The sequence below is a fragment of the Octopus bimaculoides genome, chromosome 15, assembly GCF_046866305.1.
Source record: "Octopus bimaculoides isolate indiv1 chromosome 15, ASM4686630v1, whole genome shotgun sequence".
Classification (NCBI taxonomy): Eukaryota; Metazoa; Mollusca; class Cephalopoda; order Octopoda; family Octopodidae; genus Octopus; species Octopus bimaculoides.
The window spans coordinates 22883835-22955923 of record NC_142942.1 but is presented as its reverse complement, the minus strand read 5'-3'; the positions used below and the strand labels follow the sequence as shown (position 1 = coordinate 22955923).

At 39.8% G+C, this 72089-nt stretch overlaps 1 protein-coding gene across 2 annotated transcripts; it reads left to right on the top strand.

Annotated features, from left to right (window-relative positions):
• The first annotated feature begins 16803 nt into the window (after positions 1–16803).
• LOC106879855 (terminal nucleotidyltransferase 5C) lies at positions 16804–53943 on the top strand. 2 transcript variants are annotated; one of them, XM_089363569.1, is made up of 2 exons: positions 16804–16990; positions 51107–53943. In XM_089363569.1, exon 2 carries the CDS (start codon positions 51159–51161, stop codon positions 52725–52727), a length of 1569 nt encoding a protein of 522 aa, XP_089219695.1. In that variant the 5' UTR covers positions 16804–16990; positions 51107–51158; the 3' UTR covers positions 52728–53943. The 2 variants fall into 2 exon arrangements, with proteins under 2 accessions (XP_089219695.1, XP_014785055.1); XM_014929569.3 differs by lacking the exon at positions 16804–16990 and adding an exon at positions 47479–47553.
• Positions 53944–72089: the final 18146 nt, after the last annotated feature.

Genomic DNA, 72089 nt, shown 5'->3' with positions numbered 1-72089 from the left:
CACATACTTAAGAAATGGTCTTCAAAAGCAAACGTGTGTGTGTGTGTGTGTGTACATGTATGTATGTATATATGAGTGTGTGTATGTATGTATGAAAACTTGTAAACGAAATTAGACACAAGAAACTGTGAGGATAGCCTTAGGACTGACTTTGATTCGTGGGCGCCAGCATTGTCCCGCCATTGCCATTGTATTACGTTAAGAGTACAAAGGTATGCCGTATGATATCTATCTATCTATATGTGAATGTATGTACACACATATGTAAATACATGTGCATATATATATATATATAGACTTATAAAATTACATACATATATACAAATACTGTACACACGTTCAAAGGCACATAATATAAACGTGTGACAGTGTGTGTGTATATGTGTGTAACGGCTGAACAATCGGAAACATGATACTTAGAGTTACTATTCAACAAGCTGTTTTTTCTTGTAAAAAATATTCAAAAAACATTTCTCTTTAATGTGTGAATTGAATTTCATTTTCAACCCTGTTTTCAGAAAAGTTCATTAGTCCACACACACACACACACACACACACATGTATGTATAAACACACTCACAAACACATATTTGTTTTTATGTTCATCCATAATGGTTTCAAATGTTGGCACAAGGCCAGCAACTTCGGAGGAAAGGGTGTAAGTCGATCACATCGACTCCAGTACATGACTGGTACTTAATTTATCGACCCCCGAAGGATGACAGGCAAAGTCGACCTCGGCGGAATTTGAACTCAGAACATAAAGACGGACGAAATGCCGCGAAGCATTTCGTCCGGCGAGCTAACGATTCTGCCAGCGCGCCACCATATGTTCAGTTATAATTTTAAAAAACTAATTTGACATTAATCCGAAAGATTACTCTATACTTTTGTAAATCACAGATTTCTTTTTCTTCTTCTTAAACAAGAATATTATTGATAGAAACGTCCAAATTTAGGCCAGCTAAACCATCATCGGACTATACACACATACACACACATATATGTATGTATGTATGTATTTATGCATGTATACACACACACACACACACACACACACACACACACACACACATATATATATATATATATATATATATATATAACATCAACATCAACACCACCAAATAGTTAATTGAATGTTAAAACAGGCATAACACGGAATCCCAGAATCTGCCGGTCCCAACGTGAGAAACTATGCCTGTTGCGTGACTGTCCTTGAACTCATCTTCCAGGGATCCGACGCACTAACAGAAATGGGGCATCTGTACAGACAACGTCGATTTGATGGAGAGACTGATCTAATGTACATCACAAGCATTTGATCACTACAAACAATCATCTACGCTGGTTGATAAGCAAGAAATTGCCGAAACCCCATTTCCCGTTTATGACAGGAGCGTCCATCATATACCAACACATTATTCGAAAATCGTAATGTATATTCAACGCACAATTTTATTTTATCATCATTAGGAAAGCAATCCAACTCCATCTATAATTACATATGATTGAATTTACTCCATTAATATATTTATATAATTATCTCGATAATTGAATTGCATTTTCTATATCTAAATTATTTATACGTGTCTGTCTAACATATATGTGCAAGCATATTTCAAACACACACACACACACACATTAATTGCTGCCAGGGACACCGTATTTCGTTTTGCAACCATTAATATACAACCAAGTACATTAAAGGTTTATAAGTCAATACCGCGTCCTACTCTGTGTTAGCAGTGCGATTTAATCACTTTTAAGTTGTTACCTCTACAGATTTTCAATAGTGATATTTCATGTATCCAGACATTGTGGTCACGCTGTATAATTCAAAACAGTAATGAAATGTTTGGTCTTCTGAAAGCATTTCCAATTTCTAATTAAATTATAAACTTAAAATGCTTTAAATTTGCTGCGCTCTTGCAATTACGTATTTGATTTTCTTTGTGACAAATTAAAATCATTAGAGATGTCTAGTGTTTCTAACAGAATTGTGTCAATGTCTGTTATTGTCCAGGTATCGCTGATATGCAATGAAACTGTATCAATCCAACCTTCAAAAGTAGCATTTCAATTCTTCCATCGACTGTACAATTACATTAAAATAAAATTTACCTGATGTCCCACTTGCTAATTGCTGTCTTTCTTTGAAAGCATTTCTAATGTTTGCAATACCTTATCCAAGATAACAAGATCCTGTATTGTTAAAGAGTCGAGCTCTTCAGATGGTATATGTATGATTGTGAAGTTAAGGTAACTAACAAGCAATACTTTAGTTTTTCAACTCACTGATTTTTAGGCTCACGTTTGAGGTTGTACTATTGACACTTAGTTATCTTTTAAATACCAAAAGATTTTAAATTGCAGTATGGCTAGCGGAAACTAATGAAAAAATGTTTCAATGCGAAATCGACTACTTCCTACATTCTGATAGCCCATCTTCTAGAAGAAATATACGCATAGTATGATCCACAACAACATATTATGTGAAGTAGATAGCAAAGTATAATGCATTAAGTAGAGTGCAATAGTGTCTCCATGATGTACGACTACAGACGTCTCAAAACCATTAATATTACCAGACGTACTAATACAAGTATTAGTATTAGTGTAGAAGAATACAACGGCGTTAATGAATGAATTTGGCCGTTCAAAGAGACTTGGGAAATTACTGCTTTGTTTATGCAATCAAATGCTATAGAAAAGACCACAAAACTCACCACAAAATTGTGTTTTATAGAACTGCAGGCGTTGATACATAGACTTAATGGTAGAATTAATTCAATCTGATTCCTCTTTGGCCTAATGCCAAGACAAAAAGTTAGAATTAATTTATCCATTCTTAATCTCAGACTCGGTTAAAGAATTTTACACAACTCTCTCTCACTCTTTCTTCCTGTTTCTCTTGTAACTGTATTTCGAAGGGGCCAGCCTTGTCACACTCTGTGTCACGCTGAATCTCCCCGAGAACTACGCTAAGGGTACACGTGTCTGTGGAGTGCTCAGCCACTTGCACGCTAATTTCACGAGCAGGCTGTTCCACTGATCGGATCAACTGGAACCCTCGTCGTCGTAACCGACGGAGTGCCGTAGATGTATGTAAGCGTGTATATAATACATATTTCTATGTGTATATGAAAAATTGCAATAAACAGTCTATATTATTTGTTCATACGCACGATTCAGCACAACAGTTGTTTGGATCTCAACATCGGATGTTCCAAGAGCAACCGAATCCTTAACCACAACGGATCATCTGGGCAACACTTTTTTTCCCCAACGGTGAAACGTATGTAGGAACAAATAAATTTGTGTTTATTGTAAATTTCTTACATCTGCTCCTAATATCATAACTAGTAATATTACAAAGTATAGTATTTGTTTAACAGCTATACTGGGAACAGACTGGACGATGATAATCTACGCGGAACTCGACAGTAGCAGCCGAGCATCCATCTGTACACACAAGATACACTCTGTGTGTGTGTGTGTGTGCTTCTGCATGTTTCTCCATCTCACTGATATTGATATTTAATTGTGCAGTGCAGCAAAGCTTTGACTGACCACCAAGATTAGTTTCATTTTTTAAAAAAAACCCCGCAAAATCCCCCTCTCTCCCTTTCTTCCCTATCCGTTACTCTCTCCATCCCCACGCCTTCCCTCCCTACCTCCCTCTCTCCATCTATCCGACCAACTGACTGGCTGACGTCTTGTTACTCATGGAAGACAGACTGTCGTGATTTACACACAAGTTTGCGCAGAACTTAATCCCATAAACTTCAGAACGTCTTAGAATTGTTGTCATTCTCCACACCTACTACCAAAGATACTGTCATTTCAAGAATTATTCCTACTACAGACGCTGTTTTTCTTACTTACTTCTTTATCCTAGAGTTCACCAAGGAAAGAAGCCATTATACGTGAAGATATTAAAACCGTCTAGACTGTCTGCTACAAGATGTCTTAAGATACGATTGTCTAGTTTACCATTTTCTTGTGTATGTAATATTGTATTTATATTAAATTACGATTTGATACTCCCACAAGATGTTTTAAGACATGTTGTGGGTGTATCAAGCAGTATATATAATACGCTATTTATATAGAATTACTTCTTGATACGACCACATTTGTCAAGACACGCTTGTCTTTATTACCATATTCTAGCGCACGTAATTTAATATCTATATTGGTTCCAAATTTTGGTGCAAGGTCAGTAACTTTGGGTGAGACGGGTAAGTCGATTATATCGACCCCAGTATATGACTGGTACTTATTTGATCGACCCTCAAAAGATGAAAGGCAAAGTCAGTCTCGGCAGAATTTGAATTCAAAACGTAAAGCCGGAAGAAATACCGCTAAGCATTTTGTTCGGCATGCTATCTAGTCTGCCTGATCACCGTCTGAAATCATTCATTTAAAATTGGGCGCTTTTGAGGCCTTTTCACGGGTGATGGTGTCTTTATGTTGAAGGACAAAATGTTATCGTGTCCCCTATCACGATGAAGAAGGTTTTCCCGGTTCAATACAAATTTTATAGGGAGGGGGGAATGTATTCCATAGTGAATCCCTTTTGATCATCATAAATATGGAAGCAGGGGACGGGTTGACGTGAGGTGAACAAATTGCTTGTGAAAGATGGCTGTATGCGGTAGGATAGAATATAAGGTGATATCGTTTACACGGAGGTAACTGTTGTTGGAGGCGGTGGCAACTATGTCGTTGATATACCAGAAGGAGGAGGAGGAGGAGGAGGAGGAGGAGGAGGAGGAGGAGGAGGAGGAGGAGGAGGAGGAGGAGGAGGAGGAGGAGGAGGAGGAGGAGGAGGAGGAGGAAAAATGTGGTGGGACATGGTGGAACCTTAAGGAAGAAAACGCGTTGATGAAGTGTGAATCAGAGAAATCTCCTGCAGAGAAATCTGCGACAAGATGAGATATGATAGGAAGTTCTCGACACACAAGAGACAAGATACAGACGTAAGGTAAAGTAAAGAAAGACGATTCCCATGCCAGACGCAGGAAAATACTCTGCAAACATTAAATAAAAGGATATCGTTTTCACTAAAGTTCTCAATTGCAACCGAGGACTGACATAAATGAGCAGGTTACAAGAAAATCTGGATTTACGTAAGTCATATTGGTGGGGATTAAGAAGGGAAACGGATTAAGGACGTTTGATAAGGTGGTTGACAACCACTGCTTCAATTCACCTTTGAAATATTGGCAGATGAGGACGACAGATCGATTTATTGTGGAAGAACTAAAACAGTTGTCATTCTAAAAATGTTAAAAACACATTATGGGATGTTTCGGAAAAGAGCGTTGTAGATCTGAAGAGAAAGAAATGAGGGGAAGAGAGAGGAAGACACAGAGAGAGAGGTGGGGGAAACCGAGAGAGAGGGGAGATATAGAGATTAGAAACTTTTGCAATGAATGATAACAGTTCTTTGGCGCATTGTCCGAGAGCGATGGCAGCGACACTGTAACGGCTGGTAGCCTTGGCCGTTTGAATATACACTCAGTGATTAGTAACAATTTTCTTCGTCACCTTTGAAGTGTTCGAAGAGAAACCAACAGATCGATAGTTTTGGCTCTTCTGACATCAAAGATTTACTTAACGTTAAATTATGGATTAAAAGGTCACTTGTGAATTAATTCCGTTGGTTTATTTTATTTTTTTTCCCCTTCGGAAAGCTTCATCTAATGCAAATCTCAGTAATATCTGGAGATTGGTTTAAATATATTGATACTTCAAACTAATCAAGATTAAAGTATCGAGTCTTTTATTTACTGATTTAGTCGCAAGAGGTGATGAGGTGGTGAGGTTAGGGTTAGGGTTATACATGTATAAATAATATAATATAATATAATAATACTCCGGTATATATATTTATTTATGTGTTTCAGCCAAGTGGCTGCGGTCATATGCATATATGGGTACAGGACGTCACCAACGGTGCAAATACCATACACACGAGAGATAGATGCAAGACAGACAGTAATTACAGGATAAAAACGAGTGAAATAGGTAAACAACGAGAGAAAATGGAAAACAGGACAAGTTAACAGAGAAAAAGACACTTCATCAATTGATGTGTGTGTATGTGTGTGTGTGTGTGTAAGGCGGTGCTCCATCATGGCCGCAGACTGCTGACTGAAACACGTGTACATTATATAATCATTGATACCGACTACGTTTTCAGTGTTCCTTAGACACTCACACACACACACACACCACATACACATGCGCACAAATATATTAGTATGTATATTTGTATACATTCATATACACGTGTAGGTATATGTATTTATGTATGAGTATGTGAGTACGTGTGTGTGTGTGCGTGTGTGCGCGTGTGTGTATGTATGCATCTGTGTGTGTGTGTGTGTGCGCGCGCGCGCGCGTGTGTCTGTGTAATAAATAACCTGAATAGGTTATAAAAGGGGAGCGAATTCTGAGATTTAAGAAGGATCCTACTGCGAAGAACAACAGGCCATGTCCGCGTTTGAAACCCCTCATTTGGTCTTATATCGTATTGTGTATTAATGTGATCATCGTTCATTCAAAGATCCTACACAAAAGAATCAACACTGTTTGGTAAACCTATAGAGAAAGATCAGAACCTCGCCAGCGGATAACAAGTCAAAACCGACACCAGATAATTGGACTCGATTTGATCAATAACAGGTCAGATATGTGATATTATAGTTTGGTGAAACATATGGCAGACGATAAAGAGTTATGTGGAAGCTGCATATAGAGTGTACGTTGCTGTTTATTTATTGTGTTTGATTTTGTGACAGTATTTGCATAGATTCATTCAAGCATGACCAACCCGGAACATTTTGGCCTTGGTATAGAGGATTCGAATCAATGACGGACCAAGCTATATCGTCTGCTATATTTTTGCCCCAGGTAGTGTATATGTTCGGCCAGAGAAATTACTGCGTTTTTCATATTTAAAAGTACTCAAATAAGCTGAGTATCGTTTCTTAAAATTAACGGTAGCTCCAATATAAACTTTGGTAGATTGTTGCTGTCTATTTAGGACTGAGCCCCTAGATACTATGTTAAATCACCTGCATTTGTAGCGGGGAAATATGGACAATGGATAATGAGGCATATATCTGGTGTGTGTACGTTATATAAAGGTATCATAAAGTGAAACATGGTTAATGAATGTTGAAGACAAGACTCGGTGTGTGTAATATATATATCTGATGGTGTATGGCGATGAAATGAGGACAGAGATCGAAGAAAACTATGTTCTCTATGTAAGGTGTTCGACAGTACCTGGTATTGACATTAGAGGAACTTTAGGAGGTGCGAGATGTTACAGTTTGCGGTTGGGTTAAGTGAAATATTTAGATGTGATCTAACATAGCGGCAAGTTGTAGGGGAAAGTATTAGAACAGAAGCAAACGGGGGAAATATCCGTTGCGATGAAGTTAAGATCAGTCGTAGATTTGGAATGATGTGTTGATGTAAAGTCAAGACATATGCAAACACACTGCATTGCAGACATATCGAACCCACATTGATATGGGGGGATATTATATCAATCTATTGATGACGACGACGACGACGTTGATGACGATGAAGAAGGTAGTGGTGGCGGTGGTGTTGGTTAGAATATTGATGGTGATGATGATTGAGGTGGTGCTACTGGTGAAGGGGATAGCGGTGGTGATGATTTGAAGGGACGGCGTAGGTAGTGATGATGTGGGGGGAGGGCTATGGAGACGATGGAGCGGGGGGGGAGTGGTCTTGGGTTAGTGGTTGTGGTGCTACTGATATTGAAGGGGGCGATAGAAATAGTAGGAGTGATGGTCATGGTGGAGTGGGGATGATTGTGGGGATTGTGTTAAGTGATGTATTGTTTGTAGTGATAGTGGTGGTGGTGACGGTGGTCAGTGGGTAAGGACGGGGGTAGTGTTGTTATTGTAGTTGTGGTGTTGGTAAAAAGGATAGGTGGAAAGAAGGAAAGAAAGAATGAAAGAATGAATGAATGAACGAATGACAAAGAGAAAAAGGAAGGAAGAAAGGAAGAAGGAAAACGCAAGAGAAAAAAGAATGAATAAATCAATGAATCAATCAATCAAAGAGAAAACAAAGAAAGGAAGGAAGGAAGGAAATAAACGGAAAAAGAGAAAACAAAAGAAAGAAAGAAAGTAGGAAAGAAAGAAAGAAGGAAAGAAAGAAAGAAAGAAAGAAAGAAAGAAGGAAAGAATTAAAGAAGGAAAGAAAGAAAGACTGAATGAATGAATGACAGAGGTACATGAGAAAGAAAGAAAGAAAGAAAGAAAGAAAGAAAGAAGGAAAGAAAGAAAGAAAGAAGGAGAGAAAGAAAGAAAGAAAGAAGGAAGGAAAGAAAGAAAGAAGGAGGGAAAGAAAGAAAGAAGGAAAGAAAGAAAGACTGAATGAATGACAGAGGTACATGAGAAAGAAAGTAGGAAAGAAAAAAGAAAGAATGAAAGAAGGAAAGAAAGAAAGAAAAGGGGTTACGTAACGTCAGGCGGGAAGACGGAAAGGGACAAATTGTGTTAGGGAACCAGGTTTAACGTTGGGTGACGTTGCTGACGTCAGCAGTGTTGAATGACGTCAGCAACGTTGCTGACGGAACAAACACATGATGAATGAATCGGATTTTAATCCGGAACTGTGCGGATTACGGATTATTGATTATCGATCTGTGTCCTGGTGCCTAACTAGAACACCTTTTCTCTTCTTCACTCCCACTACCACCACCACGATCACCTGCAGCACTACCACTACTACCACCACCACCAACTACCACCTCGACAATCACCACTACTACTACAACTACAACTTCTACTACTACTATCGCTACCAACACCATTTACTCCATCACTGCTACTATCGCCACCCCCACCGCCATCAACACTATCGCCCCCCACTAACTCCACCTTCATCACCACCACCATCACCATCACCAACACCACCACCACCACCACCACCTATACCAACAACAGCGCGAAACGTCTAGAAACAAGAGTCAAGTCTCCTTCGAATAGCCCCCCCCCCCCACCTACCCTCTTAGAAATATTACATAATGAATTGCTGAATTACCTGTCCGTAGGTAAACGACAGGATGGTCAAGAATGGAAAGGCTGAACTGGGCCTAAAATGTCAATAACACTCTCACATTCACCACCACCACCACCGCCACCATTTATCATCTTCCAAAGGTAAACAATAGCCCCCCCCTCCACTCTTCTCCCCAACAATCTCCTACCGTCTTTTAACCTTCTTTTCTGTCTAACCTATCTGCTTTACTAATTGCTCCTCCTCCTCCTCCCTCCCCTTCTCTTCCCCTCCTCCTCTTACTCCTATTTCCTCCTCCTTCGTCATTTCCCGCTCGCGTTCCTCTGTTTTTCTTACTCCCCTTCCCTGTCACGGTTCTTCCTTCGTCTCTCTCTCTCTCTCTCCCTCCCTCCGTCGTTCTTTTATATCCTTTCTCCCTTTGTTTATCCTCCTCCGACTGCTCCGTCTCTTCCTCCCACCCTCTCTTCCTTCAACTCCAAAATCCCCTCTCCCTCTCGCTAGTGTCTACTTTTTCTCTTTTGCGTCACCCTTTCCCTCTCGTTTACAGCTACCCCCTCCCTTCACAATTATGTCTCTGTCTCCTTCTCCTTTTCCCTCCACCCTCAACCTCTGGTAGACTTTTACTCCACCGCCTTCCCTCGTGTCTGTCTTACCTCCTCCTGCCACACGTCGTTTGACGTCACAGTGACGTCAGCAAAAGTTTCGAAAAAAAAAAAAGTATTTATTATGATGGTAGCGGGAGTCTATAATGAGCGAGAGAGAGAGAGAGTGAGAGAGAGAGAGAGAGAGAGAGAGAGAGAGTGAGAGGGAGGGCGGGTACAAGAATCACGATGAATGAAATGGGTAGAAAGACACAATAATGACAAGAATAACAACTGTTACGACAACCTCACAACAACGAATAGTAACAACGACAGTAACAATCACAACAACAATAATAATAAGCAGAGTAAGAGCAACAACAACAACATCGTTCTGGGGACCAACATTGGTGGTTGAGCCAATGGTTTCCTATCAGATATGATACTGTCATCGTTTCATGTTGTAGCGTCTGGACATTGACTGGACACTAAGGTCCTTAAGCTTTCTGCTATTCCAGACACGTTTGAAGAATGGTACGACACGTCGCCACAACCCCCGCCTTCGTCGGACTGTTGAAATTATCATCATCACCACTAACACTACCACAACCATCAATACCATCGCCGTTATTCCTCATCATTACCACCACCACCACCACCACCACTACCACCACCACCACCACCACCACCACCATCACCATCACCATCACCACCACATTTACCACCACCATCACCAACACCATTACCATAACAACCACCACCAATACCATCGCCGCCACCACTACCCTCATCATCATAACCATAATCGCTATCACCACAAGTATCACCACCACCACCAATCCTACTTAGGCACCCGTATGTCTTCTAAAGATGTCAACCCCATTTTTTATTTGACAAGTAGTTCAGCCAGAAATTGATGGAACAAAATTCACAAAGATTTTCTCATATTTATTGATAAAGAAAACATACAAATAAACAAAAACACTACAGTAGACAGAGTCCAAAATCTAGGGTAGCCTTTAGATGTCCAGGTACCCAGGTGCCACACAGAGGAAGTGAGATGCCACCCATATGGAACTATGTTTCCTTAGTGAGGTCGACCTCACTAAGGAATCCATCAGCCTATGAGCCTCCTGGGAGAACCACCTTAACAACATTAGATGACACCAGGCAAAGCAATGTATTCTACCCCAGAAACGAGTTCCCGACTACCGGGGCGCGAACCAGTGCCGAGCCGAGAATGAAGGGCCGCACAGAAAGAATGAATTTTAAAATTCTGTTTCTCTTCTATTGACTTTCGCCGTCTGCTAGGTGTTCTTGCTTCGTGAATGTATTATATCTGTTAACGTTTATCGTTGACGTGTTTTAGTCGTTAGACAGCGGCCATGCTGGAGCACCCCTTTAGTCGAGTGAACCAACCACAGTACACACACACACACACACACACATATATAACGTGTTTCTTTCGGTTTCTGTCTACCACATCCATTCACAAGGCTTTGGTCGGCCCGAAGATATACTACAAGACACTTGCCCAGGGTGCCACGCAGTAGGACTGAACCAGGAACAATGCGGCTGAGAAGCTACCTTCTTACCACACAGTCACGCCCGCACCTATACGTAATAATACATATATTATGTAGTCTATTGTATTTGTTAGGCGCCTGATCCCCTAATCCGTGGAAAAATTGTCCTGCATGAAATCGGTCCGTGGTACTGGACAGGCTGAGGACCGCTGTCTTTTAGTACTTATTGATTTCTTGAAAGAAAAACCACAGCATATATATATATATATATATATATATATATATATATATATATATATATATATATATATATGTGTGTGTGTGTGTATATATATATATATTTGCGTTGGATTCGCAGAGCGCTGAAGTCACGTGGCAACAGCCCAGTGTGCTCAGTTTTAAGACAGCACTAAACCGTGTTTCCTTCCTATTCCTGCAGTACCTTTATCACCTAAGTTTAAGATGGTAGTCCTGACCTTCTTCTAACATAGGATTTGCTTCTCATACACAAAGCTAAGGAGCTTCTAGTGTAACACTCTTATAGATACAGGACCCAACGAGAACTCCATTGAACCCTATACATCAGTTTAAATTCGAACCCCTATTGTTGCAAAGGGTCCTAAAAGAACTCAATACTCGTCTCAAGTTTTGGCACAAGGCTAGCAGTTTCGGGAAAAGGTGCGTGGGCGGTGTGGAGATGGGGTAAATCGATTACATCGATCGCCAGTGTTAAACTGCTATTTATTTCATCGACACCGAAATGAGAAAAAGCTAAGTCGACCTCGGCAGAATTTGAACTCAGAACGCAAAGACGGACGAAATGCCGCTAAACCTTTTTGTCCGACGGCGTGCTAACGTTTCTGCCAACTCGTCGCCTTAAAAAGAATCCACCACTGAACAAAATGATTGATTTTTTTTTTTAGACAAAAGCCGTAAAAGCTGTTTCGTTAAGAATTTCTGCGAGACCAAAGATTAATGTCTTTTGTCGTCACAAATCTGTCAGCAGCGACAGGTTTGTACTTCTGTACTGGATTCACCCCGGCATTTAAATAGGTTGATGTACTTACATCAGTTAATCACTCGATCTGCTAGAAAAAGCAGCGAAATCTCCGTCAAATTTTAAGCCGATTTTTTTTTTACAAAAATATTTTCCGAATGAAATGGGACAACAGAGGATAGACTTAAATAAACAGTGGTGGGGGAATTTATGAAGGGATGGCCATAGGTGGAACGTCGTTGCTGATAGATTTGTCTGAACTGTGTGGAACTGAGGCTGCACAACTACAACAACATCAACAACAAACGCTCTCTTCTACCTTTTATCTGTTACCTGTTTCAATTATCGGACTACGGCCATGCTGGGGCAACACCTTGAGGAATTTTTAGTCGTATGAATCGAACCCAGCACTTACTTGTTTTGTTTTTATTAAAAAAAATTTTTTTAAAGTCTGGTACTTATTCTATCGGTCACTATTTACAGAACTAAGTTACGGGGTTGTAAACACACCAACCCCGGTTGTCAAGCGGGGGTTGGTGGGGAACAAGCGCAGATGCAAAGACACACATAGATATCCATATGCATACGATAGAGCGACGGATATAATTAGAGAACAGACTCGTATAGATTATCGATCAACGGTGGTGGTTATATATGGAGGTAGTGAAGTACAGAGCGAAACGATATCAGCATCACCATAGAGTACAACTAATTGGTATGGGGTATGTAGGGTACAGTTTAGTATAACATTCATTAGTATTACTAAAGTACTGCCTACAGTAGTGTGGTACAGGTATACCATCGGTTTGGTTCCGGAGGCTTTTCCGAACCTAGAATTGTCATTTTGGTCAACAAACTCTAAAATTAAACACATTGATTGAATTTAATCGAATATATAGGCGCAGGTGTGGGTGTATGTGATATGAAGTTTGCTTCCCAACCACATTGTTCTGGGTTCAGTCCCACTGCGTGGCACCTTGGGCAAGTGTTTTTTACTATAGCCTCGAGACGGCTAATACCTCAGAATACGCTTCAACACACGAACTTAGATAAAGAATCTTGCAAACCAAATCCCAAAACGAAATATAAAAATATATGCGACAAGCTTTTTCAGTTTCCGTTTCCGAAATCCACACACATATATATACATACATACCCACATACATACATACATACATACATACATACATACATACATGTGTTTGTGTTTGTGTGTGTGTGTGTGTGTGTGTTTGTCCACCACCACCACCACCACTTGACCACCGGTGCTGGTGTGATTACGTTTCCATAACTTAGCGGTTCGGTTAAAAAAAACCGATACAATAAGTACCAAGCTGAAAAGAAATAAAAAGGTACAAGGCTCAATTCATTCGACTCAAAAATTCTTCAAATCAGTGCTCCAGCATGGCCGCAGTCTAATGACTGAAACAAGTAAAAGAATAAAAGAAACAAAGAACATACAGGTGTAACATCATTTTCCCGGAACCTTTTCCGGATTAGTGATTTTGCTTTTCCGAACCAGGGATGGTCATCGAGACCAACACGCAATGAATTAAATTTACTTAATTAAATAAAACAGGTGAACACTAGTATAAATGATTAAATGATACGCGTTTAAAAGTAATGTACTAAGCAAGTACCCAGGTACTCGTCTGTGCAAGGTACATATGAACTAGTCTGGTGACCGCGGGAATTTGAAGTTCCGGATCATAAATTGGAACGGATTACGAGAAGCGTCGGACTATAAGTGTCCAGAAAGTTCGTGTTGTACCTGTGTTATTCTACTGGTTTATCAACACAACACGATACTGTTTGGTATATTCAACAACACAACATACGGTGTTTAAATTATCACATAGTGAGATGGGCACACACACACACACACATAGAGAAAGAGAGAGAGACATGCTCACATATACACACATATACGCTGGCCTAAACACACACACACACATATACACACAGTTCTAGGAAAGATACAGGTCGCTACTAAAAGCCATTTGTTGTTCCATACGCTGACAACCTAATTGACACTACTACTACTATTACCACCACCACCACTACTACTACTACTACTACTACTACTACTACTACTAAAACATATTGAGGTAGCCACTCTGTAGTCGGTCAATCTGCTAGAAAGAACAGCCAAATCTCCCTTATCGTGTCCTACGGTCTCGCATTGGCCAGGGCAGTCTTGGATTCTCTATGCGTAGGAGAACTAAACGGGATGGTCACAGGTGGGCTATCTTTGATCATAGGACTGTCTGCTCCATTAACGTTGCCCTAGGGCTAAACAAGAATATCGTCGCCGTTATCATCATCATCATCATCATCAACATCATCTTAATATTACTACCACGTTACATCACACAACTGCCACCACTAGCCACCACCACCACCACCATAACAACAACAACAACAACAACAACAACAACAACCACATCAACCACAGTAATAACTGTAAAAACGGTAACAGCAATAACAACTGAGTAATAACAACAACAAAAATGACAACACTACTATTAATAATAATAATAATAATAATAATAATAATAATAATAATAATAATAATAATAATAATAACAAATAGGGACAATACAACAAAAGGGACAGGTGGGGTTTGGCACAAAATCGTGTAGAAAATAGATAATAAAAATTAACAAGGGCCACGAGGGCCGCACACAAAAACAAATAGTAATAATAATAATAATAATAATAATAATAATAATAATGATGATGATGATGGTTTCAAATTTTGGCTCAAGGCCAGCAATTACGGAAAGGCTCTAAGTTGATTGCATGGCACCAGTATTTAACTGGTATTTAATTTTATTGACCACCTCGTAAAAGAGGAAAGGCGAAATCGAATCTAATAACAACAAAAACAAAACCGAACAACAATAAAAATATAAATAAAACCAACGAAATTTCCGAGAAAAAGATAACAAAGGGGGGGGGGGCATCGAGATTCGAGTTCGTCTCCAGCTCTTTTCTTCTCTCTTTCTTTCCTTGTTTTAAATCTCTTTTCTTCTTTCTCTCGATCTTTTCTTTCTCCCTATTTTTTTTTCTATCTGCATTCTTTCTTTCTTTTCTCTCTCTCTCTCTCTCTCTCTCTCTCTCTCTCTCTCTCTCTCTCTCTCTCACTGTCCGTAAATTTATTTCTCTGTCTCCCTCACCCTCTGCACGTGTATATATAGATATGTATGTGTGTGTGTGTGTGTGGATATAGATATGTGTGTGTGTGTGAACGCACGAAACTCACGGGCCTTGAGTCACCCTGTTGCTTCTGCTAAATATTAATAAACACATATATATACATGTATATATGAATGTATACATATATATATATATATATATATATATATATATATATATATATATATGTATATATATTTATACATATATATATATATATATATATATATATATATATATGTTATATATTTATTACATAATATATATATATATATATGTACCTACACATGAACACACACACACATACACACGTAATCTTCCCCTAATCTCCTGTGTCATGTTTATAGAAGGAATTAAAACAATGTATGTATATTTATAACATAAACACAGGGCCACACATATATATATATATATACAAACACATACACACACGCACACACATATATATACACACACTCGCACATGCACACCCATACATCATCTAGGTGGGTGTATATAGTTAGTAAAACAAGCTCTCATGGTATGTTTTATTTCTTGAGTTGAAGAGCAAAGAAAAGGCAGCCGAAAGAGAAGCAGACAAAACGTACAGGATACACACAGAGACACACGCACGCACCCACACACATTCATGCGTGTGTATTCTCAGCAAATAATTACCCTTTCATAATGCACACCTCTCACTACACCTAAATTCCCCCCGTTTTGTTCCCCCTCCTCCCCCACTGTTCTTTATCTGCTTCCTCTTCCTCGTCCCCGTCTATCTCTCTATTTATATATCTCCACCCTCTGTCACACTCACACTCTCTCTTTCTCCAACCATTCGAGAAGGGGACAAATATTTTATCCAACTAGGCCCAGCACTGACAAAAAAAAAAAAACAAACAAAAACCAGAGAAAAAAGCTTGCGTTCGTTTATTCGGTCGGATATCTTATATAATAATAATAATATCGGAATAAGAATAATAACGGAATCGATAATAACGGAATAAATAGAATAATAGTCCTTCTACCGTGTGATGTTGAAAGCTGACAATATGTCTGTTTACATTTGCCTCACCACGTGCCTGTATTGTCAACAGGATCGTTAAGACTCTATACCTAACCGTCTGTCTACATACCTCTCTCTCCATTTATCTATCTACTTATCTAACCTACCATTTAACAAGCCACTACACCAACATACAGCAGACACACGATATATACACATTCCTATACATCGTGTATATATATAGACAATTATACAAACTTTCATCAACCCTGTCTTTGTTCTTATTCCCCATAATACAAATATATATATATATATATATACACATACGTGTGTATATATTATATATACATCAATTAGCTAGAGATCTACCAGTTGACTATATATATATATATATATATATATATATATATATATATATATATATATATACACGCACACACTGTCGAATAACTAGTGACAACTAACAACCCATTGTATACACACAAATAAACATTTTAGATGTATATATATAGACACATTATATACATACGTTTATAAGGACAAATACCAACCGACCATATATATTACATATACAAGCGAACTTTTCAACTGTGTCAACACCAGAAGGAAATATATAAATTCACAGGTTTGTCATTCATTTATTTTTATTTATATTGAACCGTATTGCATCCAGGCGACCTATTGTTGTTGTTGCTGTTGTTGTTTCTGTTACTGCCCCAATTTTTTTTTATCGCTGTCTGTATGTGTGTGTGTGTCTAAATCTTTTTCGCATGGCAGGCAAATAGAAGTACATCTATAAGACATCGTTTATACATATTGTACACACCCACGTGTTTTTCGTTTGTTTACGTGCGCTCATATGCGTACATATATGTATACATACACAAACACACAAACATACACACACACACACACACACACACATACATATATATATATATATATATATATATATATATACATACATACATACGCGCACGCTCCTTCTCGTCCAATACACTGACAGTTGATGTTTCGAAGCAGCTGTTGTCTATTGAAATGAATATAGTAAATATTTCCTGCATGCCAACGGTGAGATAAAATGCGATGTCAACGTAAGCTGGCGGGATTTGAACTCGTTTATTAATCGACAAAATTAATTACTACTCAGCTGGTTACCATCTGTGCAACCCTTACAGGCCCGAAAATAATATCCTAATAAACAGTCTCAAGATTTTAGTAATAATAATAATAATGGTTTCATATTTTGGTACAAGGCCTGTAATTTTAGGAAGTAAGAGGTTAGTCGATTACCTCGGCTCCACTACTTGACAGGTACTTTATTTTATCGACCCTGGAGCGATGTAAGGCAAAGTTGACCCTGGCGGAATTTGAACTCAGAACGTAATATGAAACGACGCTTATTTTATTAACCAGTGGGGCAACAAATTGGGGATATTGAAAGGGCGAAATACTGAGAGTGTTAGCGTGGAATGGATTAATAGGGACAAGGAAAAGGGGACTTAAATAGCATTGGAGAAATAAACACAGAACAATAAATAAATAACAATAAAGAAAACATACAAAACAATAACGAAAAAAGTGCAAGAAAGGGTCACTAAAGAGTAATATGGAGTCCCAACACCTTACACCCACGTGCGTGCACAAAAGACAAGGATTGCCCTGACACAGCAAAACTCTAATGCTCCCGTATAAGTTCTGGGATCCTGTCTCTATTGGGGTATTCTGAGTGAAGGGCAATTTAGGCGCGCCAAACACGCCCCGCTGACTGACCATCTGAGCACGGATCAGCGAAAGGGCCTCAACGTAAGAGAAATAACTTACAAGAAATAACAGCTAAAGTTACTATAAATAGCAAGTTTAGGGAAAAGGAGCCTTCGGTGGAAACATTTGTGTATGTATGTATGTATGTATGTATGTATCTGTGTGTGTATTTGTATGTATATATATCTGTGTATGTATCTGTCTGTCTATTTAGATAGATAGGTTAATACATACATACACACACATATCAATATATACATAATTAAGTATAAGAATGTGCTTGTGTATTTACAAACACACACATGTATGTATGTATATATATATATATATATATATATATATATATATATATATATATATATATATATATATATAGATAGATAGATAGATAGATATAGATATAGATATAGATCTGCGTGCAGAAACGTGCATGCCTGCAGGCAGTCAGGCAGGCGCACGTCTCTCCAGACTGTTTGACACATAAACAAACACTTAAGATAAGTGGATGGTGTTTTGGAGCGAGGTGGGGGGGGGAATGTCAGTGTGACCGAATGGCAAAGAATGAGGAGTGGGGGACAAAGCTATACACACACACACACACACACACATATGTATATGAGCACGCACATATGTTTATATGTTTGTGTGTGTGTATATATATATTTATATATATATATATATATACAGAGAGAGAGAGCTTATGCATTTTTATGTGCTTACATATAGATACACATGCATACAAACATATACATACATACATACACACGCATAAACACATACATGCATACACACATACATAATACACACCTACATACATACATAAACACATACATACATACACACACACACATATACCCCCATACATCCGTTCATACACACCCACAGTCTAACAAAGACAATGCGAGTGTTCTATAAATACCTCCGCCCCTCCGCCACCGCCACCGCTTACATCCGCTGTTTTGTTCCCTTTGTTATTGTTTTAACTACAGGTCAGTCTCATGCGACAAAAACCTTTGAACGAAGTCAACGCAATTATGACCACCCCGTCTTTATCATCTGTATATCAGCGACAACATTATTTAGAGAATCCCCCGAGAAAAAAACGATAGGGAGTGAGTCGAGGTAGACCTAGCAGCTATTTCTGGCACGCTGCGAGACCGACGTGGGCGATCCATCGTTCGCTCTTGTGTCGTTGTTGTTGTTGTTGTTGTTGTTGTCTGAGATGATAACCGTCCATCCCTCTATCCTTTCACCTCTGCCCTCTGTCCCTAACCGTTGCACCCATCCCCAACTGAGAAAGAGAGAGCTTTGTCCTGACCAGGGGTACTCAGCCATTTTTTTGCCTATGGATCCCTTTGGTACCAGTTTTGCTCTAATGGGCCCCCAAGGGCCGTATAGACCTTGTTGAGAACCACTGCCCTGCTCCCTACACGAGACCCGTCTTAACAGTATTATAGTTGCCCCCGACCGAAGTAAAGCACTGGGGTCCCTACACAGAGAACAACCACTGTACATACATTGGTTCCATAGCTCTGGATTCATAGCATTGGGTCGTAGACCCGTTGAAGCCTCCGGACAACTGGCCAATATGTTCAGCCTTTGAGATAGGCATGGCTGGCTCTTGACCACACAGTTAACTGTCGTGTGTTTAGTTGTGTAGCCTACGGTGTGTGTGTGTGTGTGTGTGTGTGTGTGTGTGTGTGTGTGTGTGTGTGTGTGTGAGCAAGGCCATGCAGTGGGGGCGGTTGTGGGAACATGTTATGTGATGGTGTAATGCGGTCGTCAGGCTATGTAACCCTGCTCCACAGCACCACCGTAGTGCAGTGGTGTTGTGAGGTCGCGGAGGGTGTAGTGCGGTAATAAGGTCTTGATCCTTTCATCATAATTATTCTCATTGAAGGCCGCTATGGCGCTAACCATCAACAATCATCCATTAAAACAGTTGTCTTTGAGTAGAGCTGTCAAAAAGATGTATTTTATAGGTCACGGGTAAGGGGATTGTGAGCGACAAGATGTTAGCGCGCGGACCTTAAGAGTGTTGTAAGATTTCTCTCACTTAGTTCATGTTGATGTTGGTGTTGTTTAACCAAGGTCATGTGAAGGTCACCCCATCCGTGCCATTCCGTCTCGCCACCATGGCCACACAGTATCGCGAACCTCATCAGTCCATGCGTGCTTCTTTTCTGAACCTCTAACGCAGAATATCAGCTAGATTTGATTGTCTCTTTAGTCTGGGAAGAAAGGGCCGTGTGCATGACCCCGTTATCGTTTCCAGGGCCTCCCAGTCTGTTGGAAGACAGTATGAGGTTCTCCTCAAACTGAAAACGTGGCTCTAATGCTTGCAACAAACTTGGATCCACTAAAGGCATTCGAGGCCCAAGTAGTGGGGTTTCTGATATCTTCTCAGAACCCCTATCGTGAGATTTCTGTGTAATCCCCAGATCAATTCTGATCGGGAAGACCAATGAAGCACACGTGATCGACCAAGCGCAATTCATGTACCTGTTGTCCTAGATACACCATGCCACAATCTGGTTCATTACCTTAGATTACACCCCGACAAAAGTTGGTTAACAAATAATATGTTGTACAGCGTGGCAGACTGGGTACTCGTTTCTACTCTGTTGTACTCTCTTCACTGTCTGATCTAAGTCCAACCATACTGGACATTCAGGCGTTTGTTCTGCGGCTAGTATGGTGTTTTGTGTTGTTTCTGGTACATTGCGGTCTGTTGTTGGGAGATGAGAAACTTGCCTAACCCGTATCACCGAATGGAAAACAAACGAAAAACAAAAACCTACGTAAAGTGATGATGATGATGATGATGATGATGCATGTGTGTGTATGTATGTCATATATATGTATGTATGTAATGTATGTAGGTAGATGTGTAGGTAGGTATGTATGTATAAATGTTTGTATGTGCATACATTTATATTCCTATATGTACAAATATATATATACATACATACATGCAAGCACGCATACATACATACATACATACATACGTGTGTACATCCATACATATATGTACTATGTATATATAAAGAGATGTAACATGTATAGAAATAATACATACATTACGCATATAATAGCATACTTAAATATATACACTTTATTGGCGTATATACGTGCGCGCGCGTCTCTACGTATGTAGTTCACGCTGGAACATATTCACATCTTCATATATATACACATACACACATATACACGCAGTTATAGGAAAGCTAGGTCATGCACGTGCATATATATTTGTATACACGTGCGCACGTTTACATAATGTATACAGAGTGTGTAGGTGTGAATGTGTATCTGTATGTGTGCGTGTGCGTGCACATATTTGCGTGTAAGTGCGCATTTGTGGGCATGAGTGTGTATGTATGCATGTATGCATGTTTACATATGTATGTTTGCATGTATGTATGTATGTATGTATGTATGTATGTATGTATGTGCGTACGCATACATGTATGAAAGTAGTTGTATGTAGTTGTATGTTTGTGTATGTGTGTGTATGTACATGTTATTGTGTTTGTGAATGTCTGTGTATTGTGTGCATGTGTATGTGTAGGTGTACCTGTACATGTGTGTTTGTGTATGTCCTTGTGTATGTATGTGTATATGTATGTGACATAACCGTCACATCTCCGATAACATCCGAGGCATCCTCTGAATGGTTGCTGGTCCTGCCAGAAATAGCAGCTAAGTCTCCTTTAAATCTGAATAAAAAGAAGGTCATATTTGATGATAGCGTTGTTCTAGATCCAATTACAGATTGATTGTGTTTGATATAACACGTCCGGGTGGCTAGGTGGGGGAGGACAAACAGCGTGGTGGTCACGGCTGTATGTAGGTCGGCTCCAGCAGAACTAACCGGGGGCTAAAATAGAGCAACAACGATATTACCACCACCACCACCAACAACAACAACAACAACAACAATAACAACAGCAGCAACAACTGCAAACACCACCACCACCACCACAGCAACAACAACGTCGACGACGCAGTTAATAACAACATCTTCATCGGCAGCAATACCAACATCGACAGCAATAAGACGAAGACAGCAGCAGCAACAAGAACGACATCTGCCGATGATGGCGGCGACGCCGTAAACAAAACAAGGACATCTTTCAGTTTGTCCTTGTGTTATAAACACCGTATGGTGTCATTCGAGAGAGATCCGAGTGTCATTTCTAGCAGCTCGTGTTTAAATTATTTCTCACATGACTGTCGGTAGGTTTATAACACTAACGACTTTCCTGCTCTGGCTAAGTCCACCTTGGTTGCTTTCTCTGTGATCAACACCACGACCTTGGTGTGTGTGTGTGTGTGTGTAGGGGGGGTTTCCATGTTACCGATCAACCAGCTGCTAGAAAAAGCAACGGAAACCTTTCCTCAACTCGCATGCTATCGTTTTAATACACGAAGGACACGTTCGATAATGTAGTTGGAGAGATGTTTGAATGAAAGGCGAGATGGTCATGGCTGGAAAAGATGACATTTCATTAGAGGTCTGCTTGTGTCGAGGTTGATCTAAAGTCAGATGACAACAACAGGTACCCAGAGAGAGAGAGAGAGAGAGAGAGAGAGAGAGAGAGAGAGAGAGAGAGAGAGAGAGAATGGGCGGTGGCTGAGACAGACCGTCACCAACGTCACTTGTCCATAATGTCACTTGTCCATAATGTCACCCACATTACACGTCCATACTGCCACCACTCGTATGAATCCATCTCGTCATTCTGCACTATACATGTGACGAAAACTGTCCATATTGTCATTCTACACTATGTAAGACACACCATATGTCTACACTGTCACCCGTACAACGTGTCTATACTGTCATCCTACACTGTGTATAAGACACGCCGTATGCCGAACAGACAGACAGGCAGAAAGAAAGAAGGAAAGAAAGAAAGAAAGAAAGTGAATCTTGAGGTCATTGCTACATGAACTCAAGAGTACATGAAGCTGGGTTTAGCGAGTCTGGTAGTCGATCACCTTTAAGAGTTTATTCAGCATTAACAAATTTTGCCATGTCAAGCTATACGATGGGTCCTTGGACATTTTAAACTTGGAACAGCTGCTATTCTCTCCAGATCTGACCCACCACTCCAGAAGAGAAAAAAATCAGAGAGACAGAAATATAACGATTGAGAGAAAGAGGATCGAGCTTTGTACAGAAGGGGTACTTTATTTATCGATCCTAAAAAGATAAAAAGCAAATTTGACGACGGTAGAATTTGAACTCGGAGCACGGAAAGCTGGAACGATTACGGGGAAAGAATCTAACCTACGCTCTAACCTCTCAGCCATTGGTCACTCTAACAAATTATATTAAGCCGCATTTATGGATGAGCAGTCCCAGGCTGATCGATGCCTTCGGAGTGAATTTGGTTGGCGGAAACTGCGTGAAAGTTCGTTGTATGCATATATATATTTTTTATATTCTTTTATTCATTTACTTGTTTCAGTCATTCAACTTCGGCCATGCTGGTGCACCGCCATGAAGAGATTTTAGTCGAACGAATCGAACCTAGTGCTATTTCCTATTTTTTAAAGCCTGGTACTTATTCTATCAGTATCTTTTGCCGAAGCGCTAGCTTATATATATGCATGTGTATGTATATATGTGTGTTTGTGTGTGTGTGTATGTATTTGTCCCCTTCTGCCATTTGACAACCACTATTGGTTGGTTGGTTACCTCGCCGTAACATAGCGGTTCGGAAATAGCGACCAATAAAATAAGTATTTGACATAAAAAGAAAAATAAATACATAGATTGATTTGTTCGACTAAAACACTTCCAAGTCACTGCCCCAGCATGGCCGCAGTCCAATGGCTGAAGCAATTACAAGATAACAAAAGATAAACCACTGAACTGGAACTCCATATGTCGACATAAGGTGAATCTGGAGCTTTGCGTCTGGAGACGGTATCTAGCAAGTTCGAGCGACAATGTGTCTAATATAGGTGGTTCGTAATTGCTGTGGGTGTTGATTAACCCGCTACTTGCAAGAGTATGGCAGGCGGCCCTGAGAAGGGTATGTGAGAAACTGGAAAGGAGCCTGACAAACGGAAGAAAATCGATTTGATTTAAAACTTTCTTCTGAAAAGTGTTCAACGTCATGGCAGAGGGAATTATTTTTAATGTGAACTTGTCGTTAATAAAAGAGGGTGGGGCGTAGAAAATATTGCTAGATATTGGGAGGGGGTGGAGGGATGGGTCAGTTTGGTAACCATGGTTTAGCCCCGGATCACTGTTTTTAACTATTAAATGGTGGTGACCGTTTATAGTGGCGGGGCAAGTAGATGGTAGTTGTACTGGTGGTGGTGCAGATAATAATGCTGGTACTTTTAGTAGCTATTGAGGTCGCCATCACAGTGGAGATGGTGGTAGTTGGGGTGGTGATGATGGTGGTGGTAGCGCTGATGATGCTGATGACGGTGGCGTTGGCGTGATGGAGGTGGTGATAGTCGTGGTAGTGATGGTGGCGGTAATGATGGTGTGGGTAGTGTTGGTCGTGATAGAATTGGTGATGGTGATGATGATGATAATGATAATGATGATTAGGAGGAGAATGATGATGACGATGGTGATGATGATGATAATGATGATGATGATGATAGTGGGTGGCTTATCATTTCCAAATCAATAATGCGTGTTAGATACATCTGTGAAATACATGCCTCTCTTTCTCTCTCTCTCTCTCTCTCCCTCTCTGTTACCTTTTCTTTTCTCACTCTCTCTCTCTCCTTTCCCTCCCTCTCTCACTCTCTCTCTCTCTCTCTCTCAAACACACGAACAGACGACTGCTTCTCAAATTTTCGCCTCATACGTGTGTATATATATGTATATCCGTGTATGTCTGTATATGTGTGTATGTCTGTATATGTGTGTATGATGTATGTGTGTGTGTTTATGTATGTATGAGTGTATATTCTGTTAAATTAGAAGAAAGTTACAAAAGTGATTCAACGGCTGAAAGTTTCGTTCAGTGCATTCACCAAAGCGACACATACACACATACACACACACATACATATGTGTGTTTGAGTGCGCGTGTGTATACATATATGAATCTATCTATGCACTTTTGTGTATGTGTACACATGTACATGTGTACGCGCGCGCGTGAACATGTGTATATATGTATGTATGTGTACGTTTACATATCTCTGTGTATACACACGCGTGTGTGTGTGTTGGGTGGCAGAGGGGGGGGGGGCTACGGCTGTGTTGACACATCTAACTGTCTACGTGCAAAGTTACCTAAATTTACGCTGCTACGTGGCTATTTATCTACACATATAAACGCATACTTACATATAGGTGTGTGTGCGTGTGCTTTCAAGAAACCGTTCGTGTGTATTGATATTGAAAGGAGATGAACTGTGCTGGGTTTAAAAACGGCCAAGACAGGCCATATGTCGCGATACTGCCTTGACGACTACGTCAGGAGACGAGAAGCCCGATGCGAGGCGAGCTATATACGCAGCGAGCGCGCGTTTCTATCTGAAACATATGTTAGTATATTTATATGCCTATATGCACGACCATATGCAGGCAAATAAGCAGGTATGCACGTGTGTGTGTATGCGTGTGAATGTGAGTGTATATGTGTGTGTGTGTGTGTGTGTGTGTGTGTGTGTGTGTGTGTGTGTATCTGGTTGTTCACTGTTTAACCTCGCTTACAACTGGGTCCGTTTAAACGACGGAGTGTCCATAATCCTTACCTTCATACACACTCACACACACGCGCGACCACACTCTTTCTCAATACCCCGCTGTCTCTCTCTCTCTCTCTCTCTCTCTCTCTCTCTATATATATATATATATATATATATATATATATATATATTATATATAAACGTATATGCACGCGCATTCACACACATACTCACCTTCCTTGGCTGTATGGTAAGTAGCTCGCTAACGAACCACATGGTTCCGGGTTCAGTCCCACTGCTTGACACCTTGGACAAGTGTCTTCTACTATAGCCTCGGGCCGACCGAAGTCTTGTGAGTGGATTTGGTAGATGGAAACTGAAAGAAGCCCGTCGTATATATATGTTTGTGTGTCTGTGTATGTCACTCCACCATCACTTGACAACCGAATGTTGGTGTGTTTACGTCCCGTAAACCAGCGGTTCGGCAAAAGAGACCGACAGAATAAGTACTAGGTTACAAAGAATAAGTCCGGGGGTCGATTTGTTCGACTAAAGGTGGTGCTCCAGCTTGGCCGCAGTCAAATGACTGAAACAAATAAAAGGATGAAAGTATATATATATATATATATATATATATATATGATTGACCGTTGACTGAACACTATTCAATTTTTTTTCTCCGTGTTTTTCTCCTTGTCTCCGTATTCTTTCTGTTGAAGAGCGTAGCTCGAAACGTCAAAGACTTTCCGTATTCCCGAGCGTCATACTAATATATACTTTTGTTATTTACACCACCTGTCCTCGTCTGTTGTTATTATTTGTATATTCTCCCACATATATATATATATATATATATATATATATATATATATATATATATATATATATATATATATAGAGAGAGAGAGAGAGAGAGAGAGAGAGAGAGAGAGAGATGGTTTTATTTTTATACAGAACTATGATTAAACAACCCAACCGTAACCACACAGACTGATTTATGTAAACATGCTTTTTTTAACTGTGATCCGAATGAACTTGGCTGCTATTTCTAGCAGATCAGTCGATCGCATAGAGGCTCCCATACAATGTCATACTATGAATTTTAATGGTTTGAAACCTGGTCAGTTCTGGCCCAGCTGACTGGACATTCGGCCTATTTTGATGACGGAGCACACATACACACACACACACACACGCACTCCATCGGTTACGACATCGAGTGTTCCAGTTGATCCGATCAACGGAACAGCCTGCTCTTGAAATTAACATTCAAGTGTCTCAGCACTTCACAGACACGCATACCCTTCACATAGTTCTCAGAGAAATTCAGCGTGGTACACAAAGTTACAGGGCTGGTCCCTTTAAATTACAGGTACAGGCAACTATACCTTAACCCCCCCCCCCCCCACACACACACACACACACAAACTTTTATCGGAGATGTTCAAAACTGTTCACAATTGATGGAATTCATTCGTGGAGGGCTCTGCCGATACCAGCATCGCTTGTTGTAGATTTTGTCGTTGGGTTTGAGTTCCCCCGAGGACTGAAAAATCACTCAAGATTGTGTCCAGTACAATGCAAGCCTTTCTGAAGTAACTACGAAATAAGATTCCGTTTCTTTCCAGAAGGCCTCGGTATTGCAACACCAAAGATGTTGAATTCCTTGGTGCTAGCAGAGCACATTTGCACTATTAAAACGGTCAAGTCCCTTCGCCTGAACTCTGATGATATTGCTTGTGGACATTTCATGCTGTGTTCCAGTTTATTGTAACCTTCAGTAAGGATAGTGTTGTAACATGAATGAAGAGCTGAGACTGATTCTCGAGAAAGAGATCCGATATGACTGTGCAATTGTGAAGTTACCATTTTGTCTTCATTGTGGAACCGTAGGCTGTGGAATATGGCACTTCTGACATTGGTATCCACTACAGATGCACCATGCATTAAATTTACGGCTGCAGTTGTTTGGGTTTTTTTATTTTTTAGATACTTTCGAAGAAATGTTCTCTTTTAGAGTCTCTCAACTGTGCAGTCCTATTTGAGGAGCAACGAGGGGGCGATTAGGGCGGTTCGTCCCGGGTGGCGCTTTATGGAGGTGACAGTTTTGGATCTGTTGTGTAAGCCTGCCGAAGAGGTAGGGCGGGGGACTGCAAACTCAAGAGCTGTCACGGGTAACACTCTTTTCTCTCTCGGTTTAATCAAGAATTAAAACTCTCTTTTGTGTTTCTATTTGCAACATATTTTTACAGGAAGAAAAAAAAATAAAAGTATAATAAATCAAATTATCGAGGAAAAAACCCCATAACTACCTCACCAAGGAAACAAAGAAAAAAAGGGGCTGGATTAAGCAGCAGAAGATAGCGGGGATGGAGAGATTAACGGGTTGTACACCCCAGAACAAAAGGCGGGTTTAGCCCCGTTGCAGCAGAGAATGGCCAGCGACACTCCCTGCAGCAGTCACCCCACCTCGTGCAGCTCATTTTTCAGATTGTCCACAATTATTTCGATTTGGGAGAAGAAATCGGCAGTGTGGGGTTCGGGAACACCTGAAGTCCCGACGGCGACAAGTACAAACTCATAGCGGCCAGTCAGGCTCCTGTCAAAGAGACGAGGAAGTGATCCTTTACTTATTTCTTTGATATCCACGGATTAAAATATTTCTTTCTAGGACATGCCTTGACCTTTAATGCCGAGAGAAGTTCTAAGGAAACTGACTTCGTTATTGCAGTCTGTGCATGTCACTGAAAACTTGCAAACACCAGCTTGTTCTTGGATCTGACGCCATAACGTCTGCTTGTTTCGTAGCTCTTATCACGGTATGTTGTTTAGGGATGCTTTTGCTGTCATTGTTTTTTCTTCACAAACAACGTCTTTAACTGTTACCCTTACTTCGGTGTCTGATTTGTTTGTCATGCTTCCACCTGTTGATTGAGAAAATCTCCTACATGGACGCAGTGATGTTCTCACGCAACTCGAGCAGTTGGACGACTTTGTCGCACCCTTTTAACATCAAAGTCTAAGATGGACATATCAGCGGCTAGAAGCTAGGCGTTGAATGGCAGGCATTTTGAATTTTCCATGAATGGTCAGACCTGAAAACAATAATTTTTTATTAAAAACAATTTGATTTGTACTCAACAATTGCAGCAGTGAATGTGAAAATAGGAAATAACTTCACTAAGGAGTGCCAATAATCATTGTATTAATAATATCACATGTTGTATGTAGAGAGTGGTGGTGCAGAGAAGGAGGAAGTGAGCACGTGTTGTCGGGTGTGTAATAAGGACATAAAATGTAGTTGTAGAGGCATGTGTAATTGGGAAGACAGGTTGTGTGGTAGCGAGGACATGTTGCGCGATAGCAAGGGCATGTTGTGTTCTAGGGCGGGGATGTTGTGAGGTAGCAAGGGCATGTTGTTTGATAGGGAGGGCATGTGCGGTAGCAAGGGCATGTTGTGTGCTAGGGAGGGCATTTGTGTGGTGTGTAGTATGGTAGAGGTGATGAAGGGGGTAGTAGTAGTAGTAGTAGTATTGGTGGTGGTGGTGGTGGTGGTGAAGTCGGTGGTGGTGGCGGTTTTTCGGTATTAAAATGTTTATCTGTTGTTAGCAGCTTTGTGTGTCAGGGAGAGAAATTTGTATGTGTGTGAAGAGGGGTAGGGCGACTCATACTTCCGTCCCTCTCCTTCTTTCTCTTTAGTTATCTGTCTACTGTTTTCCCATTCTGGGTCTCCCTAACTTCAGTCTGTGTGTGTGTGTATGAAGATTGGACTGGGGAGGGGAAGAAGTGGAGTGTATAGTAAGGTGGGGGTGGGGGAAATTGAAATTCGTTTAATACTAATAACGCATTGTTAATAGCACGTGTGTATTTATTAATATACATATATGCATACGTACACACACACATACATGCATTCATATGTGTGCATAGAGAGAGAGAGAGAGAAAGAGAGAGCGATCGATACATACACATACATGCACACATGCATATATACATACATATTCATGCATACATACACTCGTGCAAATAAGCATGCATGCGTACATGCACGCACACACACACACACACAAATAATAAATATAGAATTCAGTGAGGATACGGCAACTTCCATCTTCTTGAAAGAGTAGTAGATATTCCTCAAATCGCATTTTCCTCTTTCACAAAAGAACACGCTTAAAAACGTAATTCTGAAAAATATCATCGACGTGGTCCTGGCTGCTCCATCAGAGTCTGTTCCATGAGGATTAACCAAGTACCAAACAACAACAATAATAACAACAGCAACAACGGAGATATATTTGCGTGCGAAGTCTATCAGAAAGCTCTCCATATAATTTCTGTAATGAGCGCCTGATATTTCATCGTGCCCAGTTTCGTTCATTTTATTCGCTTTATTTTATGATATTACAGCTCTAGATTTAGTGTAATTTGATATTACATTGATTTTATCGAACATTCTGTCTGGCTGTGTATTAAAGTATTGTTTACTAGAATTAGAAAGTATTTATCTATATTATTATTTTTGATAAAACTGTATCGTGTTTTGGTTTAAATGTTAAATTCGGATGGTCGTGCAATCCTTCAATGTAAGGTTCTATAACCAAAGATACACATTTTGAATTTGACCGTAAGCATTATATAAACTCGCTGCTGAATTCATTACACGAGTATGTAATTGTATTTTCATGTTGCTGGTAAGCTGTATCGTTTTATGTCCAGGTCAAAAATATATGGATTTATCTTTATGTATGTAACTGACCAATTTTAAATTGTCATTTCGATGTGTTTGTGTGTATGTGTGCGTGTGTTCGTATGTGTATATATGTGTGTGTGTGTATGTATATAACATAAATTTAGTTCCCACTACGTTCTAACTACGGTTAAATAAAGATGGAATGTACTGGCGTTATTGCCAATGAAATGGCTGCAATATGAATCCTAAAACATTGTTTACGGTAATGTGACGGTTGAAATAATTGCTTCTATAAAAATAGCAGAAACGGTGTCGATCAATCCTTCCCTTTTTTATGATCGATGATAGCGTTATATAAACTCGCTGGATTTGCACATCTGTTTTATGTATCTAATAAATATATGTATTTAATGAACCCAGTGACTGCAAAAGACTTTAGGTAGATTCCATAGTAGAGATTAGAAGGGAAAGCAATTGGTCCTAATAAACACACATACACTTAAATTTGGAAACAGCGGATGCAGCTCTACCCCTTAAAATTGTTGATGGGGAAATGAAAGCGCTTTGAACGTCCTCAGTTGGACATGGGTTGGCACCCTCAAACAAATTTCGTCCCTGTATTTATGCACACGCATTTACACATACATACATACATACATACACACATACATATAGGCATGCGTTAGGTTTATGGAATCTTTACACAGCTCCCTTAACAATGATCACACATCTTCTTTTTCTTCTTCTTCGCCTTCTTCTCTCCCTCCCCTCTTCTTTTCTTTTTTCTCCTCTTTGTTCTCTTTCTTTTTCTTCTCCTCCTCCATATCATACATACATACACACACACATACATACATACATACATACATGTATATATATATATATATATATATATATATATATATATATATATATATATATATATATATATATATATATATATATACATATATATATATATATATATATATATACATATATATATATATATATATATATATATATATATATATATATATATATATATATATATATGGCTGCTTTCTTGTCAAGTATAACCATCGCTTGAAGCATTTCAGAATGGGTCTTATGCATGACTTGGAAGGGTGTGACTGTTCCGGCCGGCAATTGGCCCATACTCTTTGGCACTGATGTTACATACGTGATTTCCACCGACAACAACAACAACAGAACCCGCTTGTTTGTCCCCATGCACTTTCCAGTGTCGTTTCAATCCCCCCCCCCCCCAGCTGATAGGCAAACCTTACCATATTCATGGCATGTTGTTATGCAATGTTATGGCGCAATCCAAGTCAACTCTCTGTACATGGCTGCTTTTGTGAATTTGCGGTCCGGCTCTGCCGAAGCAGACTCTCCTACACTCATCGTATATCAGTTCGCTCTGGTCACACACTTTTCCTGGAAATATCGCGTCCACACCCTTTCTAGCATCCGTCTTCAACTTTTTGTTTGTGATTTCTTCGAGTTATTTCGAAGTTCTCACATCCGTCAGTCATATACTGCCTTCCTCCATCTTGCCTGACCAGTTGTAATTACTTCCCAATCTTTTCCCCGAGATGTTTTTATGCAATCTTTGAACCTCAGCTTAGCTTTATGAAGTCGACGCTTTCCATTCCTCACCATACAGTAGTCGCTTCGGAGTCTTGCAGTCCTACATTCTCACTAAACGGCTCACCCACCGGAGTCGATCTTGCAAAATGATTGACTCAATACTTCGACTGTATTTTCCAATGCAGGCTCAAGATACGATGTAGACATTGCTGGTGGAAGCGCTCCAGTTGTTTCAGATGCTCTCGGTGGGTTAGCCACGTCCCACAAGCGTACAGCAGGAGAGATAACAGACATGTTATATAAGCTTCACTTTAATATCAGTAGACATACCACGTTGAGACCAGAGGTACTTTTCTAACTTTCTGAAAGCATCACTGGCTTTGCCGATTCTTAGCGAGATATCATTGTCAAGGCTGCATGGTACACTAAGGGTGTTACCAAGATACACAAACTTGTCTACAACTTGAAGCTTCTGACTATGCACTCGGATATCTGGTTCCTTGCATGGCACTCCTGACGCAGGCTGATAGCAGACAAAAGTATTTTACGATGATGTTTGCAATGGCTTTTAGTGAGTGTCCATATGGTATATGTGTCAGATTTCGTACAGCTAAGAAACATATCCACATAAGACGCTCAGCGCAGACTCAAAAGTCATTTCGTCGTTGTTAAGAAAATTTTTCCACGCAGATGTCTGTGAGCTTTTTACTCGTATACAGGAAGACATGCAACATATTATGGGCTCCACCAGTGCTTGCACTAAGCTAGGCCTGACGATAAGAATATATATATATATACCATCATCATCATCAAAACTACGTTGTGTACAATTGACATAACATAGAAATAAACAACAAAACGCCATCAACAAGTACAAAAGAGTAAAAAATACATTTTCTTAATCACGTATGTCGTCTGCTCATTCCCTTTCCTCACGTGATCCATTTTATCTCCCTCACTCAATATCAGTGTTTCATCTCATCTGTCAATCGCGTTGCCAGCGTCTGTCATTTCTTTATCTTTCATCCGTTTTCCATGTCTGTCTGTCTGTTTGTCTGTCACTCTCTCTCTCTATATATATATATTAGTTCTGTTACCCTTTCTCTCTCTTTATCCCCGTCTCTTTTTCTATTTCTATCTTTGTACATAGACACATTCTCTTTTACTCTTTTACTCTTTACTTGTTTCAGTCATCTGACTGCGGCCATGCTGGAGCACCGCCTTTACCAACATACATACTGCATGCATGCATACTCTCTCTCTCTCTCTCTCTCTCTCTCACACACACACACACACACACACAGATACATGCGCACACATATAGATATAGGTATACATATTGTATGTGTATATATATATATATATATATATATATATATATATATATATATATATATATATATATACACACACACATTTATGTATGCATGTATGTATGTGTGTGTGTGTGTATTTATGTATGTCTGTTCGCCTCCCTTCTCTTTCTTCGCCCCTCCCACACAACCCGACCAGAAGAGTTCTTATTTTACAGCAGATTACACAGTTGCTGTGTTTCATATAAACACCGCCACTACCACCGCCACCACCACCACCGCCACCACCACAGACTATAAAGAGTTAACAATGTTCCTACGAATGCAACAAACATTACGACTTATTTGGATTTATTTGGCTGCGCTGTGGTGAGGGAGAGAAGCGGACAGTTTCGTTTCTTGACCATGGAGTCTGCAGATGGACAAGGCGGCGAGGAGCTGGCACAATCGCTAGCAGGCCGGGCGGATCTTTCTGATTTGGCGGGCGCCACTTTTTATTTATGCTTTATTTAGTGTTTTCTACCGAAACACTTTCAAACTTCGTATACTTGTATATTTTGTCTTATAGAACAGAGAAAAAATTTTATATTCGAAGTTATTTCATGTTAAAAATTGTCGTATTTCTGTAATTTCAACTAATCACTGACGTCTATTGAGGTGAAAACAATTACTGCTGTGGAATGTAAACAAAACGTTCTAGCGGTGTAATGGGATCTTTTCCCTTGAATAAAATTACTGCCGTTGTTTGTCAACAACAACTATCGGCGGTACTGTTATTTATGACATCGTTCGTGCGTTTGTACTGGTTTTAGCTTTAGGGTTTTAGGGTTAGGGTTCGGGTTTTAGGGTTAGGCTTAGGTTTAGGTTTAGGGTTAGGGTTATGAGTATTTTTGCCAGTTCGGCAAACCGAAACCGATAGAAAAAAAAAAGAAACGAAAAACCTACTGAGGGTGAATTTGTTTCACAAACCTTTTCAGGTCGGTGCTGCAGCATGGCCGCAGTCCAAGTAACAACAAAAACAGATAAAAGGAGGGTGATTATCCCATGTAATGGTTTGAGTCTGGAGCCCCTAAACTTGCCATTTTGCTAAAACCGTGCCCTTCCCTTACTTGTCCGGCTGACTTCTCATTTTACACGGAGTATTTCTTTATGTGTAGGTGGCCCAAGGGTGTGGCCGTTCCTTAGTCTGTGGGTGGTGGTGAGAAATATGTGCTTTGGTGTCTTTTGTTAGTTGGTGGCGGGCTGGGGGTGAGGGAAGGACGACATGATGTATAAAGTGGACTTTATAAGGTCTTGGTGCTGGTGTTGGCGGTGGTGGTGTTGTTGTTGTTGTAGGTGGTGGCGGTGCTGGTGTTGTTGGTGATGTTTGTATGTAGTTGTTGGAATGTGAGTGTGTGTGTGCGTGTGTGCGTACGTGTGTGTGTTGTGGCAGTCACAGATGATAGCATGGTTGTTGTTGTTGTTGTTGTTGTGGCTGTTACTGATGTTATAAATAAGAATGTGTTCAATTTGACAAGTGTTTCTCGTTAGGAACTTCTCCACCCTCCGCCGCCTTCTCTCTCTCTCTCTCTCTCTCTCTCTCTCTCCCTCTCTTCCTCCTATTCTACAACTCCACCACCGCCGCCGCCACCTCCACCATCACCTGACATTCGAAAATAATGAAGTCCCCACCACCGCCAATACTGCCGACTCCGCCACCACCATATTGATATCTCTACATCTCTAAATATCTGGGGATTTAGAAGTTATTAAAAACATTGAACAGAATAAATAGGGCGATGGTGGCAGCAGCGGTGGTGAGGTTTGCGTTATTTGTGGTGACTCTACACACACACACACACACACACACTGACACCACCACCACCACCACTGTCGCCACAGCCACCATCACCAGTATTTGTGGTTGGCACTCCGTCGCTTACGACGTCGAGGGTTCCAGTTGATCCGATCAACGGAACAGCCTGCTCGTGAAATTAACGTGCAAGTGGTTGAGCACTCCACAGACACGTGTACCCTTAACGTAGATCTCGGGGAGATTCAGCGTGACACACAGTGCGACAAGGCTGACCCCTTTGGATTACAGGCACAACAGAAACAGGAAGAAAGAGTGAGAGAAAGTTGTGGTGGAAGAGTCCAGCAGGGTTCGCCACCATCCCCTGCCGGAGCCTCGTGGAGCTTTAAGTGTTTTTGCTCAATAAACACTCACAACGTCCGGTCTGGGAATCGAAACCGCGATCCTATGACCGCTAGTCCGCTGCCCTAACCACTGGGCCATTGCGCCTCCACTTCACCAGTATAAACAACATCATAGACACGCATCACGCACACATACTCTTTTCTACTCTAGGCATGCCTCGAAGAATTTCTGATCGAACGAATCGACCCCCACTAATAATTTTCAAATATATTTTTTAAACCCTGGCACTTATTTTATCCGTCGCTTTTGCCGAACCGCTCATTACTGGAATGCAAACACACCAACACCGGTTGTCAAGCGGTGCTAGGAGACAAACACAGGTGCCACACAGTGGGACTGAACCCAGAACTATGTGGTTGGGAGCAAACTTTTTATGACACAGCCACGCCTTCGCCTGTCCTAGGTCCTATGTACGTTTAAAACATAAAGGAAGGTCATGGTAGGGAGTCGAGAACCATAAAAAAAATGATAGGATGTAATTTTGGGGCCATTTTGCTGCTGTATTTAGTAAGGCGCACGATTCCGTACAGCCTCTCTCAACCGCCTCGGTCCCATGGTAACCGAGGGACGCTTGTAACCGAGTGAAATCTGTTGAAGCTAATCCCAAAGAATAAGGGGACATCACTGCCATCATCATCATCCTCCTCATCATCCTCATCATCATCCTCATCCTCATCATCATCATCATCGTCGCCGTCGTCACAAGCCAAAAGAAAAGCGTGTATGTGGATCATTTGATTTGCTAGAAACATCAGCAAAGCAGAAGAAGAAAAAAAAAGACTTCCTCAAATGAAATTCTTCTGCTTTTTGAATGGAAGGATACATTAGTGAGTGTAGTCCTTGGTATACTTATGCGTGAATGAAAATAAATGAAACCCAAGCCTGGGTGGAACAGCTTTGATCGAAGTCTGCTGTAATGAGAGAAGGTTGTTCCACTTGTTTACATACACCACCGCCTATCCACGTGACCACCACACCTCACTCTAATTAAGGTGACACTTAGTCTTCTCCAGAGGACATCTCTAAGGAATTGTGCAGAGGGAAAGAGAGAGAGAGTGAAAGAGAGAGAGAGAGAGAGAGAAAGAGAGAGGGAGAGAGAGAGAGAGATACAACCGCAGTTGTTACAGTTACTATGGAGATATTTCTCTCTCCTCTCTTTCTATCTGTCTCTCTCTATCCAACTAATCTGTTTGTCTACCTATCCTTATCTTTCCATCCTTCTCTCTCTCTCTAATTATGTCCCTGGTCAACTCTCCTTTCCTTCTTTCTTCCCCCCCCCCCCTCTCTGTCACTCTCCCTCCATACACACACTCGCAAATCTGGAGGTGAAGAGAAGGTTATCATTCTTAGCCATCTAATCTCACTTCCACATCGATATCAATGTTTTTTCTAATAAACTCAAACACCTACATATGTACACACACACACACACACACATGCAACCGAATGCACATGCACCCATGCCCACACATACGCATACACACAAACACACATTAAACCAACCGTTAGTAAATGTGTGTGTGTATATATATATGTGTGTGTGTGTGTACTAATTTTCGTTGCAAAGCGAAATGAAAGGGATTCGTATATATGTGTGGGGGTGGGGGTGCCCGCGCGTGTGTATGTCTATAAATCTATACATGCATACACATACGCGCATGCATATACATCCACACACACACACATGCATATATATACATACATATATGCCTACATATATACATACACACCCATACATACACATATACTGACATATACACGCACTTAAACTTGTTCCTTAGAAATCATGGAACTCCATTTGACATGCATAAACATCCACAACTGTAAATGGATCAGAGAATAGTTTCTTTGTTCACCCTGGATAGTACGCTAATCTGATGAAAATTAACTTCACCGCATAAGCCGTACACATCCAATCTCACTCTCTCTCCCATCTTCTCATCTCTCTCTCTCTCTCTCTCAATCCAGACTATTGGGTAGACTGGGGCTAGGTGGAATAAAGTGACTGGCCCTGGGGCCCAGTGGTATGTCTCTAGTGGAACTTAAAGCCACATCACATTCATCAACAGTCTTGTAGCTTCTGGGCTCACTCGTAGACACAACAAACACATATGGACGAACACAAATACACAGACAGACACACACACATACATACACACGCGCGCACACACACACGAAATGAAATTAGATAGATAGATAGATAGATTGAGAACGAGAAAGATAACATGCACAAATATGTATGTATGTATGTATGTGTATATATATATATATATATATATATATATATATATATATATATGATCGGTCAGACAGACAGGCAGAGAAACTGACTGATAGACAGACAGATACAGTGACAGAGAGAGAGAGAGAGAGAGAGAGAGAGAGAGAGAGAGAGAGAGAATGTGTGTGTGTGTGTGTGTTATGTAGGTAGTGAGTGTGTGAGAGGCTGTGTTACATAAATAAGTCACACTAGTGAGACGCAGGTTGTCCCCATCTCTGCAAACTTCTCCATATGGTTGACGTGGCGAACGCATTACGACTTGAAAGAACGGTTACCTTCGCTCATCTATGGCACCGATTAAGCATCTTCTGCTCCCCTTCTCGCCATTCCCTCACCTTTCAGTGACCAATCCTTCGATTCCACGCTCTGCTTTCTATCATATTGTCCTTACTAAAGGGTTCCAGGAACTGGACAATTAGCGTCGCATGTTCGTTCCTCGTCTCATTCAGGAGTGTTTCAAAATATTAGACATGTCTGCGCGTGTATACATGTATGTATGTATGTATGTATGTATATATATATGTATATATATATATATATATATATATATATATATATATATATATATATATATATATATATATATATATATATATATATATATATATATATATATATATATATATATATATATATATATATATATATATATATATATATATATATAGGTGCAGCCGTGGACGTGTGGTAAAAAGTTTGCTTCTTTCTACATGGTTCTAGGTTCAGTTCCGCTGCGTGGTTCCTTGTGTCTTCTATTATAGCTCCGGGCCGAGAAGCCCGTCGTACACATGCGTGTGTATATGTATTTGTCCCCCTCCACGGCTTGACAAAACCGGTATTGATATGTTTACGTCCCCATTACTTAGCGGTCGGGTAAAAGAAACCGATAGAATAAGTACCAGGCTTGAAAAGTATTTAGTATTGGGCTCAATTCGTTCAGCTAAAAGGCGGTGCCCCAGCATGGCCGTAGACTAATGGCTGAAACAAGTAATATATGGGGCCTACAGATATAGAACATATACAACACGAGAGCTTTGGAGCAATGTAAACATAGGCACACACACACACACACACACATACACACACACACACACACACACACACACACATAAACACATACAAATACATATATATGTATGTACATTTGTCTGTACGCATTTCAATAGGAATGTATATATGCGTGTGTGTGTCTGTGTGTGCGTTAAGTCACGTGTGAAATTTTGTCTGTTGGTTGATTCCTCTACCCGTTCCGTCACGCAGGGAAAAAGAATTTGGTTGATGTGCTGGGAGAGGCCACAGAATGAGAAAGAATGCATGGGGGAGATATATATATATATATATATATATATATATATATATATATATATAGAGAGAGAGAGAGAGAGAGAGATGGGTACATAGGTGGCTAGATAGACATATATAGACTCACAGACAGGTAGACAGATAGAGAGATCGATAGATAGATGAGAAGACAGAGAGAGTGACAGAGCAAGATAGGGAAATAAAGATAATTAGATAGAGAGAGGGAGAGAGAGAGAGAGGGAGAGAGAGAGAAAGAGAGAGAGAGAGAGAGAGAGAGAGAGAGAGAGAGAGCGTAATTCGTGTATATTATCGAAATGTGTGTGCGTGTGTGTGTTTGCGTGAGTGTGTTTGTAAGATCTTGGGAAATGAAAGAAAGTGAGCAATGGAGGAGAAAGCATGAAACACGAAGCATAAATGAGTGAGAATAACGAAGGGGAATGACTGGAGATAGAATAATGAATAAAGAATAACAGGAAGACAATATATATATAATTACATGTGTGTGTGTTTTTTTACATTAGACACACATACATACACATACATATCTGCATGTATACATATATATTATATATATATCAGAGGTGACTGCAGGTCTCAGCATTCGCATAAGACACATGCCTGTTCGAAGAATTTCACGTTTTTCCACTTTATTTCTACCCAAATGGCTTACTTTTTATATCTAGCACACTGTGTCTTTCTCCATTTCTAAGTTAATGGTAAAAATAAAGCGACCCTGCAAAACACAACTGGTCTTTGCACACAGATGCCCAGAATAACAGCAACCAAATAACGGCAGCGATCTGGCTGTCTGCAATCTGGCTGTCTGCAATCTGGCTCGTTCGTATTCGCTCGAGTTGCAGGATAATTTTTCGTTCCTTTGAGAATATTGTAGAACGGAAACTTTTCATAGATTGAAATTTAAATCCTAATCTCTATACAAATTTATTGTTTCAAGAAAATACTGCATTGGAATTACTTTTAACTTTTACGATTATAGATAACAACTCAGGCTGTGGAACTTCTGAGCGCAAGTCAGGCGTGCGTGAACGATGTCGGGAGAACGTCTGTTACGAATGATATTTTTTGACACAGGGCACCTCTAAGACGACCGCCAGGCGCGGAAGGAAAATAAATGAAGTGCGACCAGGCCCAATAAAAGGATCCCGAGTTATTGGCTGAAACTACATACTCAAAGTCAGTGTTGGCAGAAATTAAATCAGCTTGAAAAGACACGTTCACCTTACTAAATTTATACTCGGGTAGTCCGAGTGCCGGAGGTATATATGTATGTATATAGCTTACTGTTGCGTTCAGGTTAGATTTTTAAAAAAAACCCATCTAGTGAGAGATAAATCTCAGTTAATGTACACTGTATTAATATAAGAATTACTAACAGTTTCTTGCCATTAGGACACGTGGTTGGGCAGGTTTTTTCTAACGTGCCTTGTGTCTTCAATTGTTGGGCTTTGAGCACATGGAAAACAACCGTTCGAAGCACATGAACTAGAACAACCAGTAACAGCAATAGCCATAAGCATTTACTATCATGATGATGATGATGATCATTATTATTGCATTGTTGAATGTTTCAGCATAAGAGATTCATAACAAAGGCTGGTGGGAAAGAGTGTGGATGTTTACACAAAAAAAAAATCGAACTTATGAGAAAGACATTATGGTATGTGAAGTATACGAAAATGTGATTGCACCTCTTGAGTGGAGGACTGCTACAATCCCTCCCCCCGGAGCCTATCAAGAAATCCCACAAACCCAAGATTATTTTCACTACTAACATTAAATGTCCTCTCCCGATCCACAAATGCATTATGGGATTAAACCCAAACATTCGGGCGACACTTGACACAAGACAACGAGGGAAACCACGTGGTTGGTCGTTACGATGCCAAATAGCAGCCAAAATCGCCCGCAAATCATGCCAAACTGTCTTAGAAATAAAGGGAATAGTTTAGATAATGTGGTCTTTGGTTGCTTGCAAAAGACGAGGTGGTCAGAGTTGGAATGGCTTTGACTATAAGGGTTAAACAACAACAGCAACATCTTGCTATGTCTACCATTCCTGATACATTGCGTTTTGCTGCACGAACTGAAGGTACGTGAGGAAGATCAGCCGTAGGTAGATTTGAACCCGCGGCCGCTAAACACGACCGACCAGCGTAGGGTTAAATAACAACAGGCCTTCGACATATTTGTTAGGGGAAACACCTCCCGCTCCCCATCCATTCTTCTCCACCCTCTCCCCTTCCTTGCACCTCCCTCTTCCTCTTCACCATCTCCGCTACTGTCTTCCTCTTTCTCTGTTCCTCTCTCCACCTTTCACCTTCCCCCCTCCTAGTGGCAAGTAAGACGGTCGGTAAGGACTTGGCCGAAGAGAAAAGTGCCTGGTCTCTATTTTGAATTTGGCCGCCACCAGAATTGTCTTAAGATCCTGGCAACTCGGAGACTCATCATGGGCCACTCTTGAAAAAAAAAAAAAAAAACAAAGGGAAAAAAATTAGGGTTTCTATTTTGGGCGAATGGTCAACTCTAATGAGGGGAGGCGAGGAGTTTAGTTGGTTACAATTCTTTGTTTTATCGATCTTCGAGGATGAAAAGCAAAGTCGACCTCGGCGGAATTTGAACTCAGAACATGAAGACCTGGAAAGAAACGCCTCCAAACATTTTGCCTGGCATGCTAACACTTCTGCCAGCTTACTGCCTTAATACGTAATAGAATTTGATTTCAAATTTTGGCATAAGGCCAGCAAGTTCGGGGGAGGAGATAAGTCGATAACATCGACCCCCAATACATGACTGATACCTCTTTTATCGATCCCGAAAGGCAAAATCGACTTCGGCGGTGTTTGAACTTACAACGGAAAGACGGAAGAAATGCCACTGACCATTTTACTCGACGTCCTAACGATTCGGCCAGCTCACCCCTTAATACATAATAAAATTTAATCAGCATAAAATGGGAAAATCCTTAGAGATGCTCATCCACAAGTGGTCCACGTCCCAAATTTTTCGACGGGTACTAGGCTAGTATATCTATCTATTTATCTCTCTATATATGTACATATCTATGTATGTGCGTGTTTGAGCGTAAATGTGTGTGCGCGCACGCATCTATATATACAAGCACACATAATAAAAAGGTAGTACTCAACACATATGGTAGAGTACACTTTCTCTCATCCGCCAAGCATCCACTCCACTTAAAAAGTTGAGTGGGTGTTTATAACAAAAATGTATTGAGACCATTGTCAGTGATGTAGACACAGATACTCGCGCATACGCTCTCTCTCTCCTCTTCCTCCCACCCTCTGCCTCTTCCCAGCCCCCTCTCTCTCTCTCGCTCTTTCTTTCTCTCTTTCTCCCTCGCTCTCTCTCCTATTTATATCAATGAAAATATTTTAAACGTTAGTGCTGCATTTAAACTACTCTGTTGTTCCAGCAGTGTATTGTCTCGTGTACTTTACTCCTGAAATATGAGCAATATGTGTGTGGGTGTGTGTGTGTGTGTGTGTGTACTCGTATATACAAATGTTTTCTAGTGAAATATTTTAAAGAATTACATCGGTAAAGGCGCCGAAATTGACCTTGCTAAAAGGGGACACCTGCAATTTTTTGGCCAGTCTTACAGTGGCTACCACCGAAGAGTTTCCATAGTCATACCCACCTGCTAGAAGAGAGTCGCCTGCTGCTGCCAACCAAGTGGAACCGGCGGAGCAAACAACCATAACAGATTTTACCCTACAGGTAGATAGATAGATAGATAGATAGATAGATAGGTATAAAGGTGCGCGCGCGCGTACAGGTGGAATCACCATGGCACAGTTTTGGTTCTTCAACTCAATTTCACATCACAAGTTTGGTTTGACTTGAGGCTCTCCCGGTAGAAGACACGTGCCCGACAATGATATCGAACCTTGAACCTCACGCTTGTCATGTATACTTCTTTACCGCACACACACACACCACACACACCACACACACACACACACACCACACACGTGTAGGTATCAGGCATCGGTGAGTTCATTCACCTGAGTTTTAAGTTCTTTAGGTCGGCTGCTGCTGCTGATTCTGGTTATTCGTGCCATTATTCCATAGACAAGGAAGAGAAACAATTTTCCCCTGTGGCACCTGATGAATCCAGAAAACTGTATCTCTTATACACGCAGGATCGTGTGTGTGTGTGTGTGTGTGGGTGCATTATATATATACACACACACACACACATTTATATATGCACATACATACATCGCCGTGTGTATGTGCATATATATTATGTATACATGCGTGCGTGAATGTTTATATACGTATGCACTCACAGTTATATAATAGCAATTAAAACAGATTTTACAGTCTTAATTGCTGGCTAATAAAGAAACAATAATTGTTGTTGTAGTTATTATTATTATTATTATTATTTATTTATTTATTTTTTTTCGAGCGTGTAGAACCTTTAGTACGCAGGATGAAATGCTGAGCGGAATTTCGCCTGTTTTTTACGTTCTGAGTTCAAATTCCGCCGAGGTCAGTTTTGCCTTTCACCCTTTTGGGGTCGATAGATTGAGTACCAGTGAAACCCTGGGGTTGATGTAAACGACTAGTCCCCTCCCCTTAAAATTTCAGGCCTTGTGCCTATAGTAGAAAGCATTATCATTATTATTACCACTATAGACAGAGTACATTTCCTTTGTGTGTGTGTGTGTGCGTGTGTGTGTGTGTGTAGGATATATATATATACATATATATATAGAAAGAGAGAGAAAGGGAGAATGAGAGAGAGACATACAAAGAGACAGACATTTCAATACAAGCATATACACACATCCATATAATTTGTGTGTGTGTGTGCGTACAAGTGTCCTTTGTAGAAAAGGAGGAAAGAGAGACAGAGAAAACGGTGTGGGGTGGCATTTTGTTTCTAAACATTTTTTTTTAATGATTTTAATGTCTAAAATTTTAAGATAAAAGTTTGCTTTCTTCCAATCTTGGTGTTGTTATTGTCGTCGTTAATGTTGTTACACTTTCGCGAAGGTTCTTTCGAGCCCCCACCCCCTAACCACCGCCGCCGCCACCACTATATGCATCACCGCTCTCTCTCTCTCTCTCTCACACACTCTCTCTCTCTCTCTTTCTGAGGTGTGGTGGTAGAACTTTCACTAAAATAACAAAAAAACAAAAGGAAACATTCCCCCCACCCGTCATCCCACCGTCTACCTTTCACCCCTCCATCCCCTCCACCCAACCCCTGTCTCTCAGAGGACTGGCGGGGGGAGAAGGGTGGAATGAAAAATTTAAAAACAGAAATAAGAAAACCCATAAAAACTAACAATATTTCCGCTGACAAGACACGAAAAACTGGTGAGAACTAGCTATACATACATATATATATATATATACACCCACACACACATACTCATATATATATATACACAAGTATACATACATATGTGTGTGTACATATACATATATGTATATAAATATATACATACATACATGTATATACATTCATATACACAAATATTTGCGTATACATGCATATAAGTATATATATATGTTTCTCTCCATATATATATGCACATATATATATATAGATATATATATATATATATAGATAGATAGATAATGTACACATATATATATATATATATTTATATACTCGTATATATGTTCATATATATATATATGTATATATATGTATATATGTATATATATATGTATGTATATATATATATATATATATATATATATATATATATATATACATATATATACATATATATACATATATATATATATATATATATATATATATATATATATATATATATATATATATATATATATATATATATGCGTGCGTGTCCTTATTCACTTCGTGTGTAAAAAATATTGCACAGCAGACAGTTTGGGGAGTATATAGTTTAATAATTTGAAATATTAACCATTTGTGAAACCACACACGCACACACACGAACGGGACAGACGATACGTGCACATGTGTGGCTGCACACACACACACGCACATGTATGTATGTATGCATGTATATTGTAGAACTAAAAGACTTTCAAACTATTTTAATAACACAACTAAGATTTTTAAAGCTCAGATGTGAGTTTATGAGTGAGTGTGTGCATGTGTGTGTGTGTGTGTGTGTTTCTGTACGGATACTTGCCTGCGTGTGTTTGCGTGTGTGTGTTTAGGATTGAAAGTTTCAATTAGTTTTTATGAGTGTCACAACGAAAGATTGGAGGGAGGAAAAGTGATAGGGAGGGACAAAGAGAAAAGAGAGAGAACCAAATGAAGGGGGGAGCGAAAACGTACGTGTATGTGTATGCGTGTGTGTGAGAGAGAGAGAAAGAGAGAGACTAGTTTAATAAAGCCAAGAGAGAGAGAGAAAGAGAGAGAAAGATACGGGCTGGACGAGTGGGGAAGAGCGATCTATGGAGATACATTTACACACACACACCCCACGTACATATACAAGCGCATACTGACACATACACACGCTTTCAGGGACACACACATACACTATGATTGGAACATACACATAGATAATTACACAGCACATACACAAACACACACACACGATGCGCGCGCGCATAACTTTCATTAGCTGCGATTGCTACAAGAGTGACTCAAGGGCCTCGAATTTGGTGCCGAGCCACTTGACAAGTGTTTCGGTACAAAACACTAAGCCCTTGTGACAATTTGTGTTGATCTCAGCTAATAAAACTTTGCCTGCCTCTGTGTGCGTGTGCGTGTGTGTGTTTGTGTGTGCGTGTGTGTTTATCTTTTACTTGTTTCAGTCGTTTGGTGTGTGGCCATGTTGGAGCAGTGCTTTGAAGAGTTTCGCCGACTTTTAAACACCTAACTATTGACTGAGCCCTCGAGGGTTCTTATCGTATCGCCTAGTTTTTGCCGAACCGCCAGGCTACGGGGACGTGAACAAACCAACACCGGTTGTCAAGCGGTGGTGGGGGACGTACACACATGCGTACATATAAACATGAGTGTGTATGTATATGTGTATGTATGCATGTATATATATATATTTATATTTATGTGTGTGTATTCACACATGTATATACATCTATATACATACTTATACGCACACATCGTGCGTGTATATGTGCGTGTGTGTGTGTGAAAAGAAATCAGTGAATGAAGAATTTTGTTTATTTTTGGTATGGTGCTCCAGCTTGGCCACAGCCTATGGGCTGAAACAAAAGAATAATAGAAGATATATATATATATATATATATATATATATATATATATATATAAAACAATATTGTTTTGATGTGGTCGGCTGAAGGTTTGCTACAGGTTCCAACGGGTAGTCAAGTGTCTCACACACACACACACACACACGTACTCACACATACACGTACTTACACACGTACTCACACATGTGTGCGTGAGTTTAGGGCAAGGTTGGTGTTATTGTTGTTGTCGTGGTCGGTAGACGGGTGGGTAACTCGTTTGTCCTACACTCCGCGGAGGGAAAGTGTTTGAACCGCTCAGAACAGCAATCACGGCTGCTGCTGTTAATAGTGCTACGGCTACCCATAATAATACTACTAATGGTAATAACAACCACTGCCACTACTACTACTGCTATTATCAGTAATATTACAGGTGGTGGGGGTGGTGGTGAATGAGCCTGCTACCATCGTCTTCTTCACTGACACCCCTTTCTCTCTGTCTTTGTGGAAACCAGTCGTAATCAAGTTTAAGATTTGGTGGTTAAACTGTTTGTTCTGAGAGAGAGGGTCACGATGGTAGAGAGAGGTGGAGATACAGAAAGTGAGAGAGAAGAAACGTGTGAAAGATAGAGAGAGAGAAGAAAACAAAGTCAGAGAAAGAAGAAGAGAGGAAGATAGAGTAAAGGAGAAAGAATCGGAGAGAGAGAGATAGCATGTGTGTGTATGTGTGTGTGTGAAATGGTGACAGAGGGTGAGATAGAGAGAGAGAGAGAATAAGAAGGGAGGGGGGGAAAAGATAAAGTAAGAGTGAGAAAAAGAGAGACAGAATGGAAGAGATAGATAGAAGTGTGAGAGAACATGCGAGAAAGGAAGAAAGATTAAGGGGAGGAGAGAGAGAGAAAAGGTAAGTGAGAGGAGGAAGAGAAAGAGAGAAAGGAAGAGTGAGCCGAACAGAGAGAAGAGGAGAGTCAGAAAGCGAGAGAGAAATAAAGAAAGAGTAAGAGTTAAGGAATCTAAGACAAGTGCGCAGTAAAGAGTTTTTCGGCGGGTCACGTGGTTAGAGCATGGCTTCTTGTTGTTCCCGCCCCCCTGGCTTAGTGTGACCAGCAGTGGAGAAGCAAGAAGCTGGCTGATTAGGACTGCTTCAGCTGACGCCGGGATATACCACCTGGTAAATGATTCTCTTTCAACATATGTTTTAATAACTTCACTCGTTCTCCTTACTTTTTCCTCCTCTCTTCTTCTTCTGCCCATGTAGGGGTTCTGTTTCATCTTCTGTTCCTCTTTTTCTCTGCTGCCCTTTCTCTTTTCAAGTCAGCCTAAAACTGTCATTGTTACTTATGTATTCGAATGGGTTCCTCTGCCGACTTTATCGACCAAAACTGCACTCATTTAATACACAAAACGTGTTAACACTTAAACAGTCTTTTTTAACTGCTATCACAGACTACCAAATTCTTCTCTCTATCACCATATATATATATATATATATATATATATATATATATATATATATATATATTACACACGCCCGTATATATATATATATATATATATATATATATACACATACGTTTTCTCTGTCTTCGCAACAATATCTTCATTCTGACTTTAACACTCCAAGACCTTCGGTCATTTTTCAAAGTGCTGCCAAAAATTACTTCTTCCCCCCTACTCCTATATATAACCTATTTGCTGTCACATCCGAAAGAACCACGGCTTTCGCTTGTCATGTCAACTCTGCTAAAATTCTACACCAAAGTTCTTGCGTTGTCCGTTCTTCATTTCGAATTTTGCTTCAGTTTTTTTTTTTATTCTTTAAATTTACTTAATAGTTGTAATATTAATGCCATCCTATATATGTTTTGTTTCACTTATTATTTTAGCCAATTCCTGTCGTATTTTACTTTTTCTATATTCTCTAAAACAATTCCATAGACCGCAAAAAATATATATATATATATATATATATATAAGAAAACGAAAAATTAAATTATAAAAAAATTTCCACCCGAAGTTTTCGTTTATTAAATAACTTACAAGAAAAAAAAATGAAGATTTAGAAAGTAAACGAAGCAAATACAGGAATTTGGCCGTTTCGTAAATGTATAACAATTGCCAAAAACTTTTAAACTCTCCAAGAGTAATTTTTTAAAACAAGTGTTCTTGCATCTCGAAATTCAGCGAAAATATATTTCCGTTAAAAGAAAAAGAAATTAATGAACACTTGAAATTTGTTTCTTCATAAACTGCTGACAAAGTATGTTTGTTGCTTGAAGTCAGCAGTTATTGTGTCTACATAAATGGAAAGTTTCGAAAGAGAGGAAGAAATGATAAAAAAAGAAATTAAAAAGTATTTTCCTCCACATATGTTATCGGAATAATGTTTTTAAGATTGGCACGAGGCCATATTTGGAATCAATCACAGTTATCGATGAGTGTTTTATTTTGCCGACCACGGAAGAAGGGAAGGAAGAAAAAATAAGGTTAATTCTGCCATATAGAATGACATTAAAAATTCCCCCCTCTCTCTCTTATTCTTTCCTTCTCTTTTTACCCCGTGTGTCAGAGAGAGGGAGAAACAGGGTGGGAGAGAGAGAGGGAGAAGTGATGCCTCGGTGGTTTGAAGAACTTCCCGTTCCCAAGTCTCCCACCTGTAGAAATCTTACTAAATTTCCTCTTTCCAGTATGTTCACTTCTTCTGACACGAAAACACTCACTTTTGACCGTGTTGAACATGTGCAAAAGTTCACCATATTGTGTAACTTCGACTGATGGTGGTGTAACATCTCTCCTTCAACATGGCGTGGAAAACTTTCTTCTCTTAGAATAATATCAGTAACAAGCTTCGTTTTTTTTTTATTTATTGTCGTTATTATTGTCCTACTTAGGATTTATTTCACTTTTACATCATTACTAAAAATATTAACCTCACACACACACACACACACACCTATATATCTTTCTAATCGAACAGTTCGCATTTCTAAACACCCGCCAACACGTAACCCGTGCGTTAAGTATTTCTGTTCAAATACAGTAGTTAGCGCTGGTTCTATCGGCTGTAACGGTGGCGGGTACGACAAGCAGGGTAACTATTACAAGCTGACTTCCAACACGAACCCGCGCATCTGTTTTAAACATATCTTATAACCCTGAAATGTGCAGCAGACTGCAATATTTCGTGTTGCTTACTAAGGCCGTTCTCACCATATTGTCGACATAGAGGGTGTAGCTGGGGGTGAGGCGAGAACCTGTTGACGTAGGATACAGTTCTAAGGCGTTGCTAGGATACAAACGACCAATAGATTGCTTCTTGTCACACTGCCTGTTGTCGTCATCAACACACACATTTCTCTCTCTCTCTTCATCGCTTACTCAATCGCTCCTCCTCCTACTCCCTTCTCGCTACCGTCCTATATTATCATTTTCTCCATCTTTCACCCTAATTTTCTCTCTCTCCATCCCCTTCACCACTCTGACCCGTGTACCTCTATCTTTCCCTCTTGCACTCTACCCCCGCCACCCCTCGTCTCTCTCGTCTCCATCTCACTCTTTTGGCGAGTTGGCACCGTCAGTTGGCCACCTCCGAGCACACACACACACATTCTCTCGACTGCCTCTTACTGTCTCGCACACATCACATCAATCTCCCCTTCCTCCCCTTCTCTCACCGGCCACATACTCAGTGTTTACTCTCCCCCTTTCCAACACTGTCAACCTTTCCCTCACTTTCCTTCACACAGCTCTCTCTTTCTCTCTCCCTCACTTCCCCTCTTTACGAGACACTGAGTCTCACAAACTCTTCTTCTCCCTCTCTCTCTTAACTCATCTCTCTCTCTCTCTCTCTTAACGTCTGTCTTTACGATTCTATGTCACCAAATCTTTCTTTCCCTCTTAACCTGTCTCTATCTCTCTCTTTCTCCCAACGTCTCTCTTAGTGTAACGTCTCTCTTAACTCTGCTTCTCTCTCTCTCTCTCTCTCACCTATTCTGTATTGAAACTATCACCAAATATGGTCAATCAAACACAATTATCTTTTTAAGAACAGCTGTTTACAACATCGTTGTTATTACCTGAGTGGACGGTATTGTTGAATAGCCTATGGTCACTCCTGTCTCAACACTGACCCATGGCTCTATCAGCTGGACCCTACTATTGTTACATATCCCAGCTCGATCTGATACCCCACCCACTAGTGTTTGGGAGTGGTGGCCATATTGTCAAAGGCATGTGGTCGACCGTTGTGTTCAGTTTTGGTCTGAATATGACGGTCAAATGGTCAATGTTATGTTCAGTCTGTTGCTTCAGAGATGTTTGTCCAGATGTTGACCAGAGTAATGTTTGTCCAGACAGCCGATCTTGTGGCTATTTGAATGTGTAGGAAGGAAGGGGGTGGTATGATGGTGGTGGTGGTGGTGTTTGGCCCCAGGTCAGCCCTGATCCAGCAGGCCCATGATTAAAGACGTTCCCGTCAGGACCATCCTGCCTCTTTAGGGATGCCATTTCCTTATTTAAAATATGGTAGGATTTGAGGTTTTGGCTGTTATTTTTGAAGATTGCGTGACTATACAAAGCACCACCACCTCATTGGTTTGACAAATGGGAACTGTTGGTTATAGAAGTGGTGGTTGTTGGTTATTTCTGTATGTTTTGTTGTTACTTTTGTATTATTACCAAACAATATTGTAACAATCTTTTTTTTTTTTCCTTTCTCTTTTCAGAATCCGCTCCTCAGAAACCGCCATAAAGTTGTAAAGACGACAACTCTTGGCAATGGCTACGGATAGTGTTTGTGCTGTTGCCATATCTAGTGGTTCAGCCACTTCTGCTTCAGTTGCACCTGCAGACGCTGCTGTCTGTTGCACCACCAACACCAACACCACTGCTGCGGTTGATAAGGACACCGATGACACCCAGACAACACCTGAGACACCTTCGCTGACTGCAGACCTTGATGCTGTTACTGTGGTTACTGTAGAGCCAGTCGCCGATGTTGACATCGAGGCAGAAGAGGCAGGAGATGAACTGCCGACTGAAGCTTACGATGAAGAGGACTGCAACAAGGATGGCTCAAGTCTAAGTGATCAGATGTTTGTTTTCGGCTCAACAGAATTACTTGACGACACACAGTCTTCTTGTCGTTTCAAGGTCTTGGAATATGACCAATTGATGCGACTTGTGGAAGTGATGGAGGCATCCATACCAATCCATGGTCGTGGCAATTTCCCTACCCTTGATGTTAAACTGAAGGATCTCATCCAACTGGTTCGCCAAAAGCTGAAATCTGAAGGGGTCCATGTTCGAGATATGCGTCTAAATGGCGGTGCTGCCAGCTATGTCTTAGAGACAGATACTTCTCAGACTTATAATGACTTGGACTTGATATTTGGGATTGATCTCTCCAACCAGAATGAACTTCAAAAAGTGAAGAATTGTGTTCTTGGCTGCCTCTTAGACTTTCTGCCAGCTGGCGTCAGTAAAGACAGGATGTCCAGTTGCAGCTTGAAAGAAGCTTATGTTCAGAAAATGGTAAAAGTGTGCAATGAACATGGCGACCGTTGGAGTTTGATATCACTCTCGAATAATAAAGGTAAAAATGTGGAGCTTAAGTTTGTGGACAAAATGAAACGTCAGTTTGAATTTAGTGTTGATTCCTTTCAGATAATCTTGGACAGTTTGTTAACGTTCTACGAAGTTTCCAACACTCCGACCAGCGAACATTTTTACCCAACTGTGAAAGCCGAGAGTGTGTATGGGGACTTTTCACAAGCCTGGTTCCACTTAACTGAAAAGCTAATTGCCACACGAAACCCAGAAGAGATCCGGGGTGGAGGCTTGCTGAAATATTGTAACCTGTTAGTGAGGCGTTACACACCAGCTGGCAACGTGGACATCCGTGCCATGGAGCGCTACATGTGTTCTAGGTTTTTCATAGATTTCAGCGACTTGTCGCAACAAAAACAGAAGCTGGATGCTTATCTGGCAAACCATTTTAGTGGTGAGGAGGATCTGAAATATGAATACTTGATGACGCTCTACCGAGTGGTTGACGACAGCACAATCTGTTTGATGGGCCATGAACGAAGACAGACACTAAATCTTATACATCAATTGGCTTGTGAGATCCTGCTAGAACAGGAACAGAAAGCACAGAGTAAATACCTTCAACTACCACAGTTTGACAACTTAAATAATTTGATTTTGGACCAAGTATTCTATGGACCTTACAATAACTCCAGTGGCGGCAGTCAGTACTACAGTTATTTACCATTTTATCAAGTAGGCAATAGTTCCATCTCCTCGTGTCCACTTTGTCCACAACCCTATTTACAATGTTCCTAGCCTCATCCAAACACACACACACACACACACACACGTATATACATCCTTAACCACATTCTCTCCCTTACACACACACACACACACATGCCCATCCCTACACTTCACCACTTCCATCTCTGAACCCACCCCTACCCCTATAATGGCAGAGCTCCATATCTTTTTCTTTTTTTTTTTATGAATTTGTTCTTATTTGCTCATTTCTACTTTTACTTCTCCTGCCCCACCACCACATTAAAAAAAGAAGAAAATGGACCCTCAGCAGGGTCTACCTCACACTTTTCACCTGGTCCCTCTGCCCCTTTTTTGTTTCACTCACTCCCTCCCACACACGCACACACACACACACACACACACATACTCTCTCTCTCTCTCTCCCTGCTACTGCTATTGCTCCTCCTCCTCACCCCTCTCTCCCCTTCCCCCCTCCCTGCAACCATATACATACACAATTAAATGACAGGATGTCTGGAAGGAGTTTAGTCACACACATACAATGCAAAAAAAAAAAAACAAACCAAAAAACCAAAAAAACTAACAAATATATTTTCTCTGTCTCCCTCTTGCCCCCTTATAAACTACCCACTCCACATCACTTCAGTTTCCAGAAGATTCTGGAGAAATATATATATATTTTCAATAGAAACGTTCCTCTTTCTTGGAATAATTCTGTTCAAAGACTTAGTATTTTTTTCCTCTTTCAATTTTCTTTCCAATGTGTATGTTAGGGAGTGTATGTGTGTGTGTATGTTAGGATGTATATATATATATATTGTATGTTCTTTGCATGTCTGATTCTTTGCGTGCGTGCGTGCATGTTATGTGTATAATTTAGATATGAAAAAAAAAATCAAAAAGATTCACATTGCAATTAGCAATTCTGAGATTTTGTTCATTTATAGCTTATAATTGTTATTATTATTATTATTATTATTATTACTGTTGTTGGATGGTGGACTGGCAGAATCGTTGGAACATGGGGAGAGAAAAAAAAAAAGAGCTTCGTTGTATTTTTCCAGTTCTTTGCGCTCTAAGTTCAGTTCCCGGTGGAGGTCAACTTTGCCTTTCCTCTCTCTGGGAGTCGATGAAATAAAGTACCAGTGAAATACTGGGGTCGATAGTATCGACCAACTTTCTCCTCTCAAAAAAAGAGGAACAAGGAAAAAATAAAAAACCCAAGACTGCTGGCCTTGTGCCTAAATCAGAAACCATTTATTATTATCATTATTATTATTACTGTTGATGTTTTTATAGTTTTTCTCTTTCTGAGAGGTGATACACTCAAGGAAAACAAAGTTATCAAATTATTGACCATGCTTCAGTTGCTGGTTGGGGCTGGGATCCCCTTCACATATGCACACACACACGTACACATACATACAAGGACTCACAAATCCCAACTTTTTTTCTTTTTGTCACTATCTTTTTACTTTTTCTTTTCTTTTTGTTTAACCCCCTTCTTCTGCAGCTACATTAAGGATCAGTTATGTTTGTTCCTGTCTCAAGAGTTAGTCAAACTATTTCTGCCTCCAGTCCCCTTCCATACACACACACACACACACACACACACACACACACACACACACACACACACACACCCTTCACATTCACTGTCTTGTTAAAGTGCTGTGCAACATTTAATCTTTCTACAGACAGACGTGCATGTGTGGGCGTGCATGTAACCTAAGTACTGGCTCGGAGTTTTTTTGTGATGAGTTTGTTCTTACATATTATATATACATAAGATATATATATAAGAATATATATAATTTATTTATAAATAAATTATAAGTGTGTGCATGTGTATATATATATATATATATATATATGTATATATATATATATATATACACACACATATATGTATACATACATATAGTGTTCCCACACACATTCTGCATCTTTTTGCCCCTCGTCTCTGTATAGCCCACCTCTCATTCAACATAAACCTTTTTGGATTCTACAAAAAAAAAAAATCTTGTATGTTGTTGGGTTTGTCACTTTTAATTTTACTTTAGCTTACTTGATTATTAATTATATCTCAAAGGTTGTTGTTGCCTCATATCTAAATCCAAACTGATCAATACCAATAAGAACTAACAACAACAATGATAAATGTACATATTAGGGTTTGTTTTAATGTTAGAGCAAGTTCGAGGTCTCTGCTTGATTTTTTTTTTTTTTTTTTTTTCCTTTTGTTTTTGGTGGGGGTTATTCTAATATAGCTTCTTAAAATCTATATACTTCTATGACACACACACACACGCACACTGCCCCCTTCTCTCTCCCTCTATACCTCTTCATCTTTATTCGGACCCTTGTTGATGGATTAATCCTTTTTATACTGAAGATGATTAAGTCCTTCTTCTTGCTTCCAGGTCCTTCATCTACACTGAAGGTCTTATTCTCCCAGATCCTTAATTCCCCCAGAACCCTTCCTCTTCTGGATCCTCAATTTACCCATAAAAGCATCATAAATATTCCAGGCCCTCCTTGGGCCCTTTAAATGTCATCTTACTTGATCCTTTTTTCTGCTCTTGAAAATCTTATCTCTCGGATGTTTTCTGTAAACATTATTTCTTAGACATATGGAGGTGAAAATTTGTCAATATGGTGTTTACGCATGCATGCACACAAGCATACACACACACATTTGCACACATACAGTATGCATACATAGACACAAGTATACATATATACACAATTGCACACACACATACACACCGAGTTCTAAGCCACAATATGTTATAGCTGTTAATCACTTACATTGTAGTGCACCGTCAGATCAACAAGAAGGCACCAGCTTTGCTGCTGCTGCACATCTTAAAAGTGCACTTTTTTAAAATTGATCTCAACATTTTCGACCTTCCCCTCCCCCTCCCAATCGACTTGCTGGTTTTTTTCTTTATTGTCCTTTGTTGTCTCTGGTTTACATTTTAATTCTGTGGCAGATCTTTCCATTCACTGTCCACTCTTACTCCCACCCCCCACTGCCACATAAACAGTTTGTCTGCTCCCCACCCAACCCCATGTCATGTTCTTTGTGTGTATATGTGCAGTATAATTTTGCAGACATATACACATTTTTGTCTTATAAAGTGTGTGTGTGTGTGTGTGTGTGTGTGTGCATTACAATTATACTCAGAATCTGTCAGTAGGTGGCGCTATTTTCATAAACTTCCCATATTCAGTCAAAATACTTTCACTTTCTTGCACAAGTCACCACTTTCAACACCCACACCCACACACACTCTCCTGGTCTTCTTCTCTCACATCAGTCATCTCTCTCCACCCCCTATACGCGCGCACACACACACACACACACACACACACACACACACACACACACACACACACACACACATAAACAAATCTAAAGATAAACGCATAGGATTTTATTGAAAGCTGAAAGTTTCAGAAATTGTTTGAGTTTCTCATTCCAGTCTTTGCAGAAAGACAGAAACAAGTGATATATGTTTGTGTGTGTATGTGCACGTGTGCAAGCATACACACACACACACACACACACACATGTCTCCAGTATGGCATCAGCTATGAGGGATAAAGCAACCATACATTTCATATTTATCTTGTGATATTGATGTGATATTTCTCATAAGTCTGTTTACCACGTAGCTCACACACACACCACTCCCCTGCCTGACTCGCCCACCACAAAGGTGTTCTTTGTTCCCATATAGATATATTTTCTGTTGCATGTTACATTTGTTTTCACAATTTCATTAATATTAATCTGTAATAATTATTTATCATTAATGAGGGCATTAATTTTTGGAAGATGTGATCAATTTTTTTTACCTTGTTTAACTTCTGGGTTCAAATTCTATCAAAAGCGGTAAGATTTAGTACCAGTAATATCTATGGTACCTTATATATTGTACCAGTTATATATTAAGACTGACTCCATTTGATGAATTGCTTTTGTCTACAAAATAAAAAATAAAAAGGTCTTTATAATAATAATAATTCTTTGGATGAGACTTGTCAGAGGCAGAAAACATTTTTTGCCATTGGCCAACTTTGCCTCTCGTCCTTTCAGGGCTGATGAAATAAGTACCAGTTGAACAATGGGGTCAATGTAATCAACTTGTCCCCTTCCCAGAAATTGCCGGCCTTGTACCAGAAATTTGAAATCAATATTTCAGTTTCCCTGGCCAAGGTCAGTGTTGCCTTTCGTCCTTCTTAGGTCGATAAGAATATGAAGTACCTGTGGAATACAGGGGTCAACCGTATCAGCTAACCCCTTCCAACTAGGTTAGGAACTAAGATTCTGATTGGTAGAATTGTTGCAAGAGCAGAGTATAACAATCTCTGTGGTGGTTCTTCCAGTTCTTCACATTCTGAGGTCAATCCTGTCGACGTTGGCTTTATTTTTCATCCTTCCGGGGTTGATGAAATAAGGTACCAGTGAAGTACTGAGCTCAGTTTAACTGACTGACCACTACCTACACAGTTTCTGGCTTTGTGCTGATGCTAAAAGCGAACTGGTAGAATCATGAGACAAAATGCTTTGTGGCGTTTCTTCCAGCTTTATGTCCAGAGTCCAAATTGCACCAAAGTCAGCTTTGCCTTTCATCTAGTACAGGTGTCGATGAAACTGACCACCACTCCTCACCCCCACATCCCCCAAATTTCAGCTCTTGAACCTCTTGCAGCAGCAAGCTGGCTGAACCATTGGCACATAAGACAAATGCTTAGCAGTATTTCTTTTGGCTCTTTACTTTCTGAGTTCAACTCCACTCTTCATCCTTTAAGGGGTGGGATTTAAGTATCAGTCAAGTACTGGGAATGATGTAACTGACTCACCTCAAAATTGCTGGTCTTGTGCCAAAATCAGAATTTTGTGCAGTGGTTTGACAGAATCAGAAAGTTAATATTCCTGCAGTATTTACGTTTTACTTTCATAATTCCTGGTTCAATAAAATATCAGTGAGATACTGGGATCAAATTTTTTTTATAATATACCTCTGCCCTACACTCCACCCACTCCTAATTCTAACCTTGTACTCCTATTAGTAACTAATATTATGATTGTTTGGTATTTCATCCATCTTTGTTCCGAGTTCAATTTCCACTGAAGTCAACTTTGTCTTTCACCCTTTTGGGGTTCATTAGTACCAGTTACACACTGGGGGTTGATATATTCAACTTTACTCTTCCTAAATTTGCTGGCCTTGTGCCAAAATAAAGGATTATTAGGAATGGCAGAATCATAAGAGCATCCAACAAAATGCCTGGGGTGTTTATTCTAAGTTCAAATCCTGCCATGGTCAACTTTCTATCCCTTGAGGGTCTATAAAATAAGGTACCAGTCAACTACTGGGGTTGATTTAATCAACTAAACCCCATGACCACCAACACCCAATTTCTGGCCTATTAGAAACTATTAAGAGAAGGGCAGATGTGGAGTGACAAATGGTTAGTGTCAGATGTTAAGCAGTATTTCCTTACAGCCCTTTGAATCATGTGTTCAAACCCTGGTACGTCATTCATTGTTCAGGTGTTTGATAAAATGAAATACCATACCAGTGAAATACTGGAATTGACTTAAGCGAATGTACCTGCACTGCGAGTTCAAATACTGCAGAGATTAACTTTGCCTTTCAACCTTAGTGTCCATGAAGTAAATAGTCAAGTACTGGAGCTGGTGTTGACAAACCCTTTCTCTTCCAAGAATATTGGCACTCCATTGATTGCAATGATGAAGGGTTTCGGTTGATCACACACACACACACACTCTTTCTCCTTCTGGCCTTGTTCTGTTTTATAGAATATTGGTGATGGTAGAACAGTTCAGAGAGAAGGGTCCAGATTGAATATTCAAAGGGTTGTGTAAATGCACAAAAAAATTTGTTCTCCCCCCCCCCACTCCCACAAGATTAAAAATAACTACCAATAATATACTGCGGTCCAGTCCAGTTCATTTATACATTACATCCTACTTTCTAAAACAGTCTTGTGTCCATCTAGTCAAAAGAAATTATTAAAACTATTGATGTATATATATATATTAGCCACAAGGGCCCAAAATGTTGGATGACAATCCAAACATGGATTACCAAAAACAAGGGGAGGGTATCATCAAATAAAAGAACAAAAAAATAAAAACGGGTGGCAAAACCAAGAAAAAACAAAAGGATATTGTTCTCATTTCTGGAGGGTTGGAGAGAAACTGCCTTTAGGAATTTCAAGGCGGGGCAGGTACCCTACTCTTAAGACCCCAGGATCTGTCTGATGATGCAAGGGCCAAAGTGACCCCTTTCTTGCTGGTGGTTGTAGTTTTAGGGTTGGAACCCAGTTAGTTGAGTATAATAATAGTAATTTTCAAATTTTGGCACAAGGCCAGCAATTTCAGGGGAGGGTGGAGTTAAGTCGGTTACAGTGACTCCCAGTGCTCAGCTGGTACTTGATTGGACGACGCCCCCCCACTCACACACCAAAAGGATGAAAAGCAAATTGACCCAAGAGGAATTTGAACTTGGAATGATGGTGATAATGATTTATGTTATATAATGATAATAATGGTAAAATGCAAGAGAAAAAAAAACCACTTTGAGGACACTGCTTATTAAATTTTGGACCAAACACTTTGATTATTCAGCTGTGTCTGTGTCATAAACGCTAGTCCCCACCACTGCACACACCTGCGTTGTCTGTCACCCTCAACAAAGGAAGTCCAACTCCAACACAATAGGAATTTGGTATGATCTTCAGTTCCACTGTGTGTGTCTACACACACACACACACACACACACACACACACACACACACACACACACACACACACACACAGTATTTCTAGCCCTTAGAATTCTTCTTCATCCTCATTATTAATTCATAATTATAGTTAATTTTTTCTCTTTCTTTTCTAATTCCCCCCCCCTCTCTTGCTCTAAGAGGGTGGATCCACCACCATTGCAATCGTCAGGTCTTTCTTTCTCTATCAATGGTTATATCACCAAATAGAACTTGCAGTTGCTGTACTTCCAAAAAACACTGGATTATTGTGGCAGTCACACACACACACACACACACACACACACACACACACACACACTCACACACACTCACACACTCACACACACACACACACACACACACACCCCACCCCCCCTTGCTGCACAAGCCCTACTCTGAAATCTCCCGGCAATCCTCACTTTTATTCATGTTACACTTCAGATTTAAAAAATTTTTTTTTTTTACCTTTTCTGTTCATGAAATTATTTCTGGATATAATTAATCCCCCCCTCTCTCTCTCTCTTTCTTTCTCTCTCTCTCTACCCACATCATTTAACCCCATCCACTCCAATAACTGACCTCCACTGACCTTTGTCTTCTAAATTACTTTGTTTTTCAGTTCTCCTAACTTATATATTTTTTCTTAATCAGCTCTGCCACCCACACTCACACACACACAATTTACATGCTATGCACTCTGGTGTACATAAGTGCAAATGTTAGCAGAATCTACATTATTTTGAGTTTCATGAGAGAATTTTGTGGCGGGGGGGGGAGTTTGTAAATGAAAACTTAACACCGGGCTGGTGCCACCCTCATCTCTCTCACTTACTGAGCCGGTGCCACCTCTCATCTCTCATTCACTGAACCGGTTCTGGTACCACTTCTCATTGAGCTGGTGCTGCCCTCATCTCTTGCTGGGCTAATGCCACCAGACTCTCAGTATTGGTTAAAAGGAGGGCTAAATTGCTATTTTGAGGGTCAAAAGTTGACCCCATGATATTCTTTGAGATTGTAAAATATTTCTCTATTGAGCTAAATAACTCGGCTGATTGTGTGAGCTGTATGTGTGTGTGGAAATGCTTTTCTTTTTAACTTTTAGGGACTGTCCCCTATTTCTTTTCCTATTATCTTGTCCCCTTTTTACGTTTCAAGTCCAAACCTGACAAGGTCAACTTTACTTTTCATCCTTCTGGGGTCAATGAAAGGAAGTACCAGTCATGTATCAGGGCTGATATATATATATATATATTATTTTTTTTTTCTTTTCTTTGTTATTTTGTTTATCAACTCTTTCCTGCCCCTCACTCCCAAAATGTGTGGCCCAGTTGGGCTGCCAGTATCCGTACTCAGTCTTGTTATTCTCTCAGACATCTGTGTCTCACTGCAGGTTTTAGAATTGCAAAGCAAAACCCTGTAGCAAATTTATTTACCCCCCAGCCCCCCACACTCTCCCCTCCACACTTTTTTTGTGATATCAACAGTTTAACCTGTGTATACATCCTCCTCCACTCCAACTGTATACACACACACACACCACTGTATACACACACCATTGTATACATGTTTATGGACATTCTTGTACAGATAAAATGTAAAAAGACAAAAAAAAAACATAAACTATTTTCCAAAAAAAAAGAAAAACACAAAAGACTCCCCCAAAAAAATATTAAAAGATTAAAATTATAAAAATCAGAATAAATTATTTTGAAATAATCTTGTTGTTGTTGTTGTTATGATGTTTGTTTATTTCATATTGTGATTAAATGCTTGATTAATTCTGAAAGCAAGCCTGGGTATTCTACCTTTCATTGGATTGTTCTGAAACTGGTATCAGGGCTCTGGAGTGGGTGCCTGAACACCTTTTTGTCCCAGTATGGTACCTTGTTGTTGCCCAGCTCTAAAAGGGATACCATAGCCTTCCTCCTACTCTAGAACGTAGGGGTCAGCATCATCAACAAAATTACAAAACTGTAAGGAGCCAAGTCCAGTGTTTCTACACCTTTTGAATAATATTTGGGCCAGATCCCAAAACCTGGATTTTCTTTTTAGGGGTGGGCTGCACCAAAAAAATGTGGTGGAGTGTACAAACAATGAAATAAAATAAAGGGTATGTCAGTGTTTTGAGGGAGAGACACCTCTTTCAAAAGAGCCCTAAACTTACTTCTAACTTATTTGTTTTTACTTTTCAGTCAGATAATGTCAGGTCTTAGGTTGAGCCACCAAATGAGAAGGCATAGTGATACAGAGATAAGTTGCAATATGCTGACGAAGAATCCAACATCAGCAACTAAATGTGGACCAATTCAAAGGACCTCAGAGTTTCAGAATTCCACATTAGAAGTGTTGTGCACAAGGACATCCAGTACAAGTTGGATGTGATACAGAGGGGTCAGTTTATGTAAGATGAGACGAGAGAGAATTGTTCGATCCATGCAAAGCACAAGTTAAAACATCAAAGGTGAACCGAAGGAATGGTGGATGTTTATGCAGAGACCTGAATGAGGGTCCACCAGTCATGCAAGCTAAGTTCTCAACAACTGGAGTAGCTCTGGCAGTCAGCAGCAACCATACATCCTCATCTTTTTTTTTTCTTCACAGGGCTTAAGAGTCTATGTGGAGGCACGTGGCTTAGTGGTTAGGGTGTTGGACTCATGATCGCAAGGTTGTGGTTTCTATTCCTGGACCAGGCGACATGTTGTGTTGAGCAAAACACTTCATTTCACATTGCTCCAGTCCACTCAGCTGACAAAAATGAGTTAATCCTGTGATGGCCCGACATCCACTAGCATAGCAGGGAGGGGCGGGGCCACCCTGGGCAGCACTTCTGGGTCTGCTGTAGGCAATATGTATTTTTTTTGTGGAGTGAGGGGAGCAGCAAACGGAAGGGTCGCCCCAGGTGGCACACACTCTAACTATGCTAGTGCCAAGAGGAGAATACATACGCCACTGAAACCAAGAAACCAGTCCTCCTGAGCCTGTCATGGCCCGAGAAGGAAACATTTAGTTTTTTCACAGGGCTTAAGAATCTATGCCACTGTCTATACAGAGGTGTTGGAGAAAGTTACAAGGTGCTGGATAGACAGAGTACACAACGGGAGATGGTCTTCTAACAAGATTCTGCACAGTCTCATGAGGCTAGGACAACGCAAACCCCATGGATGTGGGTCAATCTCCATGATAATGTTCTACCTGACACTTGACCTCCAACCTCACCAGACCTCAGTCCACTGGACAGTTATGTATGAGGCGTAGAGGTCAAGAGAGAGGTCAATTAACAACACCACACAATGTCTCAAGTCTACCTTAACCAGTAGTTACACCCAAAATTGATCAAGATGATGTGATTCAGGCAAAATCAGTGCTTCCAGCCCCTTATTGAAGCAGCCATTGTTGCAAACAGGGCATTCATTGAAGAAAAGGATTCTCAAAATCATTTCTACCAAATTTCTTTCCAAATACAGCTTTTCTTTCAAGAGCTGTGCATATTTTTTTTTTTTTTTTTTTTCCTAAATTCATACAAATGACCTAAAAAAGCTGACACACCCTGTACATATAGCAGTGATCTCATGTAGGTGTGTGTGTGTGTGTATGATGACATATACATATGTTAATGGAATCACACACACATATATATATATATATATATATATGGTTCTATTAACATTTGTGTATTTCCCCATGTATATATATATATATGATGAAACACATGTTAATGGAACCATATGTATTTATACACACACACACACTCACACGCATACACATATATATATATATGACGTAGTTATACTCATGGGATCAATTTTCAAAGAGATAATTGTAAATCAAGGAAATAAGAATTGTTCTCTCCATTCTCATTTCTTAGAATTCTAAAAACTCCACCTGTTTTTTGTGGATATTCAAAGCATTATTTGAGAAACGAAATAATCTCCAGACTGCCATCATACAGACAGCCTTGTCCCAGGGATTAGATTTCTAAGGCCAAATCCAGGGTTAACACTCATGTGGTTAACACTCAATAATTACATATATATATGTATACATACATATATATATGTATATACATATATATATATGTATACACGTATGTATACACATATGTATATATATACAAACACACATACATACATATATATATATATATATATATATATATATATATATGGGGAGAATTCACAAAAAAAACCACAAACATACACACACACACACACATATATAATATATATATATATATATATATATATATATATATATATATATATGTATGCACAAATTCAATGAGAGTTGGTTGAGTTATTGTTTGTGAAAACAGACACGGAGTCATTGACAGAAATAAACACAAACAATGATATGAGTTTATGAAGGATTGGTGAATGGATAGACTTCGAAAACATTTCACATAAACATTAGCACAAAGCCTACTTATGATTCATATATATATATACATACATACATACATACATATATATATATATATATATATATATATATATATATATATATATATATACATACATACATACATACATATATATATATATATATATATATATATATATATATATATATATATATATACATATATATTTTTTTTCCTGGTGAAGGCCAGTCTATTGGGTCACCCTGGCTTTCCCGTCCATAAAGGGTTTAACTTTATGACATATCATCAGACCCCAAAACCAGTTGACCTATGACCTCTTTAAAATATGAAGGGGAAAGCCTGGATTATTTCAAAGAGGTTGTAGGCCAACAGGTCTTAGGGTCCAATGATACGCTATAAAGTTAAACCATTTATGGATGGGAAACCCGGAGTAACCCCATAAACTGACCTTCACCAGGAAAAAATATAGACTGCCCTACCTTTTAGAGTGTGCTTCTTGTCCAGATACAGGATTCTCTAAAAATTATATATATGTATATATATACATACACACACACACACATATGTATATACACATATAGATATAACTATGTATATACATACATATGTGTGTATGTGTGTAATACATATGTATATATATATATAAATATATATAAATACATACACACATGTTCCACCTCCAACCACTTAATACACTAGCACACCATTACCACCACTGCTGTCTCCACCACTACCACCACCACCACCACCACTATCATTACCCTTCTAATTAACAATCCACTAATTAACCGTCCACCAATTTAACAAACAAATTCATTCAAGTCCAAATGATCTCAACAAATTGCCAATTTCTCAAGTTAATGCCATTGGTCAGTTAAAGTTGGTCTGGCCAACTGCCCAATGGACTGAGCTTGTTACAAAGTCACCAACCCACACATGACCATCACTTGATGATGACCAAATATTGGTGACTTTAACCATTGACCAAGACACTGGACACAAGGACACAAATGCTTTCCTCATTGTCAGAATATCATTCACATAATATTTCTGCACCAGCACACTACAATCTTCACCTTCACACACACAAGGTCCCCACTACCACACACATTAATCCAGCACACAACATGTCCTCATCATTATGATACACTCAGCCGTACATTTGGAAACACATGATAAAACTTGGTAACTTGGTAACTCTATGTTATGAATTCCACTGGTTTCCCTCCGTCTCTGATGACAACAGAAGCACAAAGTTTCTACACACACACACATACACACACACACACACACACACACACACTTACATCACTCTGTACTCGTCTAAAACCTTGTTCTGAAGCATGTGTATATTGAGTTCCACACACACACACACACACGTATATGTATATATGTTGTTGTGTCTAGGGAGGGTCATTATGCCAATATTATTAACACATGCACTGGTTCAGTTCCACTTCTTTATTATTAACTAATCGATTGTTCAACTTGTTTAAACAGTAAGGCGTTTGCTTGTTATTTTTTTGTTCTTTTTGGTCAAAGTTCTTTCATTATTATTTGCAATCAATCAGTTAATAATAAAGGAGTGGAATTGAACCAGAGCACGTCGTTAACAAACGACTAATGTTGCAAACAGCAATGAAAGAGATTTGAGAAAATACAACAAAAAAAAAAGCAACTCACTGTTTAACCAAGCTGAACAATCTTGTGTGTGTGTGTGTGTGTGTGTGTGTATTATGCATGCACGTATGTATGTATGTATGCATATATATATATATATATATATATATATATATATATATATATATATATATACATGTGTATATGTGTGTGTGTGGTGTGTGTATAGTATGTATGTATGCATGTATATGTGTATATGTACATATATATATATACACATCTCTCTCTCTCTCTCTCTCTCTCTCTCTAAATATATGATGATGATGATGATGATGATGGATTCTCTTGTCATGAACGACAAATAAAGGATCAGTAAAATAGAACAGTAATCATGTTCTAAGGACACGAATGTGTCTGTTGAGGCCAGCTGGAGCCTTGCAAACCTTTCAGCAAATGGCACCAGTTAGGGACTCAGTCTGCCAGAGTGCTTGTGGATGATGCATGAAGTGTTTTCTTGAGTGGATGGCAAGGCCTGCTTTGATCGATGCCACAAAACCACAATGATAGGTAAGGTTTCCATTTAGAGGAGCAGCATTTTGGCCAGCGTGCCTTCATGCTTGCATGAAGTTGGTCCCAATGCTGGACTCGACTTCGCTTCAATGTTTGAACTGAGGAGAAGTAGGACTGGTGCCAAGTCCTGCGTTCTGATGTCTTGTTTTCTCAGGAAGAAAAGGGAATGTTGCATCGTTTAAGATGGTCTTTTAATCTGTCTTTGAAGCACAAGAGTGGCCTTCCAATTGACCTACCTGTTGCGAATTGGCCAAAAAGAGAATGTCAGGTCGCTCTCGAGTGCTACTGTTAACACACACACACATAGAGAGAAGCAGTAACAACTTGCAGTCTAACGCTATTTCAAAAAAAAAAAAAAAAAAAACTGCTAGAAATAACAACCAAATCTCTTAGATTACATACCAGCGATTTAAACTGGGTCGTAACAGAAGATAGCATAGTCCTACGTAACCTTAAAAATACAAGAACGATCGTATTGGGAAGGTCTTTGACCATATAAGTCGACGGCATCCAAGATTGGTCTAATTTTCGAAGACAAATATCCGCCAAGGCAAAAAATAAAAAAAAATGCTGAAAGAATAAACGCTTAGCAATGCAAGGGAGATTACTCTTAAGATCTGTTTAGTTATCTCCCTTTGCGTTGATTAAGACAGGACAACTATTTTAAGAGCAGAATTTTAATGCGGACGAGTCAGTTCATTTCAGGAGTCTGTTAGACCATGCTGAAACGGCCTAAAGACCGTCAGAAACGGGTAACAGAGGGGAGAAAAGGCAACAGTAATGAACCGACTGAAAAAAACCCCCAGAGGTGTATGTGTTATATTTTGCACAGAATTAAACACACAAAAAGACAGGAAAATGAACTGTAAAATATAATAGGGAGGCGGAAACCTTTGGTCGATCGATCAACCGAAAAAACTGTAAAAACATGTGAATGGTTGAAACAGAATCAGGCAGAACACAATAAATTTTCTATATTAGTTGAAATCAACTAGTTTTTATTTCACAAAGCCTAAGTGAATTCCAGGCAAAGTGCAAGATGGTTAGGGTTAGGAATGGAGCTAAACTTGCGTAGATTTTACATAGAGTAAAATTACAATAAAACAATGTTCTTACAAGAAGATAGTGATGAGCGGGATATTTAAATTTGTTCACCTTTTAAAGTGATTTCTGTGATTGGACTGCGACCAGACCAATTGCTGCAGTCGAATCCTTACGTCGTCAGGGAACCCACTCACGAACGCCAGTCACGCTGCTCTGTCCAGGCCTTCTCCCGTAAACCCAGCCAGCGTGGTCAGCCTCCGCACCTCCGCCACATATTCATCCACCTGCTCTCCCGTCCATCTAATTGTTCCCAGTTTAATAAAGGCTGTATACACACACCCGGTGTAAGCCTCTCTCAAACGTCGCTCAATCTTCTCCTCGCTCAGTCCTTCTTCTTCGTCCATCTCGAAATATAGAGTCAATGCGCTCCCTTCCAAATATAGTGCCATAAGTCGCTAATGCCTTGCAATCTCGCCACAAGCCTGATTTTACACATCCAGGCCACTACATCGCCCCCACCATTAAAGGGCCTGATAATGTCGCTAGCGATCCTAATTTTAGCTGCCGAAATAGCTTGTAAAGAATGCGGGAGATTAGAGGTAAGACACCTACCTTTTCTTCGTTGGCGCAGACCTGTCGTGTGGTAACGTATCCTTCCACGCGGTGGCCCATCCCGAAATGCTAAAAATAGCAGCTGCATTCCCTCACCTTGACGAAGTACTGACACGTCCTGCACTCACGGCTTCCCCAATCGAAAAGGACGCAATTTCTCCCCACCTGTGCGCGTGTCATCTCCGCGCCCTTCCTCTTCCGGTCGGCTCCCAAGTTCCAGTCAGCTCCCCAGCCGCTGATGTCATCCCACAGTTCATTTATTTATTTCAGCACCTCAGACGACCCTTTAAAGGTTTTCCACGAACCCATGGAATGAAGTGAAGTAGGCATCCTCAAACAGGACACATTCTCCGAATACTTACAAATGGGGGAACATTGCTGAAACCACCATGCTGGAGCACCGCCTTTTCCATCCACCAAATCCACTCACAAGGCTTTTGTCTCCCTGGGGTTATAGTAGAAGACACTTGCCCAAGGTGCCACGTAGTGGGACTGAACCCGGAACCATGTGATTGGGAAGCAAACTTCTTACCACGCAGCCATAGCTGCGCCCATTGTAATCCTATATCATATGATTTTTTTTAAACATCGAATGATTATGAGGTCCCACTCAAGGAAAGTAGGAATCAAGGGGCCAGTGGTAAAGAACTGTTGAGAAACACTGGGCTACAGCGACCATGAGTATGGAAAGCGTCTGACTGCCCCCGTCTGTCCGCACATCAGGCAACGTCACCGGTCATGGCGTTAAAACTGGGTGATATGTAATGTGTTAAAGGTAGAAATCTTTGCCTATATCCAGCAATAAGGGCCAGTGCTCAGAGCCCTTTGCAGCAATGAAATACAAAGCCAGAAATAAACGGAGTTTAAAGGTCCATAGGAAAGTGGGAAACGAGAATGATGGAGTTGGAAATGCCACAAGAAGAGTTACTTCCCTTGAAGTACTATGTCTGTCAAATATACTCCCATTCATATCTGTATAAATATATGCACGGATGTGTAGGTGTGACACACACGCACACACACATATTTACATACATACATACATACATACATACATACATACATGCGTAAACACACTGCATAAATACCAATCTTGAGAAATTAGAATTCTCAAAACCAGAAAGGAGAAAGCTGATTTGAAGACTACAGATCCAATCCATCACTGGAACTGTAAAAATCTGTAAAACTTTTCAGAAGTTTATCATTTAAATATATATGAGCATGTCTAGATATGCAACTATATGTATGAGAAGACATATACACAAAGCAAAGCATACAAATCTACACATATACATACATACATAAAACATGCAAATCTGCACATACATACACAAGAATTCCCTGTTGTTGATGTTGAAATTGTAATGAAGGAGCCTTGGATCTAGGGTAGAAACCGGCTCTTTCTCTATTGGCAAGAAATCTTGAAATAAAACTGAACAATGACATACAAACATACATATATATATATAGGGTGAAAAACTAGAGGTAGTCGATAGCTTCCGCTATCTGGGCGACCAAGTTAGTAGTGGGGGTGGGTGCGCTGAAAGTGTAGCTGCTAGAATAAGAATAGCCTGGGCAAAGTTTAGAGAGCTCTTACCCCTGCTGGCGACAAAGGGACTCTCACTCAGAGTAAAAGGCAGACTGTATGACGCATGCGTACGAACAACCATGCTACATGGCAGTGAAACATGGGCTGTAACTGCTGAGGACATACGTAAGCTCGCAAGGAATGAAGCCAGTATGCTCCGTTGGATGTGTAATGTCAATGTGAATACCCGTCAGAGTGTAAGTATCTTGAGAGAAAAGCTGAACATTAGAAGCATCAGTTGTGGCGTGCAAGAGAGACGATTGCGCTGGTATGGACATGTGGTGAGAATGGAGGAGGATAGCTGCGTGAAAAAGTACCACACCCTAACAGTTGAGGGAACCCGTGGAAGAGGTAGGCCCAGGAAGACCTGGGCTGAGGTGGTGAGGCAAGACCTTCGTACATTGGGCCTCACCGAGGCGATGACTACGGACCGAGACCTTTGGAAATGTACTGTGCGTGAGAAGACCCGGCAAGCCAAGTAAGATCGTTGCCAGTGCCCCTGGACTGGTTCTTGTGCGGGTGGCACATGAGATGCACCATTTTGAGCGTGGCCATTGCCAGTACCGCCTGACTGGCTCCTGTAGGATTTTCGAGCGAGATCGTTGCCAGTGCCCCTGGACTGGCTTGTGCGGGTGGCACATAAAAGACACCATTTCGAGCGTGGCCGTTTTCGTGCGGGTGACACGTAAAAGCACCCACTACACTCTCTGAGTGGTTGGCGTTAGGAAGGGCATCCAGCTGTAGAAACTCTGCCAAATTAGACTGGAGCCTGGTGTTGCCATCCGGCTTCACCAGTCCTCAGTCAAATCGTCCAACCCATGCTAGCATGGAAAGCGGACGTTAAACGATGATGATGATGATGATGATGATATATATGCATATGTATGTACATATATGTATATATATATATATATATATATATATATATATATATATATATATATATATATGTATATGTATGTATATATATGTATATATATGTATATATATATATATATATATATATATATATATATATATATATATATATATATATATATATATATATATATATATGTCATATAAATATATATGTTAGCAATAATTATAATGCTGTAGAACAGTGATTCCCAAACTATGAGTCGCGATCCACTAATGGGTACAAATCAGAAGTGGTCATTTTCTCAAGTTATTTATTCGTATGTAATCGTAAAAAGGAAAAGTCTGTTTTTACCTATTTATAGAGAACTTATAAACTCATAGTAACTAACCCTCCCTCATCACCCACCCTCTCTTCTCTTCTTCTTCAGCTGTAGGTGTCACTTTAGACCCTGAACTTTGCAAGTTATAAGGCAACCTTCACTAATGCTGGTGCCATGAAAAAGAAAAAGTGTCCCTACTTCACTCTGTAAAATGGTTGCTGTTGAGAAGGACATCCATTCATAGAGACATTGCTGGAGCTGACACTTGGCTGTGACATTCTCCTCCATTTCATCAGATTCTGTTGAACTGTTTAAGCAATACCAACAAGGGAACTGGACATTAATTGATCATGATGACGGTGACGACATCACCAACAACATATATACATATACACATACATTCACACAGATACACTTGCATACACACACACACATACATACATCATACATGTATACTAATACATATAAGTATGTGTGTGTGTATATATATGTTTAATGTGTATGTGTGCGTGCATACACATACAAAAACATGCATGCATGCATATATATATATATATATATATATATATATATATATATATATCTATATATATGTATATATATATATGTATATATATATATATATATATATATATATATATATACATATATATATATATATATATATATATATATATATATATAAATATATATATATATATATATATACACACACATTTATATATATGTATATACATATACATATACATACATGTATATACTCTCACACACACATATATACGTATATATATAAATGAGAAGATAGACAGTGAACGAGAGAGAGAGAGAGAGTTAATTTAATTCTCATATTTTTCCTGTTTATTCCTTATTCTTTTAACCAAATAACCAAATATTCTAATTTCCTTCATAAATCCATTAAACGTTTTTTTCTTCTTCCTCCTTTCCTGTCTGCCAATTCCATTGAATTTGATGAACCTTCCTCTAAAACATTTCCATATTTTCGCTGCCAAACATTTTGTCAGTTAGAATTTCCTCTCTTTCTTTAATGACCTAATTTTGCCTCCTCTTTTATCCTTTTTTTTATGTTTTCAACAACATAGATCTGTTTTTTAATAGTTTCAGTCACTGGACTGTGGCCATGCTGGGGCACCACCTTGGAAGGTTTTAATCAAAGAAATCAAGTCCAGTACTCAGTTTTTTAGTCTGGTATTTATTCTGTTAGTTGTTTCTGCCAAACCAACATAAACAAACCAACACCAGTTGTCAAATGATGGTGGTGGTAGGGACTGAGTAAATTCAAACACAAAGACACACACACACACACACACACACACGATGGGCTTCTTTCAGTTTCCATCTGCCAAATCCCAAGCTTTGGTCATCCTGGGGTTACCATAGAGGGCACTTGACCAAGGTGCTCAACAACATGGCCTGCAACTGTTTCCCATTCACATGTCTTGTTTCTTCTTCTGGTTTCCCTCCTGAAAACATCCAAGAATTATGGATCCTTTGAATAAGAACCATGTTCTCATATTTTCTTCAAGATTTCTTTCGGAGTGCTACAGCTGGCCAAACCACTACAACATTCTACAACAAAATATACCATGGCA

Bases quoted from the DNA above. Each gene is read 5' to 3' on its own strand.
- LOC106879855 (XM_089363569.1), top strand. From the start codon at position 51,159: ATGGCTACGGATAGTGTTTGTGCTGTTGCCATATCTAGTGGTTCAGCC.